Below are 72,089 nucleotides of genomic sequence, written 5' to 3' on the forward strand. Positions count from 1 at the left end.
ATTGCAACCTACTAGTTGCTAATCTAGTTAGCAACAATGTTGTCGAGAAACGCACTCAAGGAAAGTGTCGAAAGTGTAGCCAATAGCCATTCAGCAACTTGGGTAGATACCAATGGGAAATTGCATAACAGCCAACAAAGTAGCTAACAGTTAACAACTACGGTTGTTGAGAAATGCACTCCAGGCTAGGACTCCACACACACCCCTAACGTGAAATAATGACGGGAGACAGCGATTCCTTCACCAACACAGAAATGTACTTTATATAGAAACCTGACTAAAATATACAAGTACTTTCAACAATTGCCTTCTTGTGACAAACCAAAAAATTAAAAAATGAACCTAAACATAATTCTCTTTTTTTTAGAAAAGATGTCAACAATAAAATTAAATTCACTGTCCTTAGTGTTCTCTATAAAAGTGCATATCACCACACATTAACTATGGCTGTAAACAGAGCAAAAAATTCACACTTCTTCACACAAACCACATAGTGTGTGAATTCTTTTGGGTTTTTTCCCTTTTCCTCCTTTCAAATGTCAAGAATAGTTACTGAGTGCATTTGGAACAGATGACCTTTGGTTTTGTCATCCTTGTTAGCCAACTCCATGATGAGTGAGGGATCCACCTGCACAAAAACACAATAAATAAGTACCCAAAATGTTGACATGTCAAACCAAACAAGCCGGTCTACGTCTGGTTCATGGGTCATTGATGTTTTCGGTAACAGGTCTTTTTTTAGAAAGTGTGCTCAACTCCCAACTGTTTCTTACAAGGTCTTTGGGTGCGAGCAAACAGCAAAGTTCATGTTTAGTAAAAAAGCCGCACTCTCGGGTGTAATTCTTGCAGCTTTAATCTACTGGGTTAGCATGACAGACAGATGCTTCGGCCTAAGCCTTCTTCAGCGCCAGACTCAAAACTGCAAGAATTACACCAGAGAGTGCGGCTTTTTTACTAAACATGTTTTCAGTAGCAGACATCAGGGTGGCACAAACACAGGTAATGTCACTATTGTTATTGAACACATTTCATTTACATGGAGTGAATGTTTTTAATACATCTCAGCAAAAATAATAATAATTTAATTCATACAACAGTTGCACCACCTGACTACTCAAAACGTCAATGACCCTTGTTCACTTCTGTGTAAGCCAAGAAATCCTCATACTATGAGCCAAGCAACAAAATCTCAGTCGATGTGCACACTGCTGGTGTATTTCAGAATGTTTTGCTGCTTTGTACTACTTTATGATAGTGATGCTGATGCAGTATTGTACCTGATAACGTAGGGTTTTCCAAACTGGGGTGCGTGCACCCCTGGGGGTGTGCAGCTTGCCACAAGGGGGTGCGCAAGCTGAATCGAGCACTGGCTGAGATGTGTGTTTTTAAAGAATTAATAAACATTACATGTTGTTTGGTGAATTGTACTGTGTGCTGGAAGGATTCATCTTTAATGTAAACTCCTAGACTTGTCATTCAACCAGTTCCATTGTAGTGATGGCAGAAAAAACGTCATGTCTATTGGAAATGAGGTTTGCTCAAAATGTGCGGCTGTGCAACATTTGCTTAGGGGGTGCGCGAACCACACTGAAATGTAAAAGGGGGTGCGCAGGGAAAAAAGTTTGGGAACCACTGTGATAACGCATTGTTTTGTTCCATGCTATTGTGTTTTACTATATGGTACTGGTGCTGACTAGGAAGTGTATCTGTATTCTACTGATTCATCCCTATGATTGAGATGTTAATTAAGGTCTGTACCTGATTCCATTTCTTGGGCTTCTGATGGTAGACGGGCGCCTTGTCTTCCCGCAGAGGAGACCTGGTGAAGAGCCTGCTCAACAACACCACAGTTACCCATTACAAGGATACTAGCATGGGTTATTGGTCACATACTGTACGTCAAGCCACTTCGGTGAAGCATGCAGTGAAAGGAATTTGCCTGTGCAAAAAGTGTGCGGAAGGAGGGAGGTGGTCATGTATTACAGTAGAGTACTACTAAGAAGTATTAAAGGGGTATGCCACTATTTTGAGGCTTAATACAGTTAAAACCGTTGGCTGGGGTTTATAAAGGTGGTAAAATGTCTTATTTTTCATGTTAAGCGTTGTCTTGCTTTAAGACAAGTTGAAAGAGGGAATATGTCGGAATATGGATCCATTGACTTTCACTAGCTTAGCGACATATTCCATCTTTTGACTTGTCTTAAAGCAAGACAACGCTTAACATGAAAAATAATCCCAGCCAACGGTTTTAACTGTATTAAGCCGCAAAATAGTGGCATACCCCTTTAAGACTTAATTAGTATTAACACATTGAATACCAGGCGTTTTTTGGAATTTTAGCTGTAGACTCCCAGCCAGTTTCATCATTTTTTGAACAGCCACCGAATATTTTGTCTTAAACCTACAGACGATAATTTGAAGATAATTATTTGAAGGCACAACAAAATATTGGGTCACAACATAATGACGGTGGAAAATTGTGGGTCCCAAGACTATTCCAGTTAAGAACCACTGCTTTACGGTATGTTTTTAGCTTATTCCATTCCGAAGTTATTCAACTCTAAGTGAGCATTAGTTTAGGTAGAACTAGCGTTTTCCCACATTCGAATGGAGAAAAAGCCTTTTTGTCACGGGTGCGCTCTTTGACTGTCCGAATTTAAACTGAGGGTCTAAATGTATTTTCACGCCCGAAGAACAACTCCAGCAGCTTCCAAGTAAACTATGGGGCACCTAAGTTATGCCCTCTACTTCCTGGTTCATGGGGCAGAGGGAGTCAAAAAATGATTACTGGGCTTGAAAATGAGTGATTTTTGGATTTGTGGCGCATAGGTGAAGGTCCAAGGTTTCGATTGGTGTATAAAGAAACACTCATTTTCAAGACCAGTAATTATTTTTTGACTCCCCCTGCCCCATGAGCCAGGAAGTAGAGGGCGTGACTTAGGTTCCCCATTTCGATGCAAAAATCACCTGGTCAGGCTAATGTTCAGAGCCACATCATCTGAAGTGCTAACTAGCTAATGTCACTTGACTGGCATTTTTCATTCTGAAGATAAAAGTAGACGTAGCAAAGTAGCCTACTTACCCAAAATTAGGTTGCTTCCTACTGTGTTGCATGCTGTTTTTCATTACAACCTTCCATTGATCACTCAAGATAATGGAAAAAGGAGGCGCACACAAGGCTTGTGTGAAAAAATGTATTGAAGCCGAAATTTAACAGAAGTCTGATGTTAAAGTTACAGTTTGGTCAATTTCAACATGCAGTTGTAATGCTCACACTACCCTGGACTTGTCAGTGCCTGAGATTTTTTTTTCTTCTTCTTCAGCCGTTTCCGAGATTCTGGTCATTGTAATGGGGGCAGCTCTTTGTTTACATTTCAAAAAAACATTTTTATTTATTCCCAAAAACATCCAAAAGGTTATAAAACATCAGCAGACAACTAGCAAACAGCAGTACCTTTTGGGAAAATATTTGGAGTTGGCCTATGTTTCATTTTTTTAAAATGTAAACAAACGCTGCCCCCATTAGAATGGCTCATATATCGGAAAGGGCTGAGCCGAAAAATGTTGCATCAGCAGGTACTGACAAGTCAAGGGTAGCGTGAGCAATACAACTGCATATTGAAATTGACCAAACTGTCCCTTTAACTGGAGAAACAGACGTTTCGGAGCTAGTCCATTCTCAATGTCTCCAGTAAGCTACTGCAGTGGTTCCCAACCTTTTTCGTAAGGGACCCATATTTTTACTATTGCTTTACTTTTAAGCTTTTGTGACCCAACCACGCGATCGCCCGGGAAAACTTTCCTGAGAAAACTCATTTTACTTATTTTATTCCTCAATTCGTCTTTGGTCAAATATAGAATAAATGTTTAAAGGGACACTGTGTGAGATTTGTAGTTGTTTATTTCCAGAATTCATGCTGCCCATTCACTAATGTTACCTTTTTCATGAATACTTACCACCACCATCAAATTCTAAGTATTCATTATGACTGGAAAAATTGCACTTTTCATACATGAAAAGGGGGATCTTCTCCATGGTCCGCCATTTTGAATTTCCAAAAATAGCCATTTTTAGCTGCAAAAATGACTCTACTTGGATCATACTAGAAAATATTTGTTTATTACTTAGTAAACTTTCATGTAAAGATCAAATTTGGCAATAGGCAGCCTAGTTTCAATGAGCAGCATAGTTGCAGTACCTTTTTTGACCATTTCCTGCACAGTGTACCTTTAATAGAGCATCTTACTATTTGAAGAGCTCTTTTCCAAAACGCTATATCCACCATTTTTGACTTTTTGCATTTTAATATTGGAATTGACTGTTAAGAAGTCCTATCATCTATGTGTGAATTCTTGCCATTCAAATATTTTGAGAACATACTTTTTAAACCTCTATAAAAATGCATTTTGCAATGCAATTCAATGGAATGGCCAATATAAAAATGTCCATTTGCCAACATTCTATAAAAAGGTTATATCTCATTTTGGAAAAGAGCTCTTCATTTGTTGCTTCAATGCATTTATTAGTTAAATGCATTTATTCAACATGGGCTATATATATTTAAAATGAAACCCCTTAAAATCAAGAGGGCTCCGCGACCCCCTGTGGATCTTTGGCGACCCATAGGTTGGGTCCCGACCCATAAGTTGGGAACCACTGAGCTACTGCATGCACAAAGCAATACACGGGTGTTAAGTGCAGGCGCCGACGCCGACCTTTGTTGGTCTTTTGTCACACCTATCTTGATGACAGCAAAACTGTATCCTCCCATCATGTGTTTAGGAATAGACTAGCTAGCAAGGCACTGTCTGGGCATGTTTTGATTCTCTAGGAAGTAATTTTGAGATGTGACATGACATGGGAGTGAATGTGTTAAGAGTTCATCATACATGCTTAAAGTGACAACACCAGACCACCACCGAACTGGCACAGTGTGTGTGTGTGTATGTGTGTGTGTGTGTGTGTGTGAAGGAGAGCACTCAATAAAGAAAGGAAAGAAAGGAAAGAAGGAAGGAAGACAAAGGCCACACCTAATGAGGCGGTCTCTGGCATCCTGCTGATATCCACTGATCTGTTCAGGCTGCAGGTGCAGAACACCGTTCGTGCCCTCGCACACCAAACGGTTGATCGCTGCTCGCAACCCGTTCACCTAAGAGACAGGAGAAGAAAAGAGCTTTGTGATAATTGTGTGATTATGTGTAACTTATGGAGAAGTAGAAGGGAAGAGCTACTTTATCGCTCTCGAAGGATATACACTTGTACAGAAGCTGATACATGTACAAAGGAGCACTCCTGCCAATTTCAATGTGCTGTTGTATTGCTGGTGTGTTTAAGGTGAGTTTAAAAACAGAGTTGCAGGTGCTCATAGACGGTCATTCTAAAGCTGGTTGAGATCAAATCCAAATCAGCCAAATAACAGAGACTGCAGCAAACATGAAATTAACGGTGAGGGGGACTCTAAAACATTGCAGACCACCCAGAAAATGGCTTTAATGTTAAAACAAGGCCGACAGGCGGACAACAGATGCGTCCCTCTATGCCAGTTCCAACTATGCCATTTTCCCCCCCAAACGCCCCTCTGGCCTCCTCCTAGCCTGTCAACGCCCCCTGAGGATGTACTTTTTGTTTATTGGTCATCATGGACACTCCAAATATTGTGGCAGGCAGCAAGGCAGCAAAATGGCGAGACATGGCTTTATTTTTTGCAGTTTAGGGTATAATAAGCTTATCATCATTCTTGGATTTGGAAAAGAACCATAGGCTATGATTTGAAATTTCACATAGCCTAGATGAAGTAGGCTACATTACAAATTACCAGACATTTATTAGGTCTAACAACCTTTAGTATCACGCCATTTCAGCATTATGTGCATGTGGGAAAGAATCTAAACATCGACAAATAATAAATAAATAAAACCGTTTGGGTGAATCATGCGCTTATGGGTTGACCCTTTAGGTGAATTATGGACTTTTTTTCAATACCAGCTTCACCGTCAAGGCACAAAGCAGTGAACATCCATGCCAGAGTTTATCAAATGCACACGACTTCAAAGCAATTACGAAAGACGCGTTCTCTCCTGTACTCTCTCTGAGCGCAACGAAAAGCACCATTGCCCTTCCAAATGGCAGTTGGTTTGATTTTTTAAACTCACTGCATTTTTTTAAAAACACGCATTTTGTGCATTAATAACAGAGAAATTAGAACACAGGGAGAAGGCTCAGTCTCATTGGTTCCCATTGTAGCCAGTTAGCTTTGCATGCACACTGCAGTAACGAGCGTAGGGCAGTCCTTCATGTGGGAAAATGTATGGAATGGAAAGGGGAACCGATGCTAAATACATTGCTACTGCCATTTCCAGTCACAAATATTATCAACAAAACATTCCTGGTAAGCACTATGACTGTTGTTTAACAATAGGCTGTACTGACAAATCGTTCAGGTGTGTAGTTTTACAGCAGGTTAGAAGATTTCAACCTGTACTCGCTAGCATCGTGCTAATGTTTATGGGTTTGGCCCCATAAAAATTGAGCTTTGTGACCCAGTATATAATAATCTAGTGGCGCAAAATAATCGAAACGCTACTGAAATGGGGTCTTATTATTTCTAGCTTCGAACTTAATATTAATATTTCAGGACAAAAAATTATAAAAAATCACAAAAATTATAATGGTAAAAAACTCCATTGACACCCATTCATTTTGCACTGTCCCGTGGTTAGGGTTAGCCAGATGTGGCTAGTAGCAAGTTCCGTGAGTGAACACCCCCTGTTAATAACGTGAAACTCAATTACCCAGAATGCTGCACGTGAGCTCTCTACCCGGGTGATTCTGGAAAACAAACATGGCGGCAACTCGCTTTACTACCTTAATAATGTGTTAATCCGACGCTAGATTTCTTAACTGATGAAAATCGAAGGCAGAAATCAACATTGTAGTGTCTAAATATGAGGTCGATTGGTCTATTTGTGGCGTACATCACGATCGGCTGATTTGTTGGCCTCACGTTTGTCAGTTAGCCTGTGGCTAGGCTACTTTTCGCCAACGTTAGCATCCGGTTTAGTATAGAAAGGCTATGCTTGCACGCATTCGCTCAGGTCCAAAATGGCAAGTCTGCCGCCTTGTGGCCACAGGAAGGAACAATTTAAAGAAAGCGTTTCAGACGGACAACAATTTAATGAAAGCGTTTCAGACAGACAACAATTTAATGAAAGCGTTTCAGACGGACGGACGGACGGACAGACCCTGTTATAGAGATGCTGGAGCATCTAAAAACTGAACTTCTCCTTTAAGTTCCCCAATGCCCCCTGGGGTGCTTAACCGCCCCCGTTGAGAAACATTATACTAGGTGATTTACAAATCAGGCTTGTACGAAATTTCGAATTGAAAGAATTTCAATTCAAAGTAATGCCATAATACGAACACTAGGTGGTGGTGTTCTATGTACTTTCAATGGGTGGTGTAGATTAAATTCAAAGAAATTCAAGGTAATGACACCACCTAGTGTTCGTATTATGGCATTACTTTGAATTGAAATTCAATTCAGTGTATCGTCATACAAATGTATGACCATACACTGTTTGAGGAGTTGCTAGTGTGAAACTCAACCTGTGCTTGGGTCTACTGTTCTAGTTCTTTCGACACCAGGGATGTGGTATTTAGATGTGTTGGTGCATCTTTGTTACCTCCGCGATGTTGTCAATGTCAATATTGTGACATTCTTGTCTTGTCGTCAGAATCTACTGTCTCCTGATGTTTTTGTTGGGGTGTGCATGTGTGTGCTGGTCTCTGAGATGCTGTCTTATCTTGAAGTTATTGTTGTTGGATGGGTGTGCGTGTGTGTTGATTACCTCAGTGATGTCATCAAAGTCTATCTTGACATCGAAGGCGATCTCCATGTCGGTGTCGGTCAGCAGACCATCGTTAGACTGGAGGGCGGGGCCAAGACCACACAGTGCACCACTGTACTCAGTACGCTCCTCATCCGTCCTGTACAACACACACACACACAATTAGCCAGCTAATTAATTCATTATAAACCATTGTTGTTTAACCATCAGCTCAAGGTATACATGAAGAGAGTTTTTCCACTTCTTCGAGCACTCAAAGCGCCTTTACATTGCATGCCTCAAATTCACCCATTCGCACTCCGGTGGCAGTGGCCGTCACCCAGGGTACCAACCTGCCACCAGGACCAACTTGGAATGAAGTATCTTGCTCAAGGACACACCGATGGGGTCAGGCAGAGCAGGACACGAACATGCAACCTACTGGTTGCCGAACGGCTCCTCTACCACCTGAGCCACACCACCACCCCATGGTAAAACAGCAGTGGTTTAAAATAAACGGGGTGTCCAGGCAAACCCACCGTAGTTCCATAACAGGGCAGAAGATCATAGATATGAGAGCAGGTAGGCCGGGGATGTGAGGCAAGAAGGTGGTCTCTTTCAGGAGGATACCAGAGCCTGAACACAAACACAAACATGCATACAGTCAAAAAAGTATTTTGGACATATAGCCTCTTTTCTGAGTTGTCTGCAATGCTAAACTTTACAGCAGGAGTGAGGAACCTTTTTCATTTGAAGGGCCACTTTAAATTCCTACAAGGGCCGTAAAAGTCCTCCGAAGGCCGTACTATGAACACAAATCAGCCCTCGAGACAGAGGTTCCCCACCCGTGCTTTACAGATACAGACACAAAAGACAATCTCAGACAGACAGACAGACAGACAGACAGACACACATACCTGAGCCGCTGATGGACACTGATCCTGCCACCAGCAGCCTGTAGTGTGTGTACTGGGGGTTCTCGTTGATGGACACCTGGTTTATACTGTCTTTCTCCAGAACCACAGACCTGAGAACACACATTTTATGTTCCACATTAAGTTAATATCAAGAAGAACCAAAACTGCTGAATAATCTGACAACAATTTTGATCAGCAGAAATACCTTGCTGTGGGGATGGCAGCCTCATGGAGACTCCCACGCAAGCATGACTTTTAAAATGCAGTACTGTGTGGGTGAGTGCGAGAGAGGCTCCCTAAGACTGGTATTCCACAGCAAGGTGTTTTTGCTGATCAAAATCGTTGTGAGATTATTCCGTAGATTTGGGGCTGTTGTTGTCTTATGTGCGTGACACCAGTACTGATACTGCGAACAGAAAAGACTAAATGGCCACCCTACCCGGTAGTATGAGATCTTCTGCCATGACCCTTCTGTAGGGAAGTTATTGTCATTCCACACACACACACACACACACACACACACACACACACACACACACACACACACACACACACACACACACACACACACACACACACACACACACACACACACACACACACACACACACACACACACACACACACACACTTACCTGTAGTGTGTGGTATGAGTCATGCTGTAGAATCTGGATTTGTTGGGGCTGTAAGGGCCATGAACATTGCACTGGAAGGGATGACACAGACAGACGCACCAGGTGTTAAAGTAGAATTGAGTCTGGTGCATTCTGAGAATTTGGTGAATATGGGACCTGTGCGATTCAGTGATGCATACCAGTTAGTAGGTAGAATTTGCTTTAGGGTACATCACCCTTTCAGGGAACTAATAAGGTCCATCATTGGATTTGGAGGTTTCTGGGGGGGTACCTTCAACTTGGGGTTCCCTGGTCCTGTTCTTGGGTCGATGAGCTTGTTGATGACCTGCTTGTCCTTCAGTTTCTGGTCGGCCCAGGACGCGTTGGTGTGGCTCTTCATGAACGTCCCTTTCTCCAGGTCTTCATACATGGACATCAGCGCCTCATGGCTTTGCTGCACGTGTGCACACATGAAAACACCTTCCATGGTTAGGGTAAAATAATGTTTCTCAAGGGGGGGTTCTACAGCCCCTCAGGGGTTGCGGAGCCCTAGGGGGGCAATGAGAAGATTACAGCCAAGAGGTGGAAGTGCTTAGATGCCATTGGGGGTATTTTATTTTTTTAATACTAAGGGCAGACTTTTGGAGTTTATTCAAAAAAGGTTGAGAACCACTGGGTTAAAACACATGGCCATGGCCACAGTAACCCTTGACCCCTCCACCTCACCTTAGACTCGAAGCCCTCGGGCACACGGCGCGCATGTCCCTCCTGCACCAGGACGTCGGTGACGTTGACGCTCTCTCCCGAGTCGGAGGGCACGAGCAGGTCTACGCGCATCACGCCATGCAATATGGAGTACAAGCACGCGGCCAGCGCCCGGCCGTGCACCAGCGTGGCGAAGCGGTTACGTGCACGCTTGCTCCAGCGATCGCCGCAGATGATGGACTGGGCCGAGGGGGCCAGGAATGCCAGTTGGAACTCCTGAGCCTGGAGGAGAAAAGAGGGAGTGGGAGGAGAGAGAGAGAGAGAGAGAGAGAGAGAGAGAGAGAGAGAGAGGAGAGAGAGAGGAGAGAGAGATGGAGAGGGAGAGGGAGAGAGAGAGAGAGAGAGAGAGAGAGAGAGAGAGAGGCTGGTGAGTGTAGTATGGTAACACATTACATTTTGCCATAGCTGATGTACCTGGAGTGTCATATTATATTACATTATATTATACATAGTAGAGATGCACCGGATCCTGAATTTTAGGATTCTGCCGGATACCGGATCCACTGCTTAAGACCCTGCCGGTTCCGGAACCGGATACCTCATACCGGATCCTACGAAAGGGTTGAAATACATAGCCTACTCGCACACATGGGCCCTTTTTATCACGTTGGCTTAAGCTATTTTGACTGAAAAGCCTCGGCTACCGGATCCTGTGAAAAAAAAACGTATTATCCTGCCGGATCCGGAACCGGATCTTGGATCCAGTGCATCTCTATACAGAAGTCTCTCCCCAGGGAGGCTGGTTTACCTGGAATGGCATAGTCTGCAGCTCCGGAGGTAGCTCTCTCAGGCTGCTGGTGGGCACGGTGGCAGTGTTCCCAAAGTCCAGGAAGAACACCTAAACACACACACGCACACAGGCCAGCACACACAGACACTTATGAAGGGATGTGCAGGTGTACATGCAGGTCGACTGTTAGAGACCGAATGTGTGCGTGAGTGCGTGTGTGTGTGAGTGAGTGAGTGAGTGTGTGAGTGTGTGTGTGTGCGTGCACTTGTACATGTGTGCTTGTGTATTGTTACCTCCACAGACAGAGAGCTGCTGGGGACCTGCAGTATCTTGGCGCGATAGTAGGTGCCTGACGTGTCTACGTCTGCGTCTGCTTCGGGGTCCGTGTCCGTTCTGAAAGGTGCCAGGCAGAGCAGGTTGGGGTACAGGGAGGACGTCAGCGGCCGAGGCTTGCACGCGTTGATGGCTGCAGTCAGCTGCCGTTGCTTAGTGACGCACGCCTCGCCGGCACAGAAGGCCCAGAAGTGGCCCACCTCCATCACCTGGGAGACAACGACAATGTCAATCAAATCTCTACAACGTTGCCAGTAGGGATGGGACTAGCTTTTATAAAGTAAATTTAAATTTAGAATAGCCATTTTAAATGTGCAGATTTTAAATGTCAGACAGTCCCACACACAAGGTTTACAAGCAGGGAGAATAATATTAGAATATTATTCGAATATTCAAATAGGGGCCATTGATTTTCGGAAAGTGTGGCCAAATATTCTATGGAAATTGTATTGTAGGAAGTTCTATTGGGGATGTTGACAGTGAAGACTTGTCTATTGGTCTGTCTGGATCCATTCTGTTGGCTTGGTCCACACACAGTAACTCTTTTCTAGTATTCCAAACTAACAAATTCGCTTGTAAGCCATTCCATTTCAATTGTAGCCTACTCTAAACAAACCTTGGTGATGTTGATGATGAATACTCGTTTATTGGCAGGCAGCTTGTCTGGATCCATGATGCTTGTGAAGTCCACAGGAGACACCGTGTTGTTCAGGAAATCCACACTTACTCTGCGGACACAAGAAAAGGAGAGCAGTTTGTGCACTCAAGCTACAATATTGACTCCCTAATCACTTGTCTGGTGTGTGTGTGTGTGAGTGTGTGTGTGTATGAGTATGAGTATGAGTATGAGTATGAGTGTGTGTGTGTGTGTGAGAGAGAGAGAGCGAGAGAGCGTGTGAGTGTGTGAGTGTGTGTGAGTGAGTGAGTGAGTGAGTGGGTGAGTGAGTGAGTGAGTGAGTGAGTGAGTGAGTGAGTGAGTGAGAGAGAGAGAGAGAGAAATGGCAAGCCCAGGCTACACTGCCGTTTGCCAAACCCTTTGTACATAACTGCTGTAATTTTTCAGCAATTCAGGAGTACATTTTGGACAATTCCATGCTCCCAACCTTGTGGGAACAGATTGGAGTGAGCCAATTCCTCTTACAACATGACCGTACACCAAGGCACAAAGCAATGCCCAATAATGCATGAATGAAAGAGTCTGGATAATTCTAAAAATAAAACAAGGAAGAATATTTTAAAAGGAACAGTATTGACTGTCAACATGAAAGCACAAATAAAATACCATCACAGAGAGGCTGTGGCACTCAGTAGCAAAGATTTTGAGGGGCTAATTACTGATCTATTACACAGACAGATTGAAATATCAAAAATGCAGGCATATAAGGCCTATTTCCGTATGTAGAGTTCTGTGAAATCATTGCGGGAGTTCAGAGATCATGACATACCCATCGTCAATAAGAAAACTATGACACTCCAACAATGACAGCTATTGACAAAATGACCATAAATACAACACTTGATTAAAGCACATGATGCAGACATTAAACAGTGTTGCAAGCGGAAAAAATAATTCTAGATGGACCCAGGAGACATGTGAAACTTTCCTCTGTTTACAGAAAGGAAAATATTTCATCCTTTTAAAAAATAATGGAGTCATGCACCCGCCAGGTTATGAAGAAAAGGAATACTTCAGCTTGATTTAGTGGTCAGTCTGAAAGACAGCATATATGATGGTAAAGGGGTGCAGAGATGGCTTGGTTATGGTCTTCCTACTCATGTAGAGCATCAAAATAAATACTGAATGATATATACAGACTTTAAACAGCATACATAGCTACCAAGGCATTTTATTGTGGGGTACAGTCTTTAGATATTGCCCCACAATGATGGCAAATTTCAATCTCTACTATGTTCCAACAGTGCGGTTCCATCATAAGAGTAAACAGGTGACAAAAATGTTTTCTTGCAGTCAGGATATGCCACATATTAAGCATAACAAGAAGGGAAACAAGTTGAAGAACGCACCTATCAGTTGTCTGCTGAAATCATGTCTCACACATCAAAATATATTTTTCTGAATAAAATCATGCCATTAGAAAAAGTATTTAACTGTTAGATATCGTCTTGTGTTGTATTTAGTCTTATCTAACATAAAAAGCATTTTATTGACCCTGTCCCAACTTTTTTGGAATTTGTTGCAAGGGTGAAATTTTAAAAGATCACATAATTACCTCAAAACAATAATTCTGCTTGACTTTAACAACCGATATGTTGTCTGTACACTATGCTCTACCTTATTAACATATTGAATGTTTTGAAAATGCCATTACTTTATTTATTTATTTTTGGACTTAATTTATGATAGGACCGTGAAGGGGGTGACGGGAAGCGAGTGGGGAGAGAGAGACAGGGAAGGGCTGGCAAAGGACCTGGGGCGGGAATCGAACCCGGGTCAGCCGCATGGTAGACGAGTGCCCTACCCGTTGGCCATGGCAGGGCCTTGAAAATGCCATTATTTTGTTTTTATTCACAAAATACCATGTGTCCCAACTTTTTTGGAATCCGCTTTGTACTAATCCTGTGCGAATGCGACCCTATGTAAAGATGTCTGTTAAAGTGCATGAAACGCGCATTACGTATAACGAATCCCTCTGGGCTTGTAAACACAATAAATACAGGACACCACTTCATCAGAAGTGGAAGGACAGCTAATGTGTGTGTGTGTGTGTGTGTGTGTGTGTGTGTGTGTGTGTGTGTGTGTGTGTGGTGTGTGTGTGTGTGTGTGTGCACTACCGTGCGTTGCGGAGGTGTGTAATGAGGGCCCTCTCGGTGGCGTGGGACTCCACTTCTTCGTTGGAGTGGGTGGAGAGCCGCAGGTCCTGCTTCTTCTGCGAGAGCAGCAGCGCCAGAGACACCTCCTGAAGTACTGATGCACCCTGGGTAGCCGAGCGACAGAACTCCACATACGCCCTAACACACACACACACACAAATATACACCACCTGTAGGCTACTGTGGCATTGAGTTGAGGTTGAAAATTGTGCACATCCCAGGATAAGGTGCAGGGCAAAGGTTAGAAGTGATGAGTATTCCTGAGTCCGCAGACTCATCAATTCAAACCTACTGTTGCATTGACACATCTTGGGTAACCAAGTGGCAGAACTCAACATTCACCCTGACGCATACGCACACGCACACGCACACACACACGCACACGCACACGCACACACACACACACACACATACACACGCACACGCACACGCACACACACAGCACTGGGTGGCCAGCTGACAGAATTCCATCTATGTCCCAACACAGGTGCACACACTCCCTCTCCTTCTCGCCAACACTTGCACGCATGCAATGCTTTTAAACTGTCCACAGGGGCAGGACACACTCTCTCACACACACACGCACGCACGCACGCACGCACGCACACTACCTGGAGCTGTCAAAGGCGATGCTCTTGACTTGTCCACACTGGCGGAAGAGCGACTGCACTTGCTTATAGTACAGGAAGGCAAATGGCGGCATGTTGCGAATCTGGAACACACATACCGCACAGTAGAGGTAATTTAAAGGTCAAGCTGGGGGGCTGAATGACACAGGCGCTAAAGTAATGGGAGTTACTCTACAAAAGTTATTTTGTACAGTTTTTTCTCTAGTGAGACTATGTAATAGATTACAACGTGCGCCTCACATGTTTGACGTGAAGCAAGGCTGAAGACAAGCAGCTAGAGCCACAGCTAAAGTTACTGCATGTCAGACATAAGACTTCTCTAGTGCAGTCCAAAAAATTAAACATTTTTGCATGCGCACAACTAAAAAAATCACTTGAAGAGTGAGTCAACAATCTATATTGTAGTTCCTGAATCCAGCTGGCACAGAACTGCAAACCCCATAGCACATACAAACTATATGAATGCAGGAAACACCTGTCTAAATACGTACCATGACAGTGGTGGTGGGGTTGTGGCCGGACAGCTCCTTGGCAGCCAGCTCATCATCGATCTCTCCCTCAATATAGTAGTCTGGGTAGAAGGCCCCAGCAATCACCACCTTATACACACAAGAGCACGCACACACACCTGAATTTCAAAATTGGTGGAACTCAATGGTCAAGTGCCAATTCTGGTGCCTCCACAACCATCTTGAAAGCGTTGACCTCTTAAATGAAATCGGTTCATGTCATTATACAGTGTTACTTACCACACATAACTTGGTGCACATCCATCCACCCGTTCAAAAGTTAAGATGAACAAAAAGTAGGCCACAAGTCGGCCATCTTGAAAGCTTTGGCCTTCAAGCTTATAATGTATAGTTTCTAGGGTGATGAAAACCCATTAAGATATGTCGTGCCCTACTCCCCTCACCCCTTATCAATCGAGCCTAACCCAGGGCCTCTCATGGCTTATTGCTTAAATTACTGTTACTGAACATTGACAAAGCACTTAACCCTTTAAGCGCCACACTTTATTTTTCAAAAAAGCTGAATATTGGCATGATAAATTCAAATGACTGTGGCTTGACACTGGTAACAGATAGAGCTTGACTGTCAATTAGACAAATATTGGGGATGACCCCAAGATTATTTTGGGAGTAAATATGCATACCTAATTTGCATATTATGACGTCATATGGTGGCGGCCATTTTGAATTTTTAATATTTTTTGGAAAATATTGATACTTTTCAATAGATTATTGAATTTATTGAGCAATATTTGACATTCCATTACTATCACATAGTGCACATACACTATGGTCAAGGAAATAAGTAGTTTTAGGCAGAATATATATAGTATATATTGTAATATTGCAATAATATAATGCAATAATATTGAAATATATAATGCAACAATTACTACTTTTGCCATGAGGGCCGAACATGTTTGTATCTGTAACCTGTACCTTTTTACCTTGTGAAACTTTCACAGAAAGGGTCAGCACACATATTCAATTCATATTTATGCCTATTTTTACATCTGTATAGCCTACTATGGCCTTTGGAGCAGGCGCTGTATAGGCAGTAAAATGGTTGATCATGGCACAGTCTAGCAGTGGCTTCTACAGTTTGTCACTTACATTTCACAAAACTAATGGACAAACTGTCAACATAATGGGTATGAAATCACAAGTATCATGTCCATAGTATTGTGTCCAACGTAATTAGGCTACGTTATAGCCTGACACCTGAAGCCGATCAGGAACACAATCCCCGCCCCCTCGCGTGGAGAGCGCAGCGCCCTTCCACCCTCTCCCCCGTTTGAGGGAAATATATCGCCACCTCTTTCGTCTCTATTTGCTGTTTTACTGATTTGTATAACTCTTACAAAGACAGTCAAAACGCTGTGACCAGTCTGATTGTCAACAACGAGTCTAAAACATTCATGTTTTAGGGTTGCCTATGCGTCTTCTCTTCACCGTGCGTTCTATTACCAAAACCTCTCCATACGGAGATATGGCCACGTTCGCCGCTGCCATCCACCCAGTAGGAGTCAGAAAGAGGGACAGAATGAGTGCGTGTGTGCTGCTTGGTGAACAGTGTTTGTCTGATCCCAGGATTATTGCGTTTGCGTCCGGATAGGTGGCTACCCGCATAACCGGGGGCTGAATGGAGGGAGCCCAAGCTAACATACCAGACCCACTTCTCTCACCCCTAATTCCTCCACCAATACCTGTATGGACACTACGACTGCATTCGCCACTACCACCGACTCCTTTGAGATCGGATGAAGTCACCGAATGGGTGTCAATGTGTGTGTGTGCTTAGAGAACATCCTTGCTTCGCATGTCGGCATCACTGCCTTCGGAAGTTTCGCCACGGTAAACAAAGAGTGCTCGTCCGATCATTATCCTCCTCGTGAGATAAAAACTGTCCTTCGGAGTCAGAATAGTCAAATAACATGCCCAGAACTTCACCACGATTCAACTTCTCACTAGCCATGATGAAATAGCTCGCTGATAGTTCACTGATAACAACACAAATCCAACTCGTACGCCTCGAGTCAAAGACGCAAAGTGGCTACTTCCGCATTTTGTTGTCGCGTCACTTGTCGCGTCTTTTACTGCTTCACCAAAGACTCTGTGAACTACAAAATGACGCAATCGTAGTCTTGTTTGAAAGGGTAGCATGTCTGCCAACTACTGGTAGGGAGGATGAACTCTATTAAGACCGCTGGTTTGATCTACATGCGCTTTTGTTCATGATGACGCACCGTCGCAATTCTGCGACTTTGGCGCTTAAAGGGTTAAGAAACCCAAATAAAAAAGATGGAAAGAAGAGTTATATTTTTGATAAAATAAGTAAAATGCATGGTTGTAAAGTTCTGCGATGGGCAATCTGATGTCACAGAAGAATGCTGATTGTCTGATTTACCGTAATGCGCTCAATCCTTGCTTTCTCGCACACGCACAAACCCTCTGGGTGTGCAGGTTGGTGTAGTCTACATACATACACAGACAAGACACACACACCTGCAGGATGAACTTCTGTATGTGAAGGCTTGTGTAGTCCAGGGAGCAGGGGTTCTGGCTAGTCTTCATGTTGAACTGGGCAACTCGCTTCTTCAAGTCCTCATACAGCTCTGCCACCTGAACACACACACGCGCATGCACACAAAACAAAAATAAATGTAATAAGGATTTGAGTAAACCTCGCTTCTGATGCCTCAAAAACATAGCTACTGAGCGATTTAAAACGAGATTTCACCAAAAGAGCCTGGCTTTTAGCACATTTTATCTGTTGTTAATAAAGTTGATTGAATTTGATACTGGGATCCTGTTCACATTAATTATCACTATCCTGTAATCTGTGATTTCCACACAAGGCTTTATTATTTTATGCAGTTGTCAGTGTATTGCTTACCTCTCTGACTCTCTTGATTGAAATGCAGTTCTGTTTGCCCCAGTCCAGCTCATCCTACAAACAAAATTAAGTCTTGTAGTTTTCATAAAAATCAAACATCTCCTCAAAATGTACAAGCAAGCATATCTAATCTGGGCTGTGGTTGGCAAAGCAGGAACTTTTTAATAAACATCTGCTTAAGTTTACGATGATTGAAACAGTATACATTTTGTTGCACGCCCTGTGTTGTGTCCAGTTCAGCTGTGGATCAGTCTCTCACCTTGGTGTTGCGAAACTCCCCCTTTGTCTTCTGGCATGACCAGGCCTTCAAGACAAAGCCAAGCAAGGAAATTAATTGGATGAATTAAAGAATCTCTCCATCATTCAGAAATTCACACGGCAAACTAACTGTACGAACACACTGAACGTGAAAAGAGCAACAAAGGCGCTGGAAATAACTGACTTTGTAGAGACGAGTGGGTGACATGAGCGTTTTGGACGTCATGAGCGACAGTTCGTAGCTGAACTTCAGTGAACATGAGTTACATTTCAGTTCCAGCTGCAGCAGCCAACAGGAGTGTTGGAATGCTTGCATCCTATCTTGTATCCGTCCTTCTTTACCGTTTCTATTGGTGTTACTCTAAAATAGTCAAGCGGCGCTTTCAGAGCTTCAGGTAGTCTTTGTTGCTTTCAAAGTGTTTGTGCAGTAAGACAACACTAAGACAGCACATTAGTCCTTATAATACCAGTGATTGGCAAAATGGATTCATTAGTTACAGTCTACTGTGGTTGAACCGTATCATGGACATAAAGAACATGGAAATAATTTGACATATTAATTAAATATTATTTGTCATTTACCTTGAAAGCATTGAGACAGGCGAAGTGGTCACTTGGGACACCGTTGGCAAACTTTAGCTTGCTCCTGCGGGATAGTGCAACATGGATAAGCATTAACACAATGCATGGATTACTATTAAGAGCGCTCCTCTTTACATAGCTGGGGTAGCCGTGGTGTAATGGTTAGAGGTGAACTGTAGCTCACAAGCTTTGCAGGTTCAATCTTTTTTTTATTTGGATCAAAGCGTCAGCTAACTGTAATATAACATAATATGATACACCCTTCCCACTCTACGACTCTCCTGGCCTATCCTACTCACCTGTACCCTGCCAGAGGCTGCAGCTGTGAGGTGCTGAAGAAGCTCTTCAGGGAGAGACAGGCCGCTGTGGAGATGCATTAAATGTGATTAGTACAGTGTTTCTCAACCTTTTTGGAACAAACGCCCCCTTGGCCTCATCGCAAGCCTCCCAACGCCCCCTTGACCTCATCATAAGCCTGACAACACCCCCCTTAGTATTAAAAAATTAAATGGACTAATGCCCTCGAATGGCAGCTAAGCACCAACCCCTCTCAGTTGTTTCCTAGTCAACGCCACCCTAGAGCTCCCCAACGCCACCTGGGGGGCTGTACCGCACCCGTTGAGAAACACTAGATTAGTACAATACTTCCGCTCAGCAGGCAGCCCACTGCCATGGACTAGTGTGTGTACTTCAATGTGATTCACTAGTCCAAATGGGATAAAGTGCAAAAAATTGGATTCAATCTCCAATTCGCCTTTGGCTAAGCCCCGCCCTCTTTAGTTACAGTTGCTAGGTCGGACAGATAAACTTTCAATGCTGAGATATCAATGTGATTTATGCAGTTATCGCAGCAGTTATTCACTCCTAATAAATAAAAACGCCATTCATAGTATTGTGAATACGCTATAAGTATTTATTTTCTGAACTGTCATGTGATGCATCACAGCTGTTAAACTGTTATGGGCTCTCATATTCTCACATGGGTATCGATAGGCATTGTAACCAGCACCATGGTAAGCTGAGCTTGCATATCTTTTGAGCCCGACTCAAACTTGCTAGACGAAAACGAATTCACACAATGTGATGGCTGTAGTCATCTTCAAGGCTACCATAGCAATGTTTAAAGCGATGGTTCGGAGTAGAATCACCCTAATTCCATTTGAACCGTGACACCCATCCACCTTTACACTTGAAGTGTTTTCTGCCGCAGGCTTACATCAGAGTTACCGTGTTATTCGATGTTTATTCCGGATAGCTTGACTCAAGCGCATATGGATCCTGGGCACCGTCTCCAAACTTTCCCCACAAAAATAACATGTCATGACACCAAACTTCTACAGTATAACAAATGTGGTTTGTACTCACAAAAAGATGAATTTGAAACTTTGTACATAGTCCAGGAGTTTATTAGTAACAACACACGAGACGATTAGCTTTTCTGCTGCTAAACATCCGTCGACGTCACTTCCTCCAGCTGGGACTTTGTTGATGGAAACAAATACACGTGAGTCCGGAAGGCGGAAAACTAAAAAAGACAGCTTGCGCTACAACTAGAAATTAACCACTTCGGATTTAAATTTTACCACGTTTAATAAATAGAAGACGATGCCACACTCGTGCATATATCGTGCATATATACAGTGCCCTCCATAATTATTGGCACCCCTGGTTGAGATGTGTTTTTTAGCTTCCAATTATTTTTATTTTTTTTCTAAATAATATGGGACCTTAATGGAAAAAAAGAGAGAAATCCAACCTTCAATACAAGTGCATTTATTCAGTGGGGAAAAAATCCCACATAAAGAAATAATTATTTGACATCAAATAATGTGTGTCACAATTATTAGCACCCCTGGTGTTAATATTTTGTACAACCCCCTTTTGCCAACAAAACAGCACCTAATCTTCTCCTATAATGTTTCACAAGATGGGAAAAGACAGAAAGAGGGATCTTCAGCCATTCCTCTTTGCAGAATCTCTCTAAATCATCCAGAGACCTGGGTCCTCTCCTCTGTACTCTCCTCTTCAGCTCACCCCACAGGTTCTCAATGGGGTTGAGGTCAGGGGACTGAGATGGCCATGGGAGGAGCTTGATTTTGTGTCTGGTGAACCATTTCTGTGTAGATTTGGCCATATGTTTAGGGTCATTGTCTTGCTGAAAGACCCAGTGACGACCCAGCTTCAGCTTTCGGGCAGAGGGCAACAGATTTTGATTTAAAATGTCCTGGTATTTCAAAGCATTCATGATGCCATGCACCCTAACAAGGTTCCCAGGGCCTTTGGAAGCGAAACAGCCCCACAGCATCACTGACCCACCCCCATACTTCACAGTGGGTATGAGGTGCTTTTCAGCATGCGCATCTTTCGTGGTACGCCAGACCCACTTAGAGTGTTTGTTGCCAAAAAGCTCAATCTTGGTCTCATCTGACCAAAACACACCGTCCCAGTTGAAGCCCCAATACCGCTTGGCGAACTCCAGACGCTTGCGTTTATGATTGTGAGTGAGGAAAGGTTTTCTCCGTGCATGCCTCCCAAACAGCTTGTTGGCGTGTAGACAGCGCCTGATGGTTGATTTGGAGACTTTGTGACCCCAGGATGCTACCATTTGTTGTAATTCTGTAACAGTGAGCTTTGGAGATCTTTTGATTTCTCTTACCATCCTCCTCACTGTGCGTGGTGGCAAAATAAACTTGGGTCCTCGTCCAGGCTTGTTTACCACTGTTCCAGTTGTTTTGAACTTCTTAATTATTCCTCTCACAGTGGATATGGGCAGCTGCAGTTGAGTGGCAATCTTCTTGTAGCCTCTGCCTGACCTGTGAAGGTCGACGCACATCTGCCTCACTTGTATGCTGTGTTCCTTTGTCTTTCCCATGTTTAAGAGTGGATAAGAGAAATGGCCTCGGTGTCACGTCATATTTATACCCCAGGGAAACAGGAAGTGATGAATTACTAATTAAATGTTCCTACATACTCTGGTAAACTTTGTAAACTACTGTAGAAATGACAGAAATGCTTCAATTATATTTATTTCCTGGGAATTGTTAAGGGTGCCAATAATTGTGGAACAGGTGATTTAATGAAAAATAATTATTTTTTAGTCAGGGATTTTTTTATTTTCTTACAATTCATTTGAGTTGAAGGCTACATTTTCCTACAATTTTCAGTGTGACAGTATTCTTCTGCAATAAACACTGAATTTATTTTAAGGCTTTTAACATCTCAACCAGGGGTGCCAATAATTATGGAGGGCACTGTATATGTGGACAGTCCCAGCTGGAGGAAGTGACGTCGACGGATGTTTAGCAGCAGAAAAGCTAATCGTCTCGTGTGTTGTTACTAATAAACTCCTGGACTATGTACAAAGTTTCAAATTCATCTTTTTGTGAGTACAAACCACATTTGTTATACTGTAGAAGTTTGGTGTCATGACATGTTATTTTTGTGGGGAAAGTTTGGAGACGGTGCCCAGGATCCATATGCGCTTGAGTCAAGCTATCCGGAATAAACATCGAATAACACGGCAACTCTGTTGATGTAAGCCTGCGGCAGAAAACACTTCGGGTGTAAAGGTGGATGGGTGTCACGGTTCAAATGGCATTAGGGTGATTCTACTCCGAACCATCGCTTTAACATTAAAGTTTGGCGTTCACATCTTCAGTAGCTTAACAAAATCACGTCCATCAGCTGCTAGTCAAAACACTCCTGCCGTGACCGATAGCTAACTTTGCTAGCGGTGTTTCTTCATTAATTAGGTCAGAAATCCAAAATCCCACTCTGAAACAGGTTCATGGTTTGCTTACAACCTTACTGAAAAGTGACACGAATGAGATGGTGGCATGATAGGGGCACACAAAGTATGTTTTTGATCCGTGTGCTTTCTAGTCGAGTGTAAGGCTGCCGAGACCTTCAACACGTGTCACGAATATCCCAGGCACAATTTCCAATCATATTTTAATAATAATATGACCGTAATATCTTGCTAAACCCTAGGCTACTTGAAAACATGCAATGTCAGCAGTGAGTTCAATGGAGTGCTGTCAAAGCTGTCCGAGGTTTGTCCGAGGTCGTCCTTTTGCTGCGCTGTGATTGGTCAAATAGCAATTTAGGGCGGGCCTTTGCCAAAGGTGAATTGGCTTCGGGGTTTTTTTAGTGAAGCTACCAAAAAGTGGTTCACTCGCGCTAGCACGAGTGTCCTCTGGACTGCTTGGAATAGAAAAAAAAACACCTCCACATGTATACAAGACTGACTACCAAGGAAATAGGGTCCAATGTCAAGAGTCCCGGAGTATCACTTTAAGGAGATGGGCTTTAGATCAGAGGGTTGAAGGTTCGCATCCCACCCTTCCACCATGGCTGAGGTGCCATTGAGCAAGCCACCTCACCCCATATTGCTTGAGGGACTGTAACCAATACCCTACAAGTAACTGTACGTCACTTTGGATAAAACCATTAGCTAGGTGTCATCCAGTGTAATTAAGTAATCAACACAGCAAATAAGAAATAGTAGAATACCGGTAGTCACACGAGATACACAATATATACAATATACAGGAGGGTACCTTATGATGGTGTCACTAACATAACTTCACGAGTTTGAAAAACTGTAACATTAACCAATCTTATGATGACTACTACTTGTAATCTTGTAAAAAAAAAAGAATGATGTCTTGCTAGATAGTGCAACTTCATATGGTGGCCACATTTATTAAAAAAATAAAAATAATAAATAAATAAATAAAAATTCACATGGTAGTCCCAAATACATAGATCATAAAGTGGTTGGAGCACGCTTCATCCAAACATATTTTCTCTTGTTCTAGGGTGCTGACCAAAATAATGCTTCACTGAAGAATAAGAAGGAAATGTCATACCATTCATCAACTTTTTTATATGTTTTTACTACACAGCGGTTCGGTGAAGTAAAAAAAAAAAAATTGACGCATAGTATGACCTTCCAGTCGTCTTCTTCGGTCCAACATACATACCAATGATGAGGCAGTCATCCAGAACACCGAACACGTGGCCCAACACGATCATCTTGCCCAGCGGCAAAGCCACGGGTAGGTGTGCCAGCACCCGGCCCAGAAACGTCATCTCCCCATCGTAGCAGTTCTGACTGGGGTTGTGGACAGACAGTGCTCCCATCTACACGCAAACGTGCACACATACACAAACAGCAGTGACTCTATATGCCATTATGTCACTAACGTCATCTCTCCATCATAGCAGTTCTGACTGGGGTGGTAAGACAGTGTTGTCATCTACACTACACACACGCACGCACGCACGCACGCGGACGTGACTCTACATTCCATTATGTGAATTGTTGAAGTCCATTGGAAATCGATTTACTTATTTAGAGGGTTTATAAAAGATGTAGGCGATCGTTGTTAATGACATGAACGTGACGTGACAACAATTACATGATGCGAGTCTCGTTCTGAGAACCATAAACAGCTGTAATTAGGTCAAGTTTAGAATACTATAATTACATGCGCAAAGTACAATCCCCATGATTGCTAAGCGATAACTCTGGGTTGAACTCATCTAAGATGGTTGCCAACAGTGAAGAAAAGAAATGACTGAAAATGCAGTGAGCCCCCATAGCTGCCGGAAAGGGAGATGCAATGGTGCAATGGCCTAAACGAGGTTTTCTCAACTTTTATCTCAACTTTTTTCTTCAACATTTTTAAGAAATAAAGAATCAAGAAAAACTAGACTGCATTCTCACCGAAAATGCTGAAAGCGGGCTTGCCTTTTGGGGCAGAGCTGAGCAGTTGAGTTTTTGATATCTCTATACCTAAATTAAAAACAAACTACTATTGAGAAAACAAAGCTAAAAGAAATGTTGGAAAAATCCATCCACCCAGTCAGAAGTTATGGGCCAAACAATTCAGCCATCTTGGATTCAGCCATCTTGAAGGTGTTGTAGCGCTGCGTTTTGGGGATATACTAATTGAGATACATGGTATTTAAGTTGGCTAAGGAACACTGCATATGATATAATTTTGAAAATGAACATGGGTCCCAGTGGGATTCAAACTCACAACCTCCATATCTCTAATCCAGCGCCTTTTCCATTGATACTAAATGACATACATGGTATTTTAAGTTGGCTAAGGAACACTGCATATAATATAATTTTGAAAATCAACATGGGTGCGAGCTGGATTCGAACTCACAACTTCCATATCTCTAATCCTGCACCTTTGCCATTGATACTAAATGACAAACATGGTATTTTAAGTTGGCTAAGGAACACTGCATATGATATAATTTTGAAAATCAACATGGGTCCGAATGGGATTCTCCATGTCTCTAATCCAGCACCATTACCATTGAGCCAAGCAGCTGGCTGTCATAAACATTCCAGCAAGACAATATCACATTGCACTGAAGAGTTGAACAGTAGAATTTCAAGAGTGCGGGTGCTCCTTAAGAATAGAATGTTGAGAGAAAGTGACAGTTGAGATGGAACCCTTTATTGGCAGCACCTGTTCTGATTGTCTGGCAGTTAGTATTGTGCTCTAAAGCAGAGGGCAGAATCAAAACCGGTCCTAGTTTTTAGATCGCTGTTGTTACTGTAAAAAACGAAAAAGAATTGGCACACAGCTTTCTAACAGTCCTTGAATGAAGTTTATAGGTTAAACGGTTCAGTCACAAATGGACCTCTTGTGCTGACCTCTTCAGAAAGGCACTTCAAGAATCAATAGGTGCCAGAGCCATACAATAGGAGAGTTACGCAAATGGAGGACCAGGAAAGAAATTGCAGCCCCGCCTATCAACGAGATCGAGGTCATGCCTAAAGCGGCTGTCTTTCCACAACATAGAACCGCCATAAATAAGCGAGTAACTAGCAGCGACGTGTGTGTACGGCCCATAACATTCGCAACGCTAAGCACCTCTGAGACGCTAAATTTGCTAATTTTGCTAATGCGGAAGTCGGCCCTAGGACACAGTGGAGATTGCCTGACTCTCCTATTGTATGGCTCTGGGAAAAGCCATTGGGCCAGCCCAGCATTGTTTACATGACTGCCATTTAAAAAGTAATGGGAGTTGGGACATGATCTTTTCACCGTTTGGAGTCATCTTCTAGAGCTCGCTAACAACGTGTCAACTAAACTGCTAGGTGGAAGTGTTAATGTTTTATGAACAAAAAAAGCTTCCTGCACTCTGATCCCTAGAGGGGTGGAATGCCTGGCATGAAGGTTCCGTCCATTGTTTTCTATGGGGACCCAAACTTGCACAAAATCGCAGAAAACTAAAAAAAAAACAAAAAAAACGACGAGACACGGACACGCTATAGCAGAGCAAATGATCTCCAAGCGGAGCCGGTCGTTTTAGTGTTTGTCTCTATCTCAAAAGGCCAAGGATGAGATCCATTTTCTATTTTTACTGACCTACACAAGGGAAGCAAGCAAGCAAGCAAGAAACTGGACTTATAGATTACTAATAAGCATGGCAAGCCCGCTTTTAATAAAAAAATGCACCACCACTTTAAAACTCGTTCAAACTCAACTATATCTTGACTGTGACAAGTGGGCTGCTGGTCTAGCTTTCTAGAACAGGGGTTCCCAAACTCTACCATGACAAGGCCCCCCCATAATAGTCGATTCCAGCCAAGGCCCCCCTGACATGGGTCGTACCACTATTTTTTTTCTGTGCACCCACTTTCAAGATTCGATGAAGTTGGTGCATTCCTATCCCCTCCGAGTATTACAGAAAGCACAATTCATATATACTCTCCATTCTAGGTATATGGTCAAATATACTTTGAAGGCCTCAATTAATATGAAGAACTCTGAAAAGCAAAGTTTTTCAAAGCTTGAATGTTTGATACAGTGCTACTGTACTGGGGTTTAAGAGGGCGTTCCAGTCATCAAGTGCCCACATGGTTAATTTGAGGCCTGAAGTAAGGGGTACCGAAGGGTTATTTTGTCCCAAAGCTGTTTTTGAGACCCTCCTTTATATTTAAAGTCTCAGTGCCCTAAAGCTTTTGGAATACACTGTACAGTTCCCAGATATGACGAAAAATGAAATATAATTCCCAAAGCATACATAGTTTCTAAGATCTGGAACCCCAAAATGGCAAGACTTTTCATCATCCTTTTCACGAATTTAGTTTTCAAGGCTCAATATAACCACAAATAATCAAGGTATGATATTTGTAAGTGCATCATCTGATAAACAGGGTGGTAAAGAGGGGGCATGGAGATTTTTAGCCTCTATCTTCCTTCAAACTAAAACTAGGTGTCAAAATCTGCTCGTAAATTTTGTGTGCAATTCACAGGATGGGACTGGCACCCAAACCTTGGAGGGCTTCATCTCCACAACCGTTGGATGTAGGATGCTATAATACTTTGGATTCTTTCAATTGACATCAAAAGGTACCTGTATATGAGGTATTAGGAAAATCGGAGAGGGTCACCTGGTGAGGGCGTGTGAACTGACATGGAATGACCCTATGGGCTACGTATGCCAAATGATGCATACATAATGCCCAATAAACAATCCTGATCGTGCATTAGAAGAGGGTGTGAGATGGACAACTGATGGACTGTACTCTGAGCGCACTGACCGCCTTGAGCTTGAGCACGGTCCTCTCGATGTCGCTGAGGTTGGGTGGAGACAGGGCTGTGGAGAGCAGCATGCGCGGGTCCCCCATGTCCAGGAGCTTCACCTTCAGCAGGATGGTGTCCAGGGGGGCACGCTACCGACACACACACACCACATTATTTGCATGTACACAGACAGACAGACACTGACAGAAGACGTATGACCTCTGACCCATTCCATAATAATTATGTGTGTGTGGGGTCACATGACCAGTGGGGTCATAATGGTGAGGTCTCTCACCAGCATCACGCATGTTAAGCAAACAGCAACTGGGGTTTCCCACCAGCATCTCACACATATGGTGGGGTCCCTCACCACACACACACACACACACACACACACACACACACACACACACACACACACACACACACACACACACACACACACACACACACACACACACACACACACACACACACACACACACACACACACACACACACACACACACACACACACGTCTCACCAGCATTTCTGGCACCACATAGTCAGGGATCTCCCTCTCCCAGAAGTCCTTGGTGACCAGCCGGTAACAGTAACCCTTGGAGACGCGGCCCGCTCGACCTGGTGACCCAAACAACACATTCAGCTCTCAGCTGCCTCAACATGGCACTCACAAAGAGCTGAAAATAACGCGCTGACGGGGCAATATTTAGTGGTTTAGTTTGACATGGACATAATAGTTATTGTTAAAAAACAAAATAAAAAAAACAGGGCAGTCATGGTCAAGAGGTGACATTGGCAACTTCAGGGTGGCCATTTATACATTTTTGTTTTCAAGAACTTGAAAACGAAATGATCAATATAAAATATAAATGATTAATAAAAGGCCTAATGAACCTTTTCATCTTAAGCCTAATTTATGCTTTTTGCGCAGATGGGCATAGAGCCTCCGCGTCCGTCAAATCGGTGTCTGGGCGCGACCACACCCCCCACGCAGAGGCTCTGCACCAGTCGTCGCGCACCTAAAAAAAATCCTGACCACACGTCGGACGGAGCAAAGGTCGCAGAGAAAAATTGCGCTGTGACTGGTTGTCTCGCTACTTCCCTGTTCTTGTGGCAGCACAGCGCCGGTAGTTAACGAGAGCAAGCCGACAGTTTGCGAGAGCAAACCTGTAAATATTCTGCAAAATACGATTGTCAATGCTTTCTTTCTAGTGTGTGTAAATAAATGAAGCAACAATGACCGAGTTAGTAAGTAACAAACAAACAACACTGTTACTGTTACATACCCCGCCGCTGGTTGCAGTTGGTCTTGGAAGACCAGGTGAGGTGGAGCGAGCGGAGGTTCGTATCCTTATCACACACCAACTGCCGCGCCAGGCAGAAATCAATAACTGTCAATTAAGCAGACACACACAAACACAATACCAGTAAATGTTAATTAGATATGACAGACAAATGAGAATGGTCCATCAATGGCTTTGTGTTATATTTGCTTTTTACAACGCATACCTGATGTCTGCGATGACTATAATATGAGAAAAAAAACATGCATCTTGTAACAAGGTTGCTTCTAATTTAATTTCATAACACCTCTGGTTGAGCATGACACACTTACCATACTTAACATCAGGCACTGTGACGGAACTTTCTGCGATGTTGGTAGAAAGGATGATCTGAGAGGAGGAGAAATGTGAACGGTCAGATCACTTCAAGGTATCACTTGGGCGTATATTAAGTTTAGATAGATAGATAGATAGATAGATAGATAGATAGATAGATAGATAGATAGATAGATAGATAGATAGATAGATAGACAGACAGACAGATAGACAGACAGACAGGAGGAAAAGAGTGGCCCCAGTATAAACCTACCAGAAGAGAGGCAAAGAAGGAGAGATTGAGAGAAAAAGTGACAGATGTAAGGAAGGATTTAGTACACGCTCTTCAGAGACATTTCACCCTGCATTACCTTCCTGTATCCAACCACAGGCACCAGGAAAACCTCATTCTGTTCCTCCAAGGTCACGGTTGAATGCAGGGGATACACCTGCAACCTAGAGACATGCGTACACACATGCGCGCACACACACCGAGTACGTACAGAAACAGATAGATCTTTTTGGCCTTTCTTTTCTTCTTATTTATTAATACTACAGGGCACAATTGGCAGTTAAATGCCAACACAACAAAGTATGTGACAAACACAAATCTTGAATCTTGAGTAGCCATCTGTCAAAACATTATACATGCAAAAGGCATACACACACACATGGTACCTCTGACCTCTTGACGATTCAGAGTGCTCTGGCAGACAAAGCAGACAACCCTACCAGAGAGAACCGCACGCACGCACGCACGCACTAGGGGTCGACCGATACAGGTTTTTTAATGGCCGATGCGATACCGATTTTTTTTTTCATCACCCTTGGCCGATACTCGATTTCCAATACCCGATATTTGGGGCCGATATGGGTTTAAAAAAAAAAAAAAAAGAGGTTAAAAATGACATATTCCAGGTCTAAAGTTAAAAATAAAGATTCCTTTAACATTATCAAATTGAGGTAGAATTTGTAACATTTAAACACCCACTCTAACAATCAAGTAATGTCTAACAATCAAGTAATAAAAAATAAAGTGTTTTGGTGCTTTTAAACAAACCCGAATGACATAAAATAATAAATATTGCGTATCGACCAAAACCACACGTGTATCGGCCGATACCAATACACAGAAAAAAAACGCAAATATCGGCCCGATATCGAACCGATATATATATCGGTCTATCCCTAACACACCCACCTTCTGCGTCCGAGTTTGGAGAGGGCATCCTGCATGTACTGTATCTCAGCGAGGCCCGGGAGGAAGACCAGCACGCTGCCCCTCACTGGCAGATTCACCACACCTTTGCTCACCTCCTTAGGGCTGGAACACAGACACAGACATGTGCACACACACACATACCACAATGTGTAAAAGTGGGAATGTGTATTCTGTGAGATTTCAGAGATCTGTAGGATGTGTTTAACCGGAACTGAGCCCTGGAAGGAAGGTCAGTAAACCGAAAGCTTGGCCTATTATAAAAAATAACACAAAGGGGATTTAAGTGTGCAGACATTTTTTCTTTCAATTTTATAAGAGCTCTGTGGGATGAAATATTGAATGATTTTAAACAACAACCTCTCCAGTTGTCGTTATGAAAACTTTGCAGTGTACACGTGTGTTTGCGCATGTCCGGGCGCGAGTTGGGTTGGTGTATGACCTGTGGTCCTAGTCTTCCATGGTGTCTAAGCTCTCAACAATGAGGCTGATGGAAGGGTGTGTGTGTGTGTGTGTGTGTGTGTGTGTGTGTGTGGTATACCTATGGTCCTGGTCTTCCAAGGTGTCGAAGCTTTCAATCAGGCTGATTGCAATGTTGTACATCTGGGGACTGATGCCTGGTTCATCCCAGTGCAGTGGTACTGACTATACAGAGGAACACACACACACACACACACACACACACTTGTAAACAGGTGCAAGTCAAAAACAGTTTAATGACAACTTGTATCGGATGTTTTGAGACTCGTACTGAACCATAAATGCTTTAAAGTATGCCACGTCATGTCATCATGTCTGCGTGTGTGTTGTGCATATGTGTATGCATTCTTCACCAAGATGGGCAGAGGCAGGCAGAGAGAGAGAGAGAGAGAGAGAGAGAGAGAGAGAGAGAGAGAGAGAGTGCATGCGTGCATGTGAACGCTCCTCACCGCAATGGGTATGAGTCCTCGCAGGTCATCCAGGTAGAACTGCTCAATGGCGTAGGGAGCCCCCTCCACTTCGAAGATGTAGGCAGGATTTACCTGGTTACGCAGAGGAGTGCCAAAGTACTCCGCAAACTCCTTACAGTTGATGGTGGCAGACATCAGGATCACCTGAGGGAGAGAGAGAGAGAGAGAGAGAGAGAGAGAGAGAGAGAGAGAGAGAGAGAGAGAGAGAGAGAGAGAGAGAGAGAGAATGAGAGAACAGTTAATGGGGATAGAGTACGCAACAGCATGCCAAAGTACTCCGCAAACTCTTTACAGTTTATGGTGGGCGACACCAAGATCGCCTAAGATACACACCGCACAGGGAAAATATTGTATTGCAGCCTAGTGTGTGTGTGTGTGTGTGTGTGTGTGTGTGTGTGTGTGTGTTTGTGTTATTTGTTTTGTTTTATAAGATATGTTTGAGGGCTTTTTATGCCTTTATTTGAAATAAGACAGTCTGAGAGTGTGACAGGAAATGAGCGGAGAGGAAGAGAGGGGAAGGACCGGCAAAGGACCTCAGGCCGGAATCGAACCCGGGACGGAAGCGTAATGGAACAGCGTCTTAGCTCATTTAGCCATCACGTCCCCGTATGTTTGTGCTTAATGGTGGCAGAAATCACGACCACAGGGAGACGCAGTGAGGTATGGAAACTGTGTGTGTGTTTTTACAGTAAATGGTGGCCGACATGAAGATCACCTGTGATGAAGAGGTAAAGATGATGAGGCAAGACAGCTCAGAGAGTATGTGTGTGTGTGTGTGTGTGTGTGTGTGTGTGTGTGTGTGTGTGTGTGTGTGTGTGTGTGTGTGTGTGTGTGTGTGTGTGTGTGTGTGTTACTATTGACAGTCACTTGTGATAAGCAGGGAGCAAAAATTAGCTACTGTATAGGAGCTGTGTGTGTGGTGCATGCCAGGCCTACCGTGTGTGTGTGTGTGTGTGTGTGTGTGTGTGTGTGTGTGTGTGTGTGTGTGTGTGTGTGTGTGTGTGTGTGTGGTTGTGTGTGTGTGTGTGTCTGCCAGACCTACCCTGACGCGGCGCGAGTTGGAGAAGAGCAGTTTCCTGATGACCAGCAGTAGGAAGTCCAACTCCTCTGTACGCTCATGGACCTGTAACACACAATACTAGTCAAGGGGTGTGTGTGTGTGTGTGTGTGTGTGTGTGTGTGTGTGTGTGTGTGTGTGTGTGTGTGTGTCATGAGAATGTGGGAGTTTCACATTCAAGTTCTGTGTGTGTGTGTGTGTGTGTGTGTGTGTGTGTGTGTGTGTGTGTGTGTGTGTGTGTGTGTGTGTGTGTGTGTGTGAGAGAGAAAGAGAGTGTGTGTTGGTATCTTCAGAGATGACATGAAAAAGTTTGGTTGGTGTCGAGGACGGGCAGAATGATTGATAAAGCCATGCCTTCATAAGGCGGAGCCAACGCGTGCTCTCCCAGACCTAGTAGTGGAGCTCACGAAGTTGTGTGGAACTACACAGGTCAGGCAAGTGTCAGGCAAGTGAAAGTGAGTGGAGCAAAACAAAGACGCTGAGTAACACACTACTCTTTGAATGAAAATGGGTAGAAACTGATGACAAAGCTAATTCCTTTGTATTCTCATATCTTGTGATAAGACATTTAGTAATACTCTGGAAACACACACCTGTGCGATGAATCAACTGCTTGATAATACACTAGTAAGAGCACAAGGGGTTATTTATGCGCATTAACCGAGTCAACTGTGTGTGTAAACCATGGGGACTTAATTTACATCGCGGTGTATGTATGGGCGAGTGTTCACTCAGAAAAGAGGACGTGGGACTTCCACACACTAGGTCAGTGTGTGTGACAACTAAAATTCCTTGTAATCCTTGTAAATTAGGAAGATGTGGGACTCTGATCTACATTGTGTGCGCATGTACATGTGTGTGTTCCTAACTATGGACAGGTGTCACTCATCTATACTCTATGCACGCACGCATGCCTGTTCCCAACTTCCCAAATTGTTCATGAAGATGTGCGACTTATCTAGATTGTGTGTGTGCACGTGTGTTTCCTCCGAATCTACAAAGATGTGTGACTCATCTACATTGTGTGTGTGTGTGTGTGTGTGTGTGTGTGTGTGTGTGTGTGTGTGTGTGTGTGTGTGTGTGTGTGTGTGTGTGTTCCCACCTCATCTATGAAGATGTGCGAGTACTCTGTGAGACTCTTGGCCCCCACCAGCTTCTGCAGTAGGACTCCAGTGGTCATGTAGATCAACCTGGTGTGCTCAGATGCCACCTTCTCCAAACCCACCTGAACACAAACATAATGACAAGGGCAACAAAGAAACCACTGACACTTCAACACAAGGAATTTCGCAAACTACACTTCAGGAAATTGTTGGGCTCTGTGTGTGTGTGCGCGTGTGTGTGTTTGATCGGACAGTCTGCATCCTACCTAGAAGCCAATAGCCACTGCCCAGAGCACAGAGTCCCCTCGTCATCTGTGGCTGAGTTGTCCCCAGGTTTACAAGCCCTACTTCTCCTTGTACCTATTTGAAGTTATGACTGTAATGCTTTTATGCATATCTCTGTGTGTGCATATTAATTTGTATGCCCATCTCAAGATCTGGAAACTTTACAAGAAACTACACCCTTTACCTGATAGCCCACAAGACAAGGGAACACTTGTGGTGCTTACCAGGGTGTGTGTGTGTGTGTGTGTGTGTGTGTGTGTGTGTGTGTCAGAGGTTGTGCTAGACTTTTCCACAGTCCGTCATTTTGACGGACAGGGTCGAAAAAAATCCGTCATCGCCTATTTTTTTAATTCGTCACCTCGTTTCTCAATGTGGGGGGTCGCGACCCCGCACCGGGAACAACACAATGCTTAATTGCGTCCAATTGAGAGTAAACCACTGTGAATACATTCCCTTTCACTTGACATTCATTCCCCAACTTTGAGGATAGAGTCCATTATGCTGTCCACTTTATCTCTGCCCCCCTCATTGCACTGTTTAAAAAGCTGCAGATATCTCTCACTGACGCGCGTCTGATTCAGTGTTCAGCGCTATGGTCACCACAAGCACTTTTTTAAAAGACGCGTGCAGGGCTTTATCCAACAGCTGTCAGTCACTCGTTTTGCTCTGATTAATGCACCGATTGTAATACAAAAGCGTAGCATATTAAATAATATTCGGGTTGGGCTTCACATGCACGATGGAAAGGAAAGCCGTCTTGAAGCAGAAATGTTAAGCCCAGGCAGGCGACAAAGGCACTGAAGCCTACAACAGGAAGACGACCAGATTTCGCAAAACTTTGTTGAAAAAAGCTAGCGACGGTAAGGGAGCCACTCTATATGTAGCCCCATTGGCTAGATATGCTGGCTCTGGGAGCGCGGTAGTTGTCTGAAATAAAAACAAATAATAAGGGGTGAATCGAAATGAGAGAAGGTTAGCCGGTTCTGGCAACGTTTGCCAAGTTGTAGGCCTAAGTTACGTTGCCTGATAATATGTAGGCTTTTGAATAGCCGTCGTTTTTATTAGGCTATTTGATTAATGTCCTGAAGCCGTTTTAGACCAGCTTTGCCTTTGAGTGAAGGTTCTGGCTAGCAAACATGATATTCGCATTTTTGTTTCTGTTTCAAGCGAGGAGTTATGAAACAATGCCTTTATGAAGGACGATAGAGGGGCAACTTCGTCATTGGCAGAAAAACAGATAGTTGGTAAGTGTAGTAGGCCTAGGTCTACAAATAGTTCTGAATCTTAAATTAATCGAAGTCACACGTGAAAGGTGGCACCGTCTTCATTATTTTAATTAAGTATTTGGAGCAAGTGCAGAGGCGCGCGCTCTGCTGCAGCCAGCCGCACAGCCCAGCTGCTGCGCATGGTAGGCTATGACAAGCATGAGAGAGGGAGAGAGGCGGACAATAGTTGCAAGAAAATATCTGCGCTGATGATGACTGCCTTATTGAAATGCATATTTGCTCTACTCGATAGAGGTGTAGGCCTACTTAAACTAGTAATTTATTTATCATCACCCTCACCCTGAATATTGATCCGTCAAAATGACGGACAGGCTTCAGAATTTTCCGTCATCCTTCAAAAAAATCCGTCAATGACGGACATTTGTCGGTTAACGCGACCTCTGGTGTGTCTATACCAGAGGTGAGAAACCTTTTTCATTCAAGGAGGCCCACTTCAAATTTTATAAAGTCCTGCAAGGGTCGTACTTTGATCACAAGCCAGGATTTCCTCCTGCACTTAAGGCCTATATTAAAAGGTGGCCACCCTTACAACAGACCCCACCTTCACTATGTCCCCTGAAAATATAACTTAAATGTATTGCAAATGTAATTTCTTACATTTCTTTACAAACCAAACATTCATATTTCATGTGAAAGTGCATAACATTTAAATTATATCTGGGTGCGGACCTCGAGACATCTAGGTTACCCACCCCTGGCCAATACCTTACCTGATAGCCCACGAGACTGCCCAAGGCACACTTGCGCTGGTGTGCCACCCAGCGTGCAATGCTGGAGGCCCCGATCTTGCGCGGCTGCGTCACCACCAGGTTGCAGGGTGCCTGCTTGTCGTGGTAGTGGTCGAGGACAAACTGCGGCAGCTGGGTGGTCTTCCCACTGCCCGTCGCCCCCCGGATGATCACCACAGAGTTGTTCTCAATCAGGGTCACCAGCTGGAGGGGAGAGGGAGGGAGGGAGAGAGAGACATTTCATAAATCCTATTATAAAACCATGTGAGAAAGTGTCTTCGGGTTTACACTTACAGCACCAACTGACATTGATGAAGGAGAGGAAAAACAGTACAAAAAAAGACACAGACACACACATCAAATGCAGAGGCAGTGTTTCCACACACTCACTCAGACACTCAATCCCATACACAGGGATGTGTGTGTGTGTGTGTGTGTGTGTGTGTGTGTGTGTGTGTGTGTGTGTGTGTGTGTGTGTGTGTGTGTGTGTGTGTGTGTGTGTGTGTGTGTGTGTGTGTGAGTGAGTGAGTGAGTGAGTGAGTGAGTGAGTGAGTGAGTGAGTGAGTGAGTGAGTGAGTGAGTGAGTGAGAGAGAGAGTGCAAGCATTGGTTTGGTTAGTTCCCTTTGTCTTTTTCTACCAAAAGGATTCCTGGTTAAATCTATACAATCTATTCAATTTAACCATCAGAAGCATGCTCTTTTCTACAGGAAAAACCTTGCAGTTGCATCTACATCATCACGCAGGCAGCAGTGTGTGAGTGTGTGTCCTACCTCTTGTCTGTCCTTAGTAATTGGCAGAGATGGATAGTCCACGGACGTGAGTGAGGGTGGATATTCAGATGAACCTAAACACCAACAAGATGCAGTGTTGCCAGCAGAATTTTCATTAGTCAAGATGGTGGGGGGTTAGTCAGTGTGACCGATCCTCTGGGGGCATTTTAGCTGGGGATAATCTTGGGAGTGCTCAGTGCACTCACACATATGCCTACTTTGATAAATTCAGCGTCACACACAATGATTTGTCTCGGAGATGTTTATGTTGGTTTACTTGAGGTACTTACTGCCTGGCACATTAGAGAATACAGTGTATCAGTGTACTTGTCCTATAGACTAGTCTAGATCACTCTGCCTGTAGGGTAATATAGCCCCATAAGTTACCATGGCTCAGTAAGTGCGAGGGAATGCTTATTGTCTCGAACCGTGCAGTGTCCAAATTTTCAAAGCGTAAAATTGAATCTACAATGCACCAAGGTTTTCAACTAGCTGATGTGAACAGATGTTTATTAGTCACGTCATCCCCAGTTAACATGCCCCCATTTTAATCTGTAACATCGGTCTCAAAGGCACAGGCCTATCATCACTGGGTCATTTCACGTGAAATCAGACACTTTGGGACCCGACCGACACGGATTTCAATCATACTTGGTGGGCCTTTTCAGTAGCAAGGTAGCACCCCAGAACTGCATTGGTTTGAATCTGACACTAATATTAAGGGAGAAACAGACTAGGAAAGGTTCACATGTGAGGGTAGGACACTATACATTCAGCCTTGAATATATCAGTCAGTGTTAGTCACAAAAAGATGCCTGTGGTGTTGTTTGAAAGCTCTTTTCTGGCTCTACATATTACACAATCACCTTGGAATACAACTACTCTCAAAATATGAATTATGATAAATTGAAAAATTAAAAATTGAATATCTAAAAAACCTATATTTTAAAATGGCAACTGGTGGCTAGCATGTGCTGAGGAATGTATGCCGAGCACTGGAGAGGTGAAACTGAACTTCCTGCATCCTCATGGGCCATCTCCATCCTTCACTTTTCCCTTCAGACCAGATAGACTTGTCATGGATCATCAGGATGTGCTTCTGGTAGTGGAACCTGTAACTGCAACGGGACGTACTTATACATTATCTACAAAAGACACAGCTGTTGCTTCAAATGCACTGGTAGAGTACAAAATGAGAGTGTAGCCATTGATTATCTCTTTAAAGTACGGTAAAGGGAAGATGGCACAGGTACACAGAGAAGGAATGTTCAAACATTCACATATCATCATTTGGTGTGTATAAATGGACATCTGCCTTAGTTTCTGAAACCTGGGACCATGGACACTGACCATTTTTGTTTTGTTTTTGTTTTGTCATGTCATGCTACTATGGTATTACCATATTATTAGTAAGTGGTCTGTATGACGCCATATATGTGAGTCAAATTCTCTCTGAAATGAATAACAAACCGAACACCAGCATTTTAGGTGCTGCTCATGACATTACCGGCTACGTTTGGACAAGGAACTGGACAAGGAACTTCAATTTATCATAATTCATATTCTGAGAGTAGTTGTATTCCAAGGTGATTGTGTAATATGTAGAGCCAGAAAAGAGCTTTCAAACAACACCACAGGAATCTTTTTGTGACTAACACTGACTGATATATTCAAGGCTGAATGTATAGTGTCCTACCCTCACATGTGAACCTTTCCTAGTCTGTTTCTCCCTTAATATTAGTGACAGATTCAAACCAATGCAATTCTGGGGTGCTACCTTGCTACTGAAAAGGCACACCAAGTATGATCGAAATCCGGGTTGGTCGGGTCCCAAAGTGTCTGATTTCACGTGAAATGACCCCACTGGAAAGACTATGTTGTGCCGCTTCATGTGATGGTATTGAAACTCCTAAAAGTATACATTTTCAGTGAAGCCATAATATATGCACAATACAAAATCTCTCTTTTCTGAGGACATAGTCAAGGTGGTAGGGCTATGTGTTTTGTTGTCAAGGTGGCCACCTCAACAATTAAGTGCTGGGGGGACCTGAGACACAAGTATGCCAAAATATACACAATAACGTATGGTATGCATGCACCACACGCTTGTTAAAATACTGTACTCTCTGAACAGAACACATCACTGTTACTTGTGTACTTACTCTCCAGTCTACTTCTTCGCAGTCCATTGATGCATTCGGAGTAGCCCTTCTCTGGGCTGAACACACACAACACAAATCAATCAATCAATCAATCAATCAATGTTATTTAGTTAAGTGACTGTGGTGGTCTTAGTCAAACTAGCAATGTGACTAAGTATGTCAAATTAAATTTAAATTTGTCAATCATAGTAGGCTATTAATAGGGGCTGACTTCCCAAGTTCAGAAAGCAGGTCCTTCCATATTTGCCACCAAAGTAATTTCATTTCACTGGACCAACCAGCTGACCCAGATCTGCTTTTTGGGCCAGCATCTGTGTTGAAGACTAGGTCAAGGTCTCAAGGAATACTTGGCAGGATTTTTATTTTCTCCATCCAGCCTTGTGCCTCTGATAGTTGTCGTGATTAGCTCTTCACTCTACACACAGTTCTGCAACCATCAATTCTGTCTGCTTGAGCATCTCGCACGCGCCCGCAAACACAAAACAGTTGATATTAAGTTATGGTAATTCACAATTAAACCACCACTAATGAGAGGCCGTCAACTCAGACAGAAACTTGTTACATTTAAATGGTGAAGAAAAGCTTAGCTTTTATCAACGGCTGGGCTGAACGACAAGTCAATTTGGAAAACACGTGGTCGACGTGAACATTCTTTGCAAACATTTTTTGACAAACTTTCGCAAATGTGTTTTTCAACATGGCTAAGAGTCCATTGGGCTCTTTCTTGATTTTACATGCAGTTCCCGTACAACTAACTAGTGCATGTCACGTTGTTTTAAGTGTCTCCTCGATGTTCGAAACATTAGGTTACGGTAGCTATCTGTGCTAACAACATTACCTAGCAGGCAAAGTGCGCGCTTCTTGGATCTCCGTTTTGGCATCTTCTCTCGCAGATTGAGTCCCGACAGCGAACCAATTTGCTATCTGACCTCCTGTAACAGCTTTCTTCATTTTTGATAGATTTCAGCAATTTCCAACTTCTCCGGTTTCCAACAGTCTTCCTCGAACTACATGCAATGAATCTATCGTCTATTCACACAACTCTCCAGTCGCCACACTCTGCTAATGCCATTTGACCTCTGGCCTTGTGTGCAGCATCAGTATCCCCAGGGCTCTAGTCTGCATCATACTACAGCTCTTCCAGTCATTCTGCTGTGTGGTCAATGAATAATAGAAGGAACACGTTGTTTTTCTCTTGCTATTTAAAAGTATTTTATAACAATTGTGATCAAAGTTGGTCTATGTCTTGAAAAGTGTTTGAATTAACATTAGATCAATTTAATTTTTAATAATAAAGTAGGCTAATAATATGAGCATATTGAAGTAGTCATAGTCTAAACATATGTGTTCTAAAAAAAAAAAGAAGAAAAAAAAAGTCGGAGAGCTCAGCGTCCAATTCTCACATTTAGCTGGTTTATTTATCCAACAGGCTACATCAAAATATAAATTATACAATTTACATTAAAATACATTAATAATGTTTAAACCACTCAGAGCTGTAGAACATCTTACCCTAACCACCAAGAGATCAGAACTGACTATCTGCTCTTCCTTAAAACAGTTTCCTTGGGCATGTGTCAATGCGTCGAGCCCAGCCTTGGTCTTTGTCCATTGCATCCTGATGTTTTATTGGTATGCACTAGGCAGCCTATGGTCTGTTCCTTGGTCCATCTTCCTTGTTAAAGTATAAACATACCAACGAGCAGATGCCCAAGCACCTATTGGCTATTTCTCACATATGCCTTAACATTTCCTTTTGACCTTTCTGACCTTTAATATGTTCCTTGTGTGGACAGTGTGGAGGCAGTTGCACACATTAGTATTTAGAACAAGATTAGGCTACCAAGTTTTTGTACATCCATACTTTGTTCATTGAAATACAGGCACATATAATGATAATTAAAAGACATGTGGTTATACTTCTAAGACAAAAAAACTTCAGACTAAGACTAAAAATGTTTTTATTAATATCCACACACACAAACACACAGGGGTTGTAAACATAATTGGCAGAGAGACGCAGAGACTGCAGACGCACATATTCTCAAACACACAGAGTGGGGATTGGGAACCTTCTGGACACACAATCAAACACATAGTCATAGATTAGAACACACTCTGAAACAAAAATGTGCCATCAGAAGTGTACCCATTGTTTGTGACCCGTAATTCCATGAGGGAAGGCAGTGTGATGGAGTGACCATCACTAGGATTGTGGGTGTGTTCTCAGTTCTGACTATTACACAAACAAGCTTGGCTCTTTGGTGTAGCGGTTAGAGCCCCAGTTTAGCATCCCTGAAGGTCTGAGTTCAAGGCCCAGCTGGGCAACTCTACTCCCCTTCATTATACTAACGTTATTTGAAGTATTTTCAGGGAAACAGGATGTTCCTCCTTTTAAGTTATTTTGCCTTAGGCCTACTACTAAACCTTTCAGGCTGAAGGGTGTTTTATGGATAGGGCAGGGTTGTGCCTGGTGCGAGTGACCTCTCAAACGGAAACTTGTTATCCAACAAAATGTGTGTCTTTTAGTCCACAACGTATTGTCATTAATAATTAGGGTGGGGCGGCATTGGAATTTTCCATGTTCAGTGTTTTTGCCCGTGATGTTTATTTCGAGGTATAAAGCCTTGGCTGATGATTTTTGCCACTCAGACAGAGACGAAGGATACACTGGCTACTTACAGTAGATAGTGCAGATTTGGGTTCAACACAAGTTTTTTTTTTTGGTATTCCATTATTACATCTTAATTAAATTTAACCTTTTATTGCTCTTTTATTATAATCATATATTTTGTATTTTTTTTATCTAATAAACTTAAATTGTATCCTGATTTACCCTTCTAATTACAATCTCAAGACTTTTTTCATTTGAGTCAATAAGTTAAAATACAATGCAGAGCAAAGTCAGCCTTCAACTTCTGTTGGAGAAGAAGATCTGGGAAGAAACATCAAAATCTTACACGTCTCTTGCCTATGTGAGTCTGTGTGTCTGTCTGTGTCCAAGGATTTTCTTTTTTGTGTGTGCTGTGCGGATGTTGTAATGAAAGTATTTTTTAGTCTGTTATACTGTATAGAAAACGTAACATAATCTTGCTCTAAATACTATGTGCAACTGTCCCATACTGACCATATCAAAGGTCAGAAAGGTCATGAGGAAATGTCATAATGGCCTACATAAGGAATAGACATTTAGCACAATTAGAGGGCATCTGTTTATTGGTATGACATTTAAACAAGAAGATGGACCAAGAAGCAGACCACACCAATGGGTCTTTCCATTAACCTAACTCCTGTCCTCCAATGTGCTTGTGGCCTCGTGAGGATGTCGCAATTCGTCATTGATGACAGAAGTTTAATACAATATCTTGCAAAAGCGCAATTCAAAGGTCATGTTTCTCATTTGCAATAGGGATGCTGAATGGGGAAAAGTCCCCCCAAAAGTTGTTGTGGCTAGACTGACCGTGGGGAAACTTGGCGCTAATTGTTTTCTCCAAAGAAGTCCACATCACTGAAGGCGCAAGGCCACACGACACACATCCATGGACACACGACACACATCCATGGAAGTCGGAAGAGCATAGGGAAAGATAACCAGTTCTCATCTGTTGGTGGTGAAATAAAAAAATATATATTGTCAACAGACAATTCAAGTGTGAACACTGCAGATTGAAATACCAGCTAGAGCTGTTTCACAGAACCCCACAGTTCCATTCAACACACTGGAGTCAAACAGGAGCTACATGCGTTTATACATTACATACCAACCCCCACACAGAGGGGCGAGGTGACAGTTTCCTTATTGTTTGTTTACCAGTATGGATCAATTAGTGGGTCTCACGGTTACTGTAAGATCTGGTCAACAATACATACACTTTGGGAACGTTTTGTTTTGTCCCAGCTGAAGGTAGTTATGACGTACATCTATGCTTCCACAACAACAAATAGAGTAACAAATAGAGAGATGAGGCTAATCCTATTATGGTACTGTATAAAAAAATAGCACTACAGTGGTTATGGTGAAACCAAAACACCAGAGCTCCCTTGATGCTTAATAATTGAAATATTAATTAATTAGTGTACATTTTTAAGTATAAGATACACTGGTTTGATTTGAGAATCGGAAACTGCACTCTCCTAAAAAAGACACAGGCCTACCAGATTCTAGCTAACTGTTAGTGTAGTCATAAATGGAGGTTCCGTGACCAACCTCTGGCAACAATGTTTTGATGATTGATTTGACCTCTATGGACCCTTTAGAAAAGATTTAGCCCCCATGTCCCTCGCAAAAATCCCGGGCTTTTTTGCAAGAGAGCCAAATTCAAAATGGCGTCCAGCGGCATCTCTAAAAAAATAACTTTTGATCTGGATGACCTAGAATCATGTATGAAGGCACTTTTTCATACAAGCCAACCATGAGGATTCCAAATCTGACATCATTTTGGTTATACAACTTTGTTTTGACAGCGAAATTCAAGATGGCCGCCATCTAGAACCGTTATTTTCGACCTTTTTAGGCCGTCACCGCCCAAAATTATCATATTTGGACTGGGAACCTCCCAATTTGTGTGACTCCATTTCTCATGTAAAGATATTGAGCGAATATCTGATCTACAAGCCCAGAATTCCTCACATTGTGGGGCGTAGTGGGCTTGTAGATGGGCTATTTTAACAATGTGTCTTTTTTGTAGGCTATTATTTGACAATTTGGCAGGTATTTTAGCATTGTTTGATGATTACTTTGGATGCAGTGATGGTCTTTTACTTTGAGAGTCCTTACATTATGACCCCACCCCCCAAATCAGGGGGTCTTGACCCACAGGTTGAGAACCACTTATCTAGTTAAAAAAGACCTTCACGTTTCACATTTTCCAAGCATTCTTGCACAGAGAAGCCCGTTGAGGAACTCGAGGCAAGAGCTGCTGAAATTGAAGAAGTGCGCTCACAGCAGTGATCAACTTGGTTGAAGACAGTCAGTTTGTGAAGCTCCCCCAGCTGCAAGAACACTGTGTTGTTGAGGAATGTGTGGTCTTATTCAACCCCAATGGCACATACAGGAAGACGCAGAAGAGCAAGCTCATCTCGAAGATCTCCCTCCACCCTGTTTTGATTTAAGAATCCTATCCTAGCTCTAATTCAGCCGTTCTCAAACTTTTCCCATCATTTGCCCCTCAGAGGGTCTGGATGCCTCCGTGGCCCCTCCCCCTTTTTGTGGGGTAAAAATCACTTCTGGCTGGCGCTATCATAGTTATGTCTGACCTGAGGTAAATTAGTAAATAAATGGTTTCTAAGCAAAAGCAGTACTTGCGCAAACTGATTTTGCGATTGCTGCGCAGAATTAAAGGAAAGGTGAGATAAAACAAAGAGGGACTGCAGTCGAATGCAGTGTAGATGTGTGTTCATTTCCTATTCTATTCAAATCAATGACAATGAATAATATAATGTTGGTGAGGGGGGCTTGTTTAAACATATTGGCTTATTGGCCATATAGGAAATCTTTTTTTTTGGGGGGGCGGTGGCAGATGTCACACTGTGATGCCTCCGCGCTCTCCCAGGAAGGCTTGCGCCCCACTTTGAGAAACTCTGCTTTAATTGACATAGGCATGATCTGGAGGATGGGAACTCCATCAGCAGAAGATTGGCAGGCACAGGACGGCACCCGTTACAAGTAGGTTGGGCTATGCCCAAAAGCTGTTATCCATCATCCTTGCCTTCTCATGCTCCCAGTATCATCGGTGCCAGTGATCCCTAGTACGATACACCATACTTAACAAAAGAAGACGAATGGGACCTGCGCATACATGGTAATGCACATACATACACATGAAATTGACAAGTTCCCATCTGCCAAGTCTTTCAAAATGTTATTGTGTAGTGTCAAAAACAAGAAAAAGACTACACCATTGAGCAGTCTGAAGCTCTTCACTGTTTATGATGGTCAATGACAGTCAGGTTGTAGTGGCCCTGTTGTTATTGATGCAGCTGATACCGATGTCTACGGCAGCTTCCTGGCATGCTAAGCATTAAGAGAAACGAAGAGACTGTCCTCTTCCATGACCTGCTGACAAGAGATGGCAGACTGCATTGTGCAGCTACACTATTTTACAGGCTGTGATGCCAACTTACCTGTAGGGTTCTATGAAAAAGGAAAATCATCAGTACATGATAAGGTGATAAAGAGCTCTGTGGCAAGGCAGCAACTCTCGGTTACTCTCTGTTCACAACAGCTGCTTGTGTTCACGATACAGATGATCTATGCAGACAAGAAAAGTAGCACCATGGCTGAAGCCTGTGCTTCCAAGTCGAAGACCATGAAGAGAAAGTCTTTTATCTGTCTCCCTCCATATGCAGACAGCTTATGCCAACTCTGTCCCAACTACTTGCCGTATCTAGTGTGTCACCCCACACTAAAGAACCACCCATCGCCACTCAAACATGGTTGAGAGTATAGCGTATAGCTTCCCCGGGTCCTGTATTCCCCGGTCTTTGTATGGGACTGAGGAACTACCAACCCTTTTTCTCAAAAGGGTCCCATGTTCCCCGCATTGTATGGCCCAGGATGCTTCACATGCATATCTCTTGCATGAACGGTTGCCATGCGTATTTCATGTCAAGTTTGCGAACAGTGGCAGCCTAACCCTAACCGTAACTCTAACAACAACCCTCGCTAGTCATGCGGCAGCAGTCTACTTGGAAGCAGCAGGAATAGAACCCCTTTTTGAAAAAAGGGTTCTAAGTTCCCCGGTGGCGGGGGGACATAAGACTCGGGGAACATAGCTCCCGGGCAACATAGGGGTGACCCTGGGAGCTCATACACTGATGATTTTCCTTTTTCATAGAACCTTGAGTTGGCATCATGGCATTGTGCAGCTACACTGTTTTACAGGCTGTCTGCCATCTCTTCTGTCAAAAGGTCACAGAAGAGGACCGTCTCTTTGTCTCTCTTAATGCTTAGCATGCCAGGAAGCTGTCGTAGACATCGGTATATCAGCTGCATCAATACCAACAGGGCCACTACAACCTGACTGTCATTGACCATCATTAACAGTGAAGAGCTTCAGACTGCTCAATGGTGCAGTCTTTTTCTTGTTTTTGACACTACACAATAACCTTTTGAAAGACTTGGCAGATGGGAACTTGTCAATTTCATGTGTATGTATGTGCATTACCATGTATGCGCAGGTCTCGTTCGTCTTCTTTTGTTAAGTATAGTGTATCGTAGGGATCATTGGCACCGATGATACTGGGAGCATGAGAAGGCAAGGATGATGCATGACAGCTTTTGGGCATAGCCCAACCTACTTGTATAGGGTGCCGTCCTGTGTCTGCCAATCTTCTGCTGATGGAGTTCCCATCCTCCAGATCAGGGGTTCCCAAACTTTTTTCCCTGCGCACCCCCTTGTACATTTCAATGTGGTTCGCGCACCCCCTCAGCGAATATTTTGGTGTGCTGATGGCCACACAAGTATGGATTCACTGCTCATTCACTGCATATTAAGCACAGTCGTTTTTGGGGAATTCTCTTTTCCAATAGCCTTGGAATTAAACTACACTTCAGATGGACCCTTCCAGCATACAATGCACCATACAATTAAAAACTACTTAATGTTCATTAATACTGGATAAAAAACTACCATATCCTCCATTGCTCTATTCAGCTCGCGCACCCCCTTAAGGCAGGCCGCGCACCCCTAGGGGTGCACACACCCCAGTTTGGGAAACCCTGCTCCAGATCATGCCTATGCCAATTAGAGCAAGATAGGATTCTTAAATCAAAACAGGGTGGAGGGCGATCTTCGAGATGAGCTTGCTCTTCTGCGTCTTCCTGTATGTGCTATTGGGGTTGAATAGGACCACACATTCCTCAACAACACAGTGTTCTTGCAGCTGGGGGAGCTTCACAAACTGACTGTCTTCAACCAAGTTGATCACTGCTGTGAGCGCACTTCTTCCATTTCAGCAGCTCTTGCCTCGAGTTCCTCAACGGGCCTCTCTGTGCAAGAATGCTTGGAAAATGTGAAACGTGAAGGGTTTTTCTACTTGATAAGTGGTTCTCAACCTGTGGGTCAAGACCCACTGTTTTGGGGGGGGGGGGGGTGGGGGGGGGGGGTGGGGTCATGATGTAAGGACTCTCAAAGTGAAAGACCATCACTGCATCCAAAGTAATCATCAAACAATGCTAAAATATCGGCCAAATTGTCAAATAATAGCCTATTAAAAAAGACACATTGTTAAAATAGCCCATCTACAAGCCCACTACGCCTCCCAATGTGAGAAATTCTGGGCTTGTAGATCAGCTATTCTCTCAATATCTTTACATGAGAAATGGAGTCACACAAATTGGGAGGTTCCCAGTCCAAATATGATCATTTTGGGCGGTGACGGCCTAAAAAGGTCGAAAATAACGGTTCTAGATGGCGGCCATCTTGAATTTCGCTGTCAAAACGAAGTTTTATTACCAAAATGATGTCAGATTTGGAATCCTCATGGTTGACTCATATGAAAAAGTGCCTTCATACATGATTCTAGGTCATTCAGATCAAAAGTTATTTTTTAGAGATGCCGTCGGACGCCATTTTGAATTTGGCTCTCTAGCAAAAAAGCCCGGGATTTTTGCGAGGGACATGGGGGCTAAATCTTTTCTAAAGGGTCCATAGAGGTCAAATCAATCATCAAAACATTGTTGCCAGAGGTTGGTCACGGAACCTCCATTTATGACTACACTATTTATGGAATCCAGCAGTCTTCAGTGAAACAGTCTCTGTTGAATATGCCCAAGAAAGTTTCTAGCGCCATCTGCTGGTCATTTATTAGTGCTTCAGCCAATGGTGTGCTATCATTCTCTCTTCAGACACTCTGAGTAATACTGTGACTATACTATTATATATGAGAACTCATATATAATAGTATCACGTTTGTAAATAAATTAAGACGCTGTTAGTTGTTTTTGACCTCACTTTTGCATTCCCTCACAATAATTTTGTATCCCCTTGCAATTCTTTTGCGTCGCCTCGCACCCCCATACAGCAGGTTTTATCATAAAAGTTCAAATAACTGTACCAAATCGAGTTAAATGGTATCGGAATAGGCAAAGCCTAATACCGTATTCGTTTTATACAGTACTACGTATGTTGAATACATGCGATGCCACATCGTCAACAAAGGGTTAAGTTTGGAATCCCTTGATGACGTAGTCGTACCCACGTGGTGTACAAAACACGGAATGACCTCTCTTGCTAGTTAGCTACCCTGCCTGACAAATGTAGCACAGCTACATTTCCTGGACAGAGTAAATGGATCAAAGTAAACAACAAGAGGACGACTATGGCTACAATTTATTCCCAGAGAGGAACGCGTCCAAGTTCAAGAAGGACTCGATAGCACAGAGCCTGTTCACGTTTAACCACAAGTGTCAGGTCATGCTCCACCTTGCAATGGAAACAAGTGAGTGAGCTATAGCTAGTTCTGGCATAGAGCCTCCATGGTTCTGGGCAATGCAAGCTAGGTATTTATTTATTTTATGTATTAATGTACTATATATAGTTTTTATGGGTTTTCTGCTGGTCCCGCTTCGTGTAAGCGGTGTTGTGGTACAGTTGCATGTCCGTGACTGATCGGAAACTGCTAGCTGTCAAATAATCTTTATCAGGGCCTACCACTGAAGTCACTGGTATTTGTTAATGGCCAGTAGGATAAATGGTACTTCCGTTGTCACTCAACAACTGTCATGAACAGTACATTGTGTGTTTGTGTATATACAGGTCCATACGCCAAGCTTTTGATGGGCGCAATGAAGAATTCAGGCTGGTATGTATCCACAGTTCTAGTGAAGTAAAGTGAAAGCCCAACTGGGAAACTCCAACTCCCATTGTCAATGTGACAAAACACTCCACAGCACACAAGTGTACACTGCACACAACGAAATTGCATTTATGCCTCACCCATGCAACTAGCATGCTATGTGAAATATGTCAGGGTTAAACAAGTATATCTTCTATATGTCATATCAGCCAGGTGTTCAAAGATCGACATTTCTCCTGTGAAGACTGTGATGGAACAGTCAGTGGAGGATTCGATGCAACGTCGTCGCAGGTAGATTGCTTGATTATACTTAATACTAGAATTGTGCAAACAGTTCATTGGATTGGCGGAGAAGTTGGCAGCAGAAGGATGTTTGGCATTGTTACCCTTATCATCTCTCTCTCTCTCTCTCTCTCTCTCTCTCTCTCTCTCTCTCTCTCTCTCTCTCTCTCTCTCTCTCTCTCTCTCTCTCTCTCTCTCTCTAGATAGTCCTGTGCCAGAACAACATACACCAGCAGGCCCATATGAACAGGGTGGTGACCCACGAGCTCATTCACGCCTTTGACCACTGCCGAGCACACGTGGACTGGTTCAATAATTTCAAACACCTGGCTTGCTCAGAGGTGAGGGCCATTTCTGTTTCTGATATCTTTGCTGTGAATATGCAATAATTGTGATTTTTGTACTCCCTATGATTTGAACTACTGTATATGTGGTGTATTCCTGATCCAGTTTAGTCACTAAGTAACTACTTAGGTCAGCAATAAAGACCGGTGATAAAGACTGTGGTGTGTGTGTGTGTGTTAATGTTTGTCATTGTAACTGTCCTTCTCAGATCAGAGCTGCTAATCTTAGCGGGGATTGCTCTTTTTCCAATGAGCTGTCCAGATTCAACTTTGGCCTTAAACAGCACCACCAGGTAAACACACACACACACACACACACACACACGCATACACACACACACACACACACACACACACACACACACACACACACACACACACACACACACACACACACACACACACGCATACACACACTCAGTGGTTAGCTTTTAGGTGATGTGAAGCGGCGGACTGTTTCCAACAAACTGTCCAGATTCAACTTTGGCCTCAAATTCCACCACCAGGTACTGACATACATTCTCTATGTCTATGTCTATGTCTCTCACATTCTCTCTTTCTCACACTCTCTCTTTCTCACACTCTCTCTCTCTCTGAAACACACACACACACAGCGGTAAGTAGCAGCACTATGACCTCTTACACAATGTAACTAATGGGTCATTTCACGTGAAATCAGACACTTTGGGACCCGACCGACCCGGATTTCAATCATACTTGGTGTGCCTTTTTAGTAGCAAGGTAGCACCCCAGAACTGCATTGGTTTGAATCTGACACTAATATTAAGGGAGAAACAGACTAGGAAAGGTTCACATGTGAGGGTAGGACACTATATATTCAGCCTTGAATATATCAGTCAGTGTTAGTCACAAAAAGATGCCTGTGGTGTTATTTGAAAGCTCTTTTCTGGCTCTACATATTACACAATCAGCTTGGAATACAACAACTCTCAGAATATGAATTATGATAAATTGAAAAATAAAAAATTGAATATCTAAAAAAACTATATTTTAAAATGGCCAGTTCCTTGTCCAAACGTAGCCGGCAATGTCATTAGCAACACCTCAAATGCTGGTGTTCAGTTCTTTATTCATTTCAGAGAGAATTTGACTCACAAATATGGCATCATACAGACCACTTACTAATAATATGGTAATACCAAAGTAGCATCACATGACAAAACAAAAACAAAACAAAAATGGTCAGTTTCCATGGTCCCAGGTTTCAGAAACTAAGGCAGATGTCCATTTATACACACCAAATGATGATATGTGAATGTTTGAACATTCCTTCTCTGTGTACCTGTGTCATCTTCCCTTTACCATACTTTAAAGAGATAATCAATGGCTACACTCTCATTTTGTGCTCTACCAGTGCATTTGAAGCAGCAGCTGTGTCTTTTGTAGATAATGTATAAGTACGTCCCGTTGCAGTTACAGGTTCCACTACCAGAAGCACATCCTGATGATCCATGACAAGTCTATCTGGTCTGAAGGGAAAAGTGGATGGATGGAGATGGTCCATGAGGATGCAGGAAGTTCAGTTTCACCTCTCCAGTGCTCGGCATACATTCCTCAACACATGCTAGCCACCAGTTGCCATCATACACAGCTACAACATACCCTTTGATGCTTGAAAATGTAACACATTCCTTTACTGAGCTCACTCTTTCAACTCTGCCTTCTCTGAATGCTGAACATGGCCTAACTTCCACAGTGTCCATTGACAATGGGCAGAAGCTGTGTAGTTTTTGAGTACCTGGAATAGTTCTTGCAGATTCCAACCTTTTCAACAGGTTCTCAGCTTCATGATGGTACATCTCTGTTGTGGCAAACTGGCAATGGATGTTCTTGAGAGAGATGCTCCATCATGAAGCTGAGAACCTGTTGAAGAGGTTTGAATCTGCAAGAACTATTCCAGGTACTCAAAAACTACACAGCTTCTGCCCATTGTCAATGGACATTAGGCCATTTTCCGCATTCAGAGAAGGAGTTGAAAGAGTGAGCTCAGTAAAGGAATGTGTTACATTTTCAAGCATCAAAGGGTATGTTGTAGCTGTATATGATGGCAACTGGTGGCTAGCATGTGTTGAGGAATGTATGCTGAGCACTGGAGAGGTGGAACTGAACTTCCTGCATCCTCATGGACCATCTCCATCCTTCACTTTTCCCTTCAGACCAGATAGACTTGTCATGGATCATCAGGATGTGCTTCTGGTAGTGGAACCTAACTGCAACGGGACGTACTTATACATTATCTACAAAAGACACAGCTGCTGCTTCAAATGCACTGGTAGAGTACAAAATGAGAGTGTAGCCATTGATTATCTCTTTAAAGTATGGTAAAGGGAAGATGACACAGGTACACAGAGAAGGAATGTTCAAACATTCACATATCATCATTTGGTGTTTATAAATGGACATCTGCCTTAGTTTCTGAAACCTAGGACCATGGAAACTGACCATTTTTGTTTTGTTTTTGTGTTGTCATATGATGCTACTATGGTATTACCATATTATTAATAAGTGGTCTGTATGATGCCATATTTGTGAGTCAAATTCTCTCTGAAATGAATAAAGAACTGAACACCAGCATTTGAGGTGTTGCTAATGACATTGCCGGCTACGTTTGGACAAGGAACTGGCCATTTTAAAATATAGTTTTTTTTAGATATTCAATTTTTAATTTTTCAATTTATCATAATTCATATTCTGAGAGTTGTTGTATTCCAAGCTGAGTATGTAATATGTAGAGCCAGAAAAGAGCTTTCAAATAACACCACAGGCATCTTTTTGTGACTAACACTGACTGATATATTCAAGGCTGAATGTATAGTGTCCTACCCTAAAATGTGAACCTTTCCTAGTCTGTTTCTCCCTTAATATTAGTGTCAGATTCAAACCAATGCAGTTCTGGGGTGCTACCTTGCTACTAAAAAGGCACACCAAGTATGATTGAAATCCGGATCGGTCGGGTCCCAAAGCGTCTGATTTCACGTAAAATGACCCTAATATGTAATTTGAGTGTACAACTCTAAACACTGCCTGTGTATGGGATTGAGTGTGTGAGTGAGTGTGTGGAAACACTGCCTGCCTGTGTGTGTGTGTGTGTGTGTGCGTGTGCGTGTGCGTGTGTGTGTTTACTGTTCCACTCCTACATCAATGTCAGTTGGTGCTGTAAGTGTAAACCCGAAGACACTTTCTCACATGGTTTTATAATAGGATTTATGAAATATCAGGTTTGTGTCCGTCCGTGTTATTATGCATCATCCTGCCGTGTGTGTGTGTGTGTGTGTGTGTGTGTGTGTGTGTGTGTGTGTGTGTGTGTGTGTGTGTGTGTGTGTGTGTGTGTGTGTGTGTGTGTGTGTGTGTGTGTGTGTGTGTGTGTGTGTGTGTGTGTGTATACGTACAGTATGTGCGCATCACTAGTGTAATATTTTCCTGCTCTTCCTCAGGAGTGTGTTCATGGGTAAGCTCTGTGTTCTTTCCTGGAAGTGTGAAAGGTGTGTGTGCGTGTGTGTCTGTCTGTCTGTCTGTGTTGTGTATTCAGCCTTCAATTTTTGTTGGAGAAGAGAATTTTGGAACACCTACAAAATCTAACAGTGTGTGTCCATCACTAGTGTAATATCTCCTGGCTTCTCCCTCTAGGAGTGTGTTCGGGGTAGAGCGCTGCGTTCCATCCTGGCGGTGCGTAAAGTGAGTCGTGAGGATGCAGAGAAAGTACTGGACGAGGTCTTCGAAAGCTGCTTCAACGACCACGCCCCTTTTGGACGCATCCCGCACAGTAAGCGTGACGCCAAGTTCGCCTATCGAGACTTCGAGAGCCGTGACCGCTACCACGCCAACTTATAATCCACAATGCTGTACGACCTAAAGTCAATGGACTTGATTAGCTGACCATCAGCTATTATTGTATACGTGGTGCTTTTGTACAAGATGGCTGGACAGGATGTGCATGGAATTAGCCGCCCTGCTAACCAAAGGAGAGACCGTTTATCGTGTAAAGCTGTGTTGAGGGAGAACTACATTGCATAGCATAGCATCCTCTGCAGTGGAGGGAGCAAGTCAGTGAGGTAATTTATCTTCTTTTAAAATCCATAAAAATGTTAAAGAATCTTCTTTTAAGCAAAAATGCACAGTAAAATTCTGAGTTTTGCTGTGCTGAATTAAAAAAGGGACAGTGGAATGTTGGAAGGATAGGTGGTTATAATAATCAGTTATGGTTCTAAAGATTTATTGGTATCAATTTTCATTTTTTTAACATGAGTAAATGCATTCAAGGAACCACATCCATCTGACACACAGACAGTGGCAATGGTAACAGTTCACCTTACGAAAGTGACACTTGTGGACGTAACATTTCAAAGTCGAGGATGAGTTGTGATCAGTGTTCGTCGGGCCCAGTGATATGTATGAGATGAAGTATTTAATTCAGCACAGTCTCTGATTGGTCCACTTGGACAGGATACGATTGAATACAGTCTCTGATTGAACCACGTAGACAGGAAGGTAAATGCAACCTACCCTGAGGATGTGTTTTTGGCCACGTTTGTGATGCCGCATGCTGCACAATCCTGTGCAGTGCACATGCGCACTAACCAATTACAATGCATCCTAGTTAGTGATTTCCAAATTTGTGCGGCATGGGGCATCACGAATTTGCCCTTTTACTCTCCTCAGTTTCAATCTCTTGCTGTACGTTCTTGACTGAAGAGAAAAGTGTTGTAAGAGCAGGCCATTTTATATTGTCAACAAGTGTTGAAATAAAATGGATTCCTATTAAGCATTGGCTGTTGATTGCTTCTTAAAAATACCATATAAAATTCACTTCTACGTGTATTTTGTGTCAACCCCAAAAAAATGATTGCAATGTTCAGGAAGAATACAATGTGATGTGATATTTGTGATATCATGGTGTGGCAGTGGAAAATGTTCTCTGGCAAAGGACAAAAGTACAGGAAAATATACAATCAGCAGTGAATGGAAATGAGCTATGAAGTTGTATAATGCATCACCACTTGTGTGGGTCAAACAGTGTCCAGCAGGTGGCACCATAGCATACGGCTCTGATTTATTTCAAAAGTATTTTCTCATGTAAACCTATGATTTGAGACATGCCTTTGTTTCGGAATGGCAAAATGCATTAATACATGAAAAAAACTGTCAGAGAGGCAACCAAGAAACTTAATGTAGTTAGGCAACCACATAGTTAGAGAAACTTTGACCAAAAAAGTGGGAAAGTATCTTTGAAGAACTTTGTCTATATGAAGAATTGGCACAAAATGATTCCAAGTGGGCTCCACTGGGGAAGTTGATACTTACTGCATACTTCTGTTCAGGTTAATACCAATCTATTGATAATTTGAGAATGCCAATTCCAGAGAAAACAACAACTAGAATGTTTTCCATCTTTTCTTTGGAGACAGTGACAAGTGTATGGCATCCTTCTGTTCAGGTTTAGAACAGTCCATCTATTTACAATTGGAGACAATCGATTCCGGAGAAAGGGATTATTTGAATGTTATCCATCCTTTGTTTAAAAAAAAAATAAAAAATAGACACAGTGACAAAGACTCCTACAGGCATCTGTGGCTTGCATGGCTGCATTTGGGTCAAGGCTCCAAGTTGGTGTGTGTGTGTGTGTGTGTGTGTGTGGGTGTGGGTGTCTTTCATGGCCAGTTCAAAGGGTAACCTCTGGTCCGAGGGGAATCCTCCTGGAGCCTGTGAGTAGTGCCGAGGTGCACTGGTGTCTGTTGTCCTGGCTCACATCACCAGGGGTCGTGGGTGGGTGGCTGTGTCTTACTGCTACATCAAAGAATGTTTTGTTACAATTCAATCCGAGTCTTTATGTCAGAAACAACTGCATGGTCCATATCAATGCAATCAAAAGAGAGAATGAGTCTGGTCATTACACAGAACAGTGCTATGAAATCTGAATGTATTACAATGCAATGTAATAGTATTGCATTGCCTCTTTGTGCAGATGGTTATAACATCTAGGCTCTGTGCAAAGGGATTAATCCGGATACGTCTCTGTCTTAACCATGGAATGTCTGTTCTTCTATTCTATTCCATCACTGAAATTCTGTTCCCCTGGGGTATCTGGTTGGATTGTGGTGTCCATCTTGACCTGAGTCTCTCTGAGAGGAAAGCGAGGAGGAGGGAGGATTAACCTATGATGGCCGGGGGGTGAGATGGTCAGCCAGTCAGGACCCAGAACAGGGCAATCAAAACAATCAAAATGAAGTAATCCAGAGGGTGCATCCCAATATGTGTCCTTGCCTCCTCCACTTGCGCTTGTCTCCTCGCCCCGCCTCCTGGCCCCTCCTCCGTGGAGAAAACGATAAAGTTTCCCAGCTGTCAGCCAAGCCACAACAACTTTTGAGGGACTGTTTTTCATTCACCATAACAATTACACACGAGAAAAAGACTTTACAATTGAGCTTTTGCAAGATATTGAAATATAATGCTGTTGTCAGTGATGTCATCATGACGGGAAGCAAGTGGAGGAGGCAAGTGGAGGAGGCAAGGTCACATATTGAGATGCACCCAGAGTCTCTCAAAGTGGGTCGCACCCCCTATTGGGGGTGTGGAGCCATGGCATCTGATTTTGCAGGGGGGAATGATGGGAAAAGTTTGAGAACCACTGGCTTAATCTATATCTTCTATAATAGTCAATTCTATTCTGTTCTATTATACTGTAGTCTAGTCTAGTCTATCTGATATTCTCTTTGGCTCTTGTTTCTCCTTTGGCAGTACCGGTAACCATCTTGACCTGGGTCTCTCCACATGAAAAGTAGAGTAGAGGGGAGGGGAGGGGAGAGGAGGATTAACCTCTGGTGGTCAGGGGTGAGCTGGTCAGCTGGTCATTACCCAGGGAGCAAAGAAGTCTTTTGAAGTACCCTGTACTTTCCAAAATTACAATCTGAATGAGAACCCATAAGACATTTGATGCCAGTAAATGTTAGATGTTAGTAGCTGTTCACATGTCTTTTTCTGTACAGGGCATCTTGCTGGCAGCCAGGCCTGGGGCTTCATGTAAAGCTTTCTTACACAAAAAAGCTACGTCCATAACTTTTCACATGAATTAAGACTGACTTAAAATGAAAAAGTTTACATGTACTAAATTTCCTGTGAGATTGGATATACATTGTGCATCAGTATGAAAACCTGATTATGCATGGACTGATGCATTTTAAAATTTCAGATGCATATGTATCTTTTTCAGACTTTCACATCAACACAGATTCAGAAGGAAATCTGCAGAAGTCTTAGTACATGAGGCCCTTGGACTGGCATACAGGGAATTTCCGGGTGAGCTACCAGTCCTCAGAGCTGCAAAGCAGCAGATGGCTTTTAAAGGTGCACAGTGTAAAATTGTGGCCAGAGTACGTATTGTAACTATGCTGCTCATTGAAACTGTGCTGCCTATTTCCAAATTTGATCTTTTGATGAATATGAATAAATAACAAACCAATATTTACTAGTATGACCAAAGGACAGTAAGTTTTGCACATAAAAAGGTATATTTATGGAAATTCAAAATGGCGGACCACGGAGAATATCCCCCTTTTCATGTACAGTATGTAAAATGCAATTTTCTCAGTCATAATGAATACTTGGAATTTAATGGTGGTGGTAAATATTTGTTACAAAGGTAACATTTATGAATTGGCAGCATGAATTCTGGAAATGAACTACTAAAATATTACACAGTGCACCTTTAAATATGTTAAGTGCTCGAAGCATTGACATGAATATGCAGTCTGGTTTAATTGCATCCAAGGTCTTGGTTTTACAACACTCAAATAGGCCTACACTGCCTATTATGTTGCATTAGCCTATTATAGCATAAAGATCAAAAGCCCATTTTGTACATCAATTAATTTCTTCCCAAACCGTTATAAATGCATCATTCTAGGTGATCAGATGTAGATAACCTCTTCCCCTGGGGGTCTGTGTCTGTCTCTGGTTTACTCTGCCTAAAGCACTTGTTGATGTTTTATTGTTGATCACGCCACAGGTCAAGCAGACAAGACATGCAAGACATACAAATAATTATGCTTATTGCATGTTCAGCAACAGCTCAGTTCATTTTGTGTGCAGTTCAGTTCAGTAAGCCTACAGTTGGTTTGATGTCAATCATGATTGGTTGCTTATCATGATTCTTGTTTAAGAAAATGCAAAAAGAAGTCCTACCAAATTCTAAAAAAAGATTTTAAAAAAGACTTTCCATAATGCAAGTTTTTTATTATTATTATTTTAAAAGCATGAAGTATGTTTTTGTTTTGTTTTTTTAAAGCATTGACATTTTTAAGGGGCTTTTGGATTGCTCCTGTCGTTCAAGTTATACAGGTTCAGTTGTGAAGGAACAAATTGCCTCTATACCACAGTGATGCAGAAGGACACAGATAAAATTGGGGAATTGACAGGTGACAAGAGGATCATGACAGGAGCAGAAGAAGAAAATACATATTTAATAAAACTATTTCATATTTTTCCTGTTCTCCTTCATTCTTTTCTCCGTCTCCTCGGTTTCCCTCATCATCTCCTCATAATCAATGTCATCCTCTTCATCATCAAATTTCTTTTCCATCTTTATTGATGGAATCACTGGTTTATCTTCCATCACGATCGGAGATGATCTGTATTGGCCTCCCATATTTGCAGCGGACAAACTTGAAATGGGTGAAATTGGGCATTTTAATGAAGCCTTGGCTTTTAAAGGAGGCAATGCATTTCCATCCACAGCCATTGAAGATGATTGCTTTGCTCGTTTCTCTTCCTCCATTAGCTCCAATTCCTCTTCAATCAACTGGTCAACATCCAGATCCACATCCACATAAGATTGCTTCTTTGTATCATCCCCCAGATCAGATGGCATGCTATGCACTTTCCCAGCCCACATGTGCATGTCATCCTTCTTATTTTTATCACAGTCTTTGTCCTGCGTCTTTACTTTTTCTTCCTCTCTGTGGATTAATTTGAGCTCCCCCACCTCATTTTTTCTTTTCTCCTGTCCATTTGTAGTCATTGTTTTTGGTTTCCCCTCCACCAAGTCATCCACATCTGAAGCCACCGCTTTTAGAGGAAGCGATGCTCTCCCAGCCACTGCCATTGAAGACAGTGGGTGTGATATTGGTGGTAGTGGATTTGCTTCACTTAGGCCTATAGGTAGAGTTTCATCTAGACGGTTTCCCACAAGTTTGTTCTGCGGTGGTGCCATGGGTGCTAGTAGGTTCTCTTGTATGATAGGCTGTTTCATCATGCTTGTACAGCTTGCTGAGAACATTGTTGGTTCCTCTGCCTCCACTAGCTCCAATTCTTCATCACTCGACAGGTCCAAATACGCAGCCAGATCCTGACCTGCATAATCCCACATATTGGATAGCACACTATGCACTTTAGACATCGCGTGCATGTGGTCTTTCATAATTTCCTCCTCCTCCTCAGCGGTGACCTCACATCCATTCCTATCGTCCTCCCAAGGAGAATACTCCTCAATCTCCTCCTCTACCTCTTCAATCTCTGAGTCATTCTCCTCACTCTCCCAAGGAGAATACACAGCATCCTTTTCCAGGGTATCTTCCACGGCAGTGGTGAGTACTTGCCCTTCGCTTGCGGAAACACTTTCAACATGTTTTAAATCAGTGTCCTTTTCCATTCCTTCACCTTTTCCGAGCGTCTTCTCTTTTTTGTCCACTAGATGGCTGAGTTTTGACTCACTGTCATTACTGTCCCATGGAGAGGACTCCTCCTGCTCCATCACAGACCCTTGAGCCTGTGGTATCATGGGTGCTGGGTTCACACTTGCCTGTGGATTATTCTCATTCTCATGCACTTTGAACTCCGTGTGCATGTGGTCTTTCATAATTTCCTTCTCCTCAGCAGTGACCTCACAGCCATTCCTATCGTCCTCCCAAGGAGAATACTCCTCAATCTCCTCCTCTACCTCTTCAATCTCTGAGTCATTCTCCTCACTCTCCCAAGGAGAATACACAGCATCCTTTTCCACGGCATCTTCCACGGCAGCGGTGAGTGCATGCCATTTCATTGCAGAAACACTTTTGACACTTTTCTTGTCCATTCCCTTACCTTTTCTGAGTATCTCTTCCTTTCTCTCCACCAGCGGGCTGGGTTTTGACTCTCTGTCATTACTTTCCTGTGGAGAGGACTCCTCCTGCTCCATCTTAGTCACAGACCCTTGAGCCTATGGTGTTGTGGGTGCTGGGTTCGTACTTGCCTGTGGATTATTCTCATTCTCCTCTTTTTGCGAGAGAGTCTCAAGCTTCTTTGGAGGTTGTTCCATCATTATTGCTGGACTCTTTTCTGAGGACCCCGTCTGTCCATTTTTATCCATTGCGGTGACCTTGCAGTCATTTTCGTCGCCCTCCCAGGGAGAATACTCCTCATCCTCCTCCTCATACTCCTCATCCTCCTCCTCACCCTCCTCCTCCACTTCCTCCATCTCGTCCCTCCCCCATGGAGAATACTCAGCATCCTCTTCCACTGAATCTCTTTCCTTCCTTTCACCTTCAGCGGTGACTATTTGCCCTTTCCTTGTGGAAACACTTTCGACAGGTTCGATATCAATGTCCTTGTCCATTCCTTTGCCTAGTCCTTCTACCTTCTCTTTTATCTCCACCAGAGGACTGTGTTTAGAATCACTCTCCTCCTTTTTAGTTATAGTCCCCTGGACCTGTGGAGTTATAGGTGCTACTGGGTTTGCTGGAGGCTTTCCAACAATTTCTCCAAAAGATGGACTGGACAAATTGTCATTTTTCCAGGGCTGTTGAGTTGTTGTGTTCGCCTCTGGATTATTATCATTATTAAGCTTCACCTCTTGCAAGAGAGTCTCAGGTTTCTTTACAGGTTGTTCCATTATTATTGTCGGGATTTTTTCTGACGATCTTGCCTGTTGATTTTTACCCATTGTTTTTTGTTCTTCCTCAATCGACTCGTCCACATCCAGAAGTTCAGCGAATTTCTTTACATTGTCTTGCGCATCAGTCAGTATTCTATCCAGCTTTCCCAAGTTTGTATCGTCTTTATCATTTTCTTCACAGTACTTGTGTTTGGAAGTTATTTCAGCCTCTTCCATCTCTGACTCATTCTCGTCCGTCTCCCAAGGAGAATACTCCTCAATCTCCTCCTCTACCTCTGACTCAGAGATGGAATTCTCGTCCCTCCTCCAAGGAGAACACTCACCATCCTCTTCTATGACATCTTCCCTCCTTTCGCCTTCAGTGGTGAGCACTTACCCTTTCCTCGCGGGGAGACTTTCGACATGTTTGAAATCAATGTCCTTGTCCATTCCCTTGCCATTCACTGCTATCATTTTTATCTCCACCAGAGGGCTGGGTTTAGACTCACTCTCCTCCATGTTAGTTGTAATCCCCTGGACCTGTGGTGTCATGGGTGCTGGTGGGTTTGCTGGAGACTTTTCACCATTTTCTCCTGGAGATGGCCTCGGCACATTGTCGTTTATCGAGGGTGGTTGAGCTGTTGTGTTCGTCTGTGGATTATTATCATTCTCCACCTCAAGCAAGAGAGCCTCAGCCTCCATTACCTCGCCTTTACCAAGTATCTTTTCCTTTCTCTCCACCAGAGGGCTGGGTTTTGACTCTCTGTCATTACTTTCCTGTGGAGAGGACTCCTCCTGCTCCATCTTAGTCACAGACCCTTGAGCCTGTGGTGTCATGGGTGCTGGGTTCGTACTTGCCTGTGGAATATTTTCATTCTCCACCTCTTGCGAGAGAGTCTCTGGTTTCTTTGGAGGTTGTTCCATTATTATTGTTGGGCTCTTTTCTGAGGACCTTGCATGTCCATTTTTATCCATTGTTTTTGGTTCTCCCTCAATCAACTCACCCACCTCCAGAAGTTCAGCTTGTTTCTTTGCATTCTCTTTAGCCTCTGTTAGCATGCTATGCAGCTTACCCACTTTCACATTTGTATCATCTTTCTTATTTTCATCACAGTCCTTGTGTTTGGGGATTATTTCAACCTCTTCCACCTGGCAGTCATTCTCATTGCTCTTCCAAGGAGAATACTCATCATCCTGTTCCACTGTTCCCATTGTTTTTTGTTCTTCCTCAATTGACTCGTCCACATCCAGAAGTTCAGCGTACTTCTTACATTCTCTTGCGCATCAGTTATTATTCTATCCAGCTTTCCCACTTTCACGCTTGTATCGTCTTCCTCATTTTCTTCACAGCACTTGTGTTTGAGAATTATTTCAGCCTCTTCCTTCTCTGAGTCATTCTTGTCCCTCTCCCAAGGAGAATACTCCTCAATCTCCTCCTCTACCTCTTCCATCTCTGAGCCATTCTCGTCCGTCTCCCAAGGAGAATACTCCTCAATCTCCTCCTCTACCTCTTCCATCTCTGAGCCATTCTCGTCCGTCTCCCAAGGAGAACACTCACCATCCTCTTCTATGGCATCTTCCCTCCTTTCACCTTCAGTGGTGAGCACTAGCCCTTTTCTTGCAGGGACACTTTCGACAGGATGGATATCAATCTCCTTGTCCATTCTCTCACCATTCACTGGTATATTTTCCTTTCTCTCCACCAGAGGGCTGGGTTTACACTCACTCTGATCCATTTTAGTCACAGACCATTGAGGCTGTGGTGTCATGGGTGCTGGTGGGTTTGCTGGAGGCTTTCCAACCATTTCTCCTGGAGATGGCCTGGACATATTCTCATTTTTCCAGGGCTGTGGAGTCCCCTGAACCTGTGTCTGGTGTGCCAAGCTTTCTTGCACAGCTGTGGTACTGTTTTTCTTTTGACCAGCAGTATCATCTTGAATGCAGTTTCCATTTGACTCATTCTTGGCTGATGTCATGAGTGGTAATGGGTTTGTTGCATAGTAATTTGTTTTTTCATGCATGGTGTTTGGGCATGGTGTGCACACGGTGTCCTTTTTTAAAGTCTTCGGAATATTTGTGTCCGTCTGTGAATTACTGCCACTTGTTTTTGGTTGCAAAAGAGCGTGATCCTGGTCAAAGACATCATTTTCTTCCTTCGCTGGGACACTTTCCACATGTTTGGTTGCATTGTCCTTGTGCATTCCCTCACTCTTAGCGGGTATATTTTTCTTTCCCGAGGTCTCCACCACAAGGGAAGATCTAGGCTTATTCATACCACTGTCTATTGGAGAATGACCATCATCACCATCCTGGTCAGTAACAATCTGCTGGACTTGTGCCCAAGGCACTATGCTTTTCAGTGCAGCATTGTTGTCAAAATTTGAACCTGCAGCTTCAATGTTGTTTCCAACTTGCTTGGTTTCGGCTTTCGCCATATTTTGCATGTCATCGCCCTTGTTATCTGATCTCTCAAGTGAATCAGTGATCTCAACATTTGATGTTGGCTGCTTTTTGTCTTGATCAGTCCCCTCATTTTTAACTGGACTCTCTGTCATAACTGGACCCTCTTCCAGATGTTTCTCGACTATGTTAGCAATGTTACGTATGGACTTTCTGAGCTCTGGGGTAGCCTCCAAATCAGTATCACAGGGATCATCATCACTGTCCAAGGGGGAGAGTTCAACAGCATGTTTTTGCTTTTCATAATCTTCCCCCTTCCCAGCCTTTGGTTTCCTCGAGAAGGTCTTCTCTGCATCCATAGAACAACTGACTGGTTCCATTGTTGCTTTTGCATCATTATTGAGCCATGCTTTTTTCTCAGACTCAGTTTGTCTCTTAGTGTCCATCCACTTCTCCTCCACCTCCATTTTTCTCATGGCACCTCTCTGTTGTCTCAGTGCATGTTTGTACAACAGTCTCTTCTCTGTTACCTCCAGCGTTTCCTTTTGAATTTCCATGTCTCTTTGCTCCCCTTCTACTCTGGTATTCAGTTCCTTTCTCTCTGTGTCGAGGCATTTTTTCTGTCTTTCTATCTTTCTTTTTTCAGTGCTCAACTTGTCCAGAATTCGCTCCTCCTCATTCTCCAGGTTGCCCCAGTGCTCTTTCTCCATCTTTACCAGTCTTTGTCTCTGACTCTCAAGTCTTGCTTCCACTGCCTTCCTCTCACTGTCAATCTTTTCCCATTCATCCTCAAGTTCTTTCTCTCTTTGGGAAACCCTCTCTCTGACTGTTCTTTCTAAGGATATTCTCTCTCGCTCAATCTTTTCCCATTCTTCCTCAACCTCTTTCATTTCTGCAGCCATCTTCTCATTTGCCACAGCAGCCTTCTCTCTCATCTTCCTCTCCTCCTCCTGCAGTTCCAGTTGCTGGGCCTCCATCTCATCTTCACTCCTCTTTTTCTCTATCTCCATCCTCTCTTTGTTCATAGTGGCCTCTTCTGTCATCTTTCTCTCCTCCTGCTGCAGTTCAAGTCGTTGGGTCTCTAAGTTTTTCCTCTCCATCTCCAGCTGGTCTTCCTGTATCCTTCTCTCTATCTCAAGCTTCCTCCATTCTTGCTCCAGATTTGTTCTGTTAATGGCCTCCTCAGTTCGCAGCACCTCTCTCCGTCCTTCCTCTTTCAGTAGTTGTGATTTCATGGTGTACACTTTTCCTGCACTGCTTTTAGTTCTTCCTGAGTCTTCTTTTTCTCTGTTTCAATTGTTTGACGCTCGCTGTCTAATTCCTTCTTTTTCAGGAGGAACTTATCTTTCTTCCGTGCCGCCTTCTCCTTGAGCGCTATCTCACTCTGTTCGAGTTTCTCCCTCTGAATATCCAACTCCTTCAGATGCTGCTCTTGTTCTTTCCTCATTCTCTCTCTGTCTTCATGCAATCTCCTGTGCTCCTCTTCTCCTCGCAGTCTGATGCCTTCCAGGTCCAGCCGCCGTTGGTCTAGTTCAGCCTTCAGTTCTGCTACTTCCCTCCTCTCCTGCCTCAGTTTTATCCTGTCTTCCTCAGTCCTGTCTCTCTCCTCATCAAGGGCCTTCTTTCCCTGCTTCTCCATTGTCTCACTCTCTCTCAGCTTTTCCTCTCCCTCTTTCAGTCTATTTCTGAGGACCTCCAGGTCAATTCTCTCGTTCATCTTCATTTCTTCCACTTTTCTTCTCTCTGCTTCCATCTTTTCCCACTCATCTTGGAGATGCCACTCCTTGTCCTGAATCCGCTTCTCCTCCCATTTCATCTTCTCACTGATCCACTTTTCCATAATTTCTGCATTTAATCGGGAAGTCAATGTTACTTCTCAGAAAATAATTCTTTCAATAAATAGGCCTAATGATGATACATTTTATATTAACCCCAGTAAGGTCACACGTGAAAGTCAAGTCAGAGCAGCAAAATCAAACAACCAGCAAAAATTAAATTAAATAAGTAGCCTACATTAACACTAAAATCCCATAGTATGATAAGAGCAGTAAACATGTAGGCCAACTGTAGTAACTTACATATCAGCACTATGATAAGGTAGGCAAGGGTGAAAAGGTGAGATTTGAGCTTTGCTTTGAAGGCAGAAAGAGACATTTTAAATGTCATTTGAATGTCAATTTGTAGCCTAAATGATACGGACAGAGGCAAACAAACTGGCGATATGGTAAGGTTTTTTTTGTATTACAGTGTGACAGAGCATTAGAGACTATGTAATAAGTGAATAAGTAATAACATACCTTGACAAGTTCTTACAACTTTCTCATCTTCCTGTTTTTTCTTTCCCCCCTCTCTGCATTTCATATCCTTCGCTTCCCATGACTCATGGGCCTTCATAACCTTCCATTCCACCTCTTTACAAATGAGGGCCTGCAGCTATATAACCAGATTGATAATAAAGTTTATAAGAACAATTTAGGAAAACATGTTCATTCCTGTACTGTATATGATTGATCATTCGATATAAAGGTTTTACAATTATTTTCACAATCATCTCACCTCCTGTATTCTTTCGTCAATATAAACTCTTTCACGCAGAATTTTAAGGTCCAGGATTTCTTCCCATGATAAGCCCTGTTGTTCTGCCATACTGACTCTTTCAAGGAGAAAAGGTGGAAGACCAAAATACAGACACTGGCACAAACACCACAAAGCTTGCAGGAACATGGCAAACAAATGTAGGCTGATTGCATTGACCATAATTATAAATCCAAAACGAGCATTTTGTTGACCATTTACAGGTAGGCTACACATAGGCCTACTTCAATTACCACGTTAAATACATTGGATAAGTCAATTAAATGAATGGCTACTCTGTTGTGTGTGTTCTGCATGAACATGCTAGTGTCCTATTCATTTAATAGGACATTCAAGAATAAACAGAGCTTAGTAGGCCTAGCCTTTATCAATCATAAGACGTCAGAGTGAACTATTGTCATAATGAAACATTTCCCCAAAGGTTACAGGCCTGGAACATGCATTTCTCCTTTTGGATAAATACAAATGAACCTATAGGCATATCAGGCCTGGTGTTTGTTAGAATGTATCTCATCCCATCTATTTTTTTTTTACACAGAGTATGGTGTGTTTTCCCCCAATAATGCTCGATGATAAAATAAACCAAGGAGATATTTGCGCAAGATATCTCGCGACCAGCGACCAATTGTTTCTTTGTGATGATTTGTTCAATTTTCCGAAGTGGAACGTGTGAGCTATGGTGAATATTGCAATAAAACAACTTACTACACCTGTATGGACATGAACGGCTTCTTTCTATTTTCAGCACTCGAGACAAGCTTCCGCATACGTCGCCATCCAGTCCATCCAAATTTGATATGAGCTTTGGTAAAGAATTGAATGTCTTCTTAGTTCCATTTGCATTGTGACATCATGCAACGCATGGCATTTCTTTGCGCTACGTTCCATGGAGCACACCTTCGATGGGAATTAAAATAACAGGTCAATCTTAGGCTACACAAAATTATTTTCAAATAATTGCGTAAAGGATTTTCTCTTATTTACACGTGCGTAAAAGTGCGTTGTGGACAGGCCATGGCCGCTGTTGGCCACGGCTCATGACCTTGCCAAAGCAAAAGACAAATTAGACTAGCCTACCAAACGGGTCTGTAACCTAAAAACCCGTCAACTTTTCTTAGATTGAAAGAAATATGACGCCTGGTTATATAACTTTATATTATTATATTATAATATTTTTGGTGTACAATATCAGCTCAATATGTGAGCAGTAGTCAACCAGACTACACAGGATTTCTCAATATTATACATTTATTCATTAATACATATTGCATTGTGAGGCTATTTAAAACTTGAGCATTGGCCTGTTCATCCAGACATAGATAAAGATGTTTTTTTTCAACTTGGCAGCATGCTGTCAACATTACATATTCACATTCTGCAAATTGTAGCCCTCTCTGTCCATCTTTGAAACTGTTCACTGTCCTGCAGTCAGCCATGTCTCAAAAGACAAACATCTGTTTCATAACAATCAATTTGGTTTATGGCATCAAGCTCTGTGTTTGGTCAGACAAACTGTTCTATATCACAGATCGAACATACACATTGGGGGCACTCGAACGGTCGTTGTGGGAGGGATTTCACATTGTGTCTGAAGCTTTAGCATAGGTTGCAACTTTTAGCAGAGTGTAGTCGGTATGCTTTGGTCATGCACACCTTGGCGTGGGTATACAAAATGACATGCTTGTTGCTGGCACCAGGATGTCAGAGAACATGGGCCGATAGCCTGCAGGCAACTTTGGGACTGTCCTTTCCACTATGTCCACCGCTGTCCCTCGAATGTCCCTGGTCACGTCACCCCGCACTTCCAGCAACACCACCACATGCTTCTCGCTAGAAAGAAAGGAATCAAAAACAGTTGTTAAATAGTTTAACAGTGTGTCAAAATTAAAAGGATAAATAAATGAAAATGTAGGCATATTTGGCACAGAAGCATTATTATTATTGTTATCATCATCGTCATCATCATCGTTGTTGTTATTGTTATTATTATTAGATGCGTCCCAGCATCTCTATAAGAGGGTCTGTCCGTCCGTCCGTCCGTCTGAAACGCATTCCTTCAATTGTGTCTGAAACGCATTCCTTCAATTGTTCCTTCCTGTGGCCACAAGGCGGCAGACTTGCCATTTTGGACCGGAGCGAATGTGTGCAAGCCAGAACGTATGCTATGTGTTCCTGTGGCCACAAGGCGGCAGAGTTGCCATTTTGAACCGGAGCGAATGCGTGCAAGCCAGAACGTATGCTATGTTACCAAACAGGCAAGACTAACTGACGAAGCATTGAGAGACAACTGAGGGGGGCATTCAATTTTCGCCATTGTTTTGCGTTTGGACAATGGGAGGGAACTTTATTTTGGTTCGTCAGAAACTAGCGGAAATTAACTATTTAGAAGTAGGCAGGCAGTTTTTGACACAGATGTTTGTGCTCGGATAGAGGGGCGTTTGCATTGCACAACGCTCCACGACATGGAACCGTAATTAGTTGACAGGCGACCCGCAGCGCATAGCCTACAGCTCTTCCTCTAAACGTGGACCTGTAACATTTGGTTAGCTTTTTCTCCTTTCATAACATTCACATTTTCCTTTGTGCTTGGATAGACTGGCGTTTGCATGTATAACGCTCCACGACATGGAACTGTAATTAGTTGACAGGCGACCCGCAGCGCAGCTCTTCCTCTAAACGTGGACCTGTAACATTTGGTTAACTTTTTCTTTCTTTCATAACATTCACATTTTCCTCCGCTTTTCCCCAGTCCACAAACTCGGGCTCAGACGTCTGTATGTAGGCTAGCCTACGAGCCCCCCTTTTAATATTCCCAGCAAGTTTAGGCTACTTAGTTCTGCCTTTTCACTCGAACAACAAGTAGACAGCTGGGCCATTTGACATACGGTGTGTTACTCGTAGCCTACATAGGGAGGTTTTTTCGTTGGCAGGCTCGTACCCCACAGGTGCTTTTCGTTGCGCTCAGAGAGAGTACAGGAGAGAACGCGTCTTTCGTAATTGCTTTGCAGTCGTGTGCATTTGATAAACTCTGACACGGAAGTTCACTGCTTTGTGCCTTGACGGTGAAGCTGGTATTGAAAAAAAGTCCATAATTCACCTAAAGGGTGAACCCATAAGCGCATGATTCACCCAAACGGTTTTATTTATTTATTATTTGTCGATGTTTAGATTCTTTCCCACATGCACATAATGCTGAAATGGCGTGATACTAAAGGTTGTTAGGCCTAATAAATGTCTGGTAATTTGTAATGTAGCCTACTTCATCTAGGCTATGTGAAATTTCAAATCATAGCCTATGGTTCTTTTCCAAATCCAGGTAATGATGGAAAGCTCGCACATCCACAGGAACGTCTGACCTGGGAGCAGGTCCCAAATGACTTGATGATAGTGAGAAAAAGTCCGCTGACGACCAGGATTTCTTTTGCTCCCAAAATTTATTTTAGCGTGACGTTTCGGGTTTTACCCCTTCTTCAGACGTGACAATACATAGAAAGTACACCCCATATATACAAATACCAGGTGATCACATGATCCCATTGCAGGTGTTAACAATTGCTATGAATAAATTGGCTCACAAGTCCCACCACTCATTACTCACAGAGCTGATGACATCACATATGTTACAAATGACATATTTTCCAAATCCAAGAATGATGATAAGCTTATTATACCCTAAACTGCTAAAAATAAAGCCATGTCTCGCCATTTTGCTGCCTTGCTGCCTGCCACAATATTGGGAGTGTCCATGATGACCAATAAACAAAAAGTACATCCTCGGGGGGCGTTGACAGGCTAGGAGGAGGCCAGGGGGGCGTTTGGGGGGAAAAATGGCATAGTTGGAACTGGCATAGAGGGACGCATCTGTTGTCCGCCTGTCGGCCTTGTTATTATTATTTATTCCAACATTAAGGGAACTGGGCCACTCTATCACTCTAGGTTACTCAAGAATGACAGTAGTCCATTACTGTATTACGCATTACATTGGTAGGTTACTGTACCTTATGCCGCGATACTTGGAGGCCAGGCCAGAGACCTTCAGGGACAGCATGCTGGGGTCCCTCAGCTAGATGAAGTCAGAGAGCACGCTCAGCAGAGCAACGTAGTTCACCTCGCTCCCCACCCCCTCGGCTCCTGCACATAAACAACCACAAATCACGTCACCACAGCCCCCCCCCCAGATCTTCATTGCTACAGTGACAACAATCAGCTACCACATTGACTATGATTATGTGTTGTGCTTGTAATTTCTAAAGTTGCTTCACCAAAAATGTTATAGGGTTTTCATATATATTTCTTATGAAACTGTGCAGCATGCCCTTTGCAGTGATGACAGTCAGATGTCTCTGATACAGGATCAGTACAGGATCACTACCTTCGTAGACTAACGATCATTCCACCTGCACTACTATACTTGTGACTGAACTTTCAACCTGCACTAACTCAAAACATGCACACACACACACACACACACACACACACACAAGCACACTGCACTTTCTGCACTAAACCCAAACATACACACACTGACACACACACACACACACACACACACACACAGACACACGAACACACACACAGACGCACACCGCACCTTCTACCTGCACTAAACACATACACACACATACACACACACACACACTGCTGCTGGTGTACTTGACAGACCTTTTTAATATTTATTTTTTTCTTCAAAATGCTACTATTACCATGTCAGAACGCTATAAAGGACTTTTTTAGGAAAAGCACAAAAGCACAACAATACCTCTTAATGTATGTCCTCTACAAGTCTTCTGTTGTCCAGTCTTGCACTTTAAATGTCTGTATGAGCACTGTCTATGTCCATACTGTCTTAAGTCCATGTGTAAGTACTGTCTATGTCTATACTGTCTATGTCCTTACCTAGATTAGTCTATGTCTGTATGGGAAAGCAAGAAATGTAATTTCAAATTCTTTGTATGACCAGTGCATGTAAAGAAATTGACAATAAAACCTACTTGACTACTTGACTAACAAAAAAACTGCAGGATATACTGCACAGTCACAGTATATCGCGAAAGTGAGTACAACCTCACAGTTTTGCAGATTTGTGAGTATATCTTTTCATAGGAAAGCATTGAGGAAATTTCACTTTGACACAATGATTAGTGACCTTTTAACAGCTCATTGCAGCTTATTGTCACTGAGCCCAGTCTGAACAGCTCCCACTGCTTACAGACAGGCCTTGACATAGGGGCAGTCGTGGCTGAGTGGTTAGAGCACTGGGTTGGCAACCCAAGGGTTCCCGGTTCAGAGCCCGACCGAACCACGGCTGAAGTGCCCTTGAGCAAGGCACCTAACCCCCACATTGCTCCCTGGGCGCCGCTCAGCAGACAGCCCACTGCTACGGACTAGTGTGTTTACTTCAGTGTGATTCACTAGTCCAAATGGGATAAATGCAGAGAAAAAAAATCTCCTACCTAGGGGCTCCAATTGGCTTCATCACCTTGACACTTGGCAACAGGCCAAATGTTGGTAAAAAAAGGCTGTGGCTGGTAATAATTTCAGTGTCACTAACCAATTTGGCAGGTAACTTATTCCTTGGTTGGACATATCAGAGTAGCCCACTGTATATTTTGTTGTTTGCTTCACCATGACAGAGGATCACTACCACTTCATGTGTGACGAGAACCTAAATTGAGATCTTTTATCAAACAGATTGCCTGGAAAGTATGAATGAAAATGATCCAAATACCTGTTTAGTTGAAGGGGGAAACCATGAGGCCTTTTCTCTTGCAAAATGTATATTGCAGAAGTATAGTCATATCATGTATGTTGATGCATGCATGTGACACAAAAAATATATTTGCTGCAGATAGGGATTCCAGGGGTGTGGTGGGGGGTACTTGAATGGGAGGAACCCTCTGGCCTTCATGGCTTTAAACCAGGTAAGAAAGAATATTGTGTCCACAAAGGCATCAGTAAAATACCACGTAATCATGACAAAGAAACGCTTGCTGAATGAAACAAAACGCTTGTCTCTGCTACCAATATATACAGTCCCAGGAAAAAGTTTGTACACCCTTAGAAATGTCTTACATTTCTGTCAAAATTGATCATAAAACATGGTCTGATCTTCCCGGAAATCTCAAGAAGGAACAATCAGAGTCTGCTTTAATTAATTCCACCCAAACATTTACATGTTATCATATTTTTATTGGTCATAAGGCCATAACATTCACAGGAGAGCAGGGCATAAGTAAGTACACCCTTGCATTAAGTAGGTTTTAACCCTCAGTTAGTTGCAATATCATCAACCAGACTTGACAGTCCTATAGTTGCAGATCAGATTCTCTGTTTTTATCTTGTCTCCCTCTTGTTTAGAGAACTGCCTCTTGTCAGCAAGGTTTGTGGGATGTCTGGAGTGCATAGGCCTAGCTTTCTTGACTTCATGCCATATAATCTCAATAGTTTTTTTGTCAGGGCTTTGACTGGGCTATTTCAGAATGTGTATTTCATTATTATGAAGCCATTCTAAAGTCGATTTGCTTCTAAAGTATAGGTTGTTGTCACATTTCAGGACCCATACTCTTGTGTGCTTCAACTGTGTGACAGACTTCCTCACGTTTTTTCTGTAAAATATCACAATAAACTTGAGTTCATTGTTCCACTGATAATAGCAAACTGTCAAGGGCCTGAGGCAGCAAGGTAGCCGCATATAATGATGCTCACGCCACCATACTCAGAAGAGGAGATGTAACCAAGAATAGCTAAAAATGGGATTCATTCTGCCAATCTAAAATTAATGGGGTTTCTGTCCAAAAAAATATTGCTGCACCTTTGAGGTTTGCGAAAAAGCATTTATATGCTTCATAGAATTACTGCAAAATATTCTGTAGACCAACGTTGAAACCAAAGTTGAATTGTTCAGGGGAACACACACAATGTCATGTTTGGAGGAGAATTGGAGAACCACACCTTCACCAAAACATCATCTCAACCTTTGAGTATGGTGGCGGGAGCATCATTATATGCGGCTACCTTGCTGCCTCAGGCCCTTTTCAGTTTGCTATTATCAGTGGAACAATGAACTCAGAAGTTTATCGAGATATTTTACAGAAAAAAGTGAGGTAGTCTGTCACACAGTTGAAGCACACAAGAGGACGGGTGCTGAAATGTGACAGCAACCCATACTTTAGAAGCAAATCAACTTTAGA

General features: G+C 42.9%; 2 protein-coding genes across 2 annotated transcripts; one reads left to right on the top strand and one right to left on the bottom strand.

Moving 5' to 3' along the window:
• Positions 1-235: 235 nt before the first annotated feature.
• On the bottom strand, positions 236-39,696 carry tdrd9 (tudor domain containing 9). The gene is made up of 35 exons (XM_063217348.1): positions 39,455-39,696; positions 38,617-38,672; positions 36,455-36,528; positions 35,666-35,887; positions 33,384-33,506; positions 32,267-32,347; positions 31,204-31,368; positions 30,816-30,919; positions 30,257-30,379; positions 29,427-29,511; positions 29,073-29,130; positions 28,744-28,848; positions 27,978-28,075; positions 27,471-27,602; positions 23,878-24,037; positions 19,192-19,255; positions 18,893-18,956; positions 18,312-18,356; positions 18,053-18,106; positions 17,662-17,778; positions 15,139-15,246; positions 14,630-14,730; positions 13,980-14,156; positions 11,803-11,914; positions 11,147-11,395; positions 10,872-10,961; positions 10,085-10,345; positions 9,651-9,812; positions 9,380-9,450; positions 8,745-8,854; positions 8,367-8,463; positions 7,849-7,987; positions 5,032-5,150; positions 1,759-1,831; positions 236-628 (listed from the first exon to the last, which is right to left on the bottom strand). Exons 1-35 carry the CDS (start codon positions 39,565-39,567, stop codon positions 533-535), a joined length of 4,008 nt encoding a protein of 1,335 aa, XP_063073418.1. The 5' UTR covers positions 39,568-39,696; the 3' UTR covers positions 236-532.
• An 8,122-nt stretch (positions 39,697-47,818) lies between these two features.
• Positions 47,819-53,823, top strand: atp23 (ATP23 metallopeptidase and ATP synthase assembly factor homolog). The gene is made up of 6 exons (XM_063217980.1): positions 47,819-48,057; positions 48,375-48,420; positions 48,624-48,705; positions 48,900-49,037; positions 49,250-49,333; positions 52,689-53,823. The coding sequence occupies exons 1-6, from the start codon at positions 47,907-47,909 to the stop codon at positions 52,890-52,892; spliced, it is 705 nt and encodes a 234-aa protein (XP_063074050.1). The 5' UTR covers positions 47,819-47,906; the 3' UTR covers positions 52,893-53,823.
• Positions 53,824-72,089: the final 18,266 nt, after the last annotated feature.

The sequence above is a fragment of the Engraulis encrasicolus genome, chromosome 15 (genome assembly GCF_034702125.1).
Source record: "Engraulis encrasicolus isolate BLACKSEA-1 chromosome 15, IST_EnEncr_1.0, whole genome shotgun sequence".
Classification (NCBI taxonomy): Eukaryota; Metazoa; Chordata; class Actinopteri; order Clupeiformes; family Engraulidae; genus Engraulis; species Engraulis encrasicolus.

Coding starts and splice junctions, on each gene's coding strand:
- tdrd9 (XM_063217348.1), bottom strand. CDS start 39,567: ATGAAGAAAGCTGTTACAGGAGGTCAGATAGCAAATTGGTTCGCTGTC. Junction 36,529..38,616: donor GCGAAGAAGTAGACTGGAGA/GTAAGTACACAA, acceptor GTTGGTGTTTAG/GTTCATCTGAATATCCACCC. Junction 11,915..13,979: donor ACACACCTCCGCAACGCACG/GTAGTGCACACA, acceptor TTGTGTCCGCAG/AGTAAGTGTGGATTTCCTGA.
- atp23 (XM_063217980.1), top strand. CDS start 47,907: ATGGATCAAAGTAAACAACAAGAGGACGACTATGGCTACAATTTATTC. Junction 48,058..48,374: donor CCACCTTGCAATGGAAACAA/GTGAGTGAGCTA, acceptor GTGTATATACAG/GTCCATACGCCAAGCTTTTG. Junction 48,706..48,899: donor TCGATGCAACGTCGTCGCAG/GTAGATTGCTTG, acceptor CTCTCTCTCTAG/ATAGTCCTGTGCCAGAACAA.